This window comes from Thermobia domestica, chromosome 7, assembly GCF_964235325.1.
Source record: "Thermobia domestica chromosome 7, izTheDome1.hap1.1, whole genome shotgun sequence".
NCBI classification, from domain to species: domain Eukaryota; kingdom Metazoa; phylum Arthropoda; class Insecta; order Zygentoma; family Lepismatidae; genus Thermobia; species Thermobia domestica.
The window spans coordinates 82,876,935-82,943,737 of NC_137460.1; the positions used below are offsets into that span (position 1 = coordinate 82,876,935).

A 66,803-nucleotide genomic window follows, 5' to 3' on the forward strand; every position below is an offset into this window, starting at 1 on the left:
AAGAAATCACTATAAAATGTCCTCTAAAGTTATTTTATCCCTCAAAGTTAACAGTTAGTATTTAATAGCAAACACACAACGATTTATAACTTTAAGCATTTCGGCATCGTTGTTACAATCCTCCTGGTATAGTGTGGAGGTATATTGTCCCATGTTGTACGCAATGCTTTTCTCAAACCTTGTTTCACCGTAACTCGTACATATTGATCTTACGTTGCAATTCGTTCCAAAGATTCTCAATGAGGTTTTAGCTGTTTGGCTACGTGCATATAATTTGAAGTACTCACCAACTCCCTCTATAAAAATTGTTACGTGAGTACCGCAGAATTCTGAAACATGTACTTTTGGATAGGGCACATATTAGTTCCTAAGTGAAGTCTTACCCGACTATGGTAGGTCCCATAGTTTTGGAGTTATGGACATTTAAAGTTCATTTTTTCATGTTTTCGGCAGCCTATAATTCCGAAAGGAAGCATTTGTGCACACAGGTTGGTCTATATTTTTGGTCTTATCTTGGTGTCAGGAATCACCTCCCAAACGTTGTCAGTGTTGTTTTGAAACACCCTGTATAACCCAAACCATAATACTTCCTCCTCCGTATTTTACAGTAGGCTGTAAGTTCTTGACATTCATCTCTGTATTTACTTGTCGAATACTATTACCTAGGTATTCTAATCATCACAGACATGCAGGTTTAATTTAAATTCGTCTATAAACGACATTCCCACCAGTTTTTGTATTTATCTTTGAAAGCTCTAGAAAATTTAAGTACCTCATATTTCTTAATTTGGATAATGCATGGTTTCTTTCTAGCATTTCTACCATTATATTCTTCCTGTATTAACTCAACATGGTATAATACACTGACCAGACAAAACATTGTTACCACCCACTACTATTTCAACGAAGTCGTTGAGCTCTACCGAACATTCGGAACTGCACATTAAAAACATTATATTGCTTTATAGGCGTAAAATAAGAATTTATCACAAATATACTTACTATTAAAATATATTATACTTACTATTAACATATGTGGTAACTTCACAATATTTTACAAACGCAAGAAAACGAACAGAAACGTTACGAACACAATGAAGCCCTCTTTATTAGTAACCTGTCCAAATATTTTTTCTACTAGAAACAAATGTCAAACGTAGCACACACTATCTCGTAAATGAATAGCGGTCGGTCAATAGTCGGTTCAGATTATCATTTGTAGGAATATTCTAACCTAAATATATGTGACACAAGTAGCCCTTTCTATTTGAAAATATTGTATAGTATATAATATTGTATAGTATTGCGGAATTTAATTTGGCTGTCATGATCATTAACGCAGTTTTAGCACCAATACCGACCTGTAACATTTACTTTTCCTTTGTCGACTTGTCTGCCCTGTCATGATACTTTATTCTGTTAGATACATATGTCAAAACCCTGTTTCATAAACACTATGTATCAAAAATGAGTTCACATTCTCATTTATGGGAATATAAAGCCTAAATTGAAGTGTAAAATCATAGCCTTTTCCATTAAAAAATGTGCGATCTGCAATATAGCGGAATTCAAGATGGCTTCCACGGTGACCACACTCGAAATAAATGCAGTTTTTGTAATAATACCGATTGCAACATTTGATTTTCCTCCGTCCACGCGTGTCGTTATTATTATTCTGTACCAATACTGATGACTAACCCTGTATGGAGATCCACATGTATGTTCTTACAGCAAAATTAAAGAAACGTTTTCAAGAGAATATTATTCATACAATATGTGTTTTTATACTTTGATTCAGGGGCAGAAATGGAATTTTAGAACTAAGGGAACAGTGATTAATTGATAAAGTCTGACTGGACTATATCTCGAGAATACAAACTCAGAGAGACACGGATGAAAGCAAACTTTCATCGAGAACCGACTTAAGCGGTAGCGATTGTTGCAGAACAAACAGCAACCAAACAAAATTAAGATCACCATTCAAGTTTTTTTGTTTTTGTTTCTGATAATCTCTGATATTCTTACTTCTCTTGGACAACACTTCTACTTATTAAAAGGACTCTATACCCTTGTGCATCTTTGATTTTCACTCCTGTTTTTATTTCAGGCTTTCTGGCTGTGGAACCACTTTTACTCGAGCCCTTTTGTTGCGGGGCCCTTTTGATATGGAACCCTTTTGACTCGGGGCCTTTTGTCGTGGAGCCCTTTTGACCCCGGCCCTTTTGTCGCGTGGCTCTTTTAACGCGGGGCAGTTTTGACTCGGGCCTTTCTGTCTTCGCCTCTTTGTCCGGGCCCTTCTGACATGGAATCAACACATAAGTTGTTATCGAAACGCAACCTCTAGCAGTTTTGCCAAATCGAAACATATAACCAAAAAATTCCAAAAACATTATCCGTCTTATGCAGAGATGTTTTGATGTGTGATTAGCGTCAGACTAAAGGCCTGAATACCAGGGGCGGATCCAAAACGGACTTCTGGGGGCGGTAGGTTGTAATACTACTACTTAGAGCTACTTTTAAGAGCTTCAAACTCCAAGATGGGTTTTATTTATATATAAAATAAGAAAGTTTGTTCTTTTCTGGGGGGCAATGGCCCCGATCGTCCCTCCTGAATACTGTAAGAAACATATGTTAGTGGAACTCTTTAGTATGGCACTAATCACGCTTCAGAATGACTCTGCATAAGGCCCTATATCTATCCCACAGAATACAGTCACTTACATTAATATTCGGTTTTTATTAGGAATTGCCAAAAACAAATAGGATTTGGATAATAAACGGTCAAGTAAACGTAATTTGTAAGACAAAAAATACATGGATACATATTGAACTCTGAAAGAAAAAAATGTAACACAAATTGGAAACGGGAAGTGAAACAGCTAATGGACCAAAAATACCTTTTATTTAGGCATTTAAATTTACTATGAAAATAAATTTGGTAAGAATTTGAAGAAACTTATAAAACTGGAATAAACTGCAGATTACTTTTATTTTCGATACATTCGTAAATCTTGCAGGTATTCTGCGAAATAAAAATATTTTTTCCCTACAGCAACAGGTAAAGATTATTATGTATCTATTTGCAGTTATGTTAGTCGAACTCTTTGAATACATTGATTTAGTAAACACAAGCTTTCTCATTGTTTGTTTAGTTATTTTTGCATCCAAGTATTTTATTCTTGTGTGTGTTCTGTTCTGCATATTTAAGTATATCTGCTGAAGAACCCTCATAACTCCACCTTTTTTCATTAAGTTTCTTTGTTTCGAAACTTTCCTTTCGTTGCGTTTTCTAAAACTAACAATTTTGTTTTGGTTTCTTTTTGTATAATAACATCAAAATAATAGTAGCTAGTAACAACGTTAAAATTGAAAATGGTTTCTTTCTTGTGTCTGTGTGAGATTGCGAATACGCGACAAAACGTAGTAGCGACAAAATGTACCACCGACAAAACGTACCACTTACCCTGAGGGCTGATTGTGAAGGGTTTTCTAAAACACTTTAAATAATCACAAGCAACATAACATATCACTTGCCTGGAGGGCTACTTCCGAAGAGTCTTCCAATCAGCCATCAAATAATGACAGGTGACAAAACGTATCCCTTGATAGGACGGTATATAAGTATATATATACTGGCGAAAATAAGGTTAAAAGTTGAACAGATTCGTGGTGAGAAAAGTACAGATGCAAGATCAAGACCATGCCTGCAAGATTCTCGCCAGACCAAGACCAGCACGAATCTTGCACTAGCTCTATTTGAATATTTTCTGATTTCCATTTCACTTATCCAGGTTTTGGACTGCCAAGTAACTATATAATGTACAAATATAGCTCCTTTGGCGTGTTTATAATCAGCTGTGGCTAAGCTATCGTTAACATTTTTCCTTTTTCAATTTTTTGTGCTATTTTTGCTTTTCATTATATTTACATTAGCAGCGAGAATGTTTTGGTCTATTGTCATTTTAGAAGAGTGTTGTAGTTTATTCCAGTTTCTGGATGTACGCTATTGCCTTTAAGCAAGATCTTAGGCTTCCATTTTCTTCATAATGGTGCTTCACTATCCTTTCAAGGCGTTCATCATACTTTATGTACTTCTTCTTGCTCTTGGAACTTCGAATGTTTAACTCTGACCTCAAAAATGCACAGTGTGATCTCTCGGCTTCTTCTCTCAAACAAATAATGACGTCTTTAACGCGCGGGTTTGGTCTCCCTAAGAGTGGTCTCAGGAGTATATGAATGGTGGTTTGAAAAAATATATAGAAAATAAAGTGACGCTGCCCAGCCCAATAGCAGGAGGAAATAGAACTACCAATATGCAATCACAAAGAACAGAAGTACTCTCATCAAGTCCTTACAAAAAAAATCTTGAAGAATAACGGCAAAGGCAATCAAGAGTATCCAAACGTGTGGAGAGACCTAATATTTCTGAACCGTCAACTAGGTCTGCATGTACTTCAGAAAACCTTAACACCAAAACGTGTATCCGAAAAGTAGATACATACAAATCACGATACTCCGAGCTACATATTTGCAGTGTTTCAAATGTGGCTTTTGAAATCTATGAACAAGATTGGTTTTGCGTCCTTTGTCAACAAAATTTGGTCCAAGATATGGTACAGAGTGTTTTGTGTAAATTCTGGATACATGAGTCTTGTGCGGGTGTTTCAGGAGATAAAAGTGCATTCCAATGTGAATTTTGTGCACATAAGGTGTAGCTGTCTGTTTTCCTTAAATATAGATACTTTACGTTTCATACGATTATGAACAATATTGATCATTGGATCAACAATATGGATATCTTTTTCTTTAATGAGATGTTATTCCTCGTATTAATTACACTGAGATAAAAGAATATGATATATCATAAAAATATTAATTTGGTTTACTTATAGGTTGCATTTCTAGTTAGCTAATTTCTAAGGTGTTATTTCTGTGCTCGGTTATTTACATTGCCGTACTTTTTCTCTTTAAAGATGTATTATACCTCATCTTAATATAACATAAATAAAATAATGCAATATTCCATGGAAATGATAATTTGTTTTATCCATATGCATTACTGTTAAAATTTGCATATATTCAAATGGCGGTGCGATTTTGGCTTCACATAGTGCGATTTGGGAAACCTGTTGCGTAAATCGCACCAATCGCAGGCTTCTAAAATATCATCATTTTTATCAAGATAATAATATATCGTTATGAAATCACTGTAAAGGAATTGGAAAACTATAAAGTTCAATACGATCAAAAAATCATTTTAAATTTCTTCAAAAGTTTCGAATTAAAACCATTTATGTAAAAAGAGCTGCGATTTTGGCTACTCTCCCCTATCTCTATTTCCTTTTTATGCTCCAAACTAAATATTCCACATGAGCTCGTAAGAAGATAGAAGTCGTAAGAATAATGTGAGTGCGCGGGTTTGTGAGCCCAGTAGAACAGCCAAACCACCACATGAGAAGACTAGTCAATCAGCAAGCGAGGAGATCTATTTTACCCCCACGAAAATCTTTGGTGAAAGTAAATTTTAATGACTACCACCGAACCTGTTTACAATGTCAGATTTCCTCGAAGTATATGCCTAACATTTCAAGGTCAACTTTTCCTTGAAGTGGTACGTTTTGTCCCGGATTAAATATCTGAAATATTTCAATTAGTCCATGACAGGTTGTCATTTATATAAGTGGTACGTTTTGTCGTGGAATAAATATCAGAAATGCTTTAATTAATCTATGACAGGTTGTCATTTATGACAGGTCGTCAAAGGTGGTACGTTTTGTCGCGAACATTTAAGTGGTACGTTTTGTCGCTGGTACGTTTTGTCGGGACATCTGTGATTGTAGGGTAGTTAGGAAAAACCTTTTTTCCATGACTCATATTTGAACACATGCTAAGAATATAAGAGAAAAAAGATATAATCACTTTTATCATTGGAGATATAATTGCTTTATCATTGGAGTCATGGCCGAACAAATAAATAAATAAATAAATATAAACGAAACAAAAGTAGAAAGTATTATATGCTGTGAAGCAGAAGATACACTCTAATGACCAAGATTAAGCAGAGAGTATACGGCGTGTACCGCCGTGTACCGTCGACTACAGCGCTGTTTGGGGACCCTGGAGAACATCAAAGCGACTACGACGAGGTTACTAAAGGATATCCCTGTAACGGACTTCCAGGACATATATAAAGCATTGAAATCTCGTTGGAACAAGTGTTGAAGCAGGAGGGATGTATTTCGAAGACTATTGAGTATTTGTACGAATCGGTTGAATAATTTTCTTAAAATAAAAATGAACGCATTATATTCGGGACAGACCTTGTATGTAGAAATATACATGAATTTATAGGAATCACATGAAATTTTTGTAGGTAAACAACGAAGTCACACCGATGAGACTTGAACTGATGGTGGGAGAGACGTCAGAAGAATACGGTGAATGAAAAATGGTTTTATATTGTAACTCTTGATGAGTCTTATTTGCCCTTGATATTTGTACATACATTCTCTTTAATAGCGAACATCAAACGTTTATTTAATTCAGAATGATTGCAGACAAAGCTATGGTGTATTTTACAGAACGGAGAAAATATATGATGACCTACTTTCATCACAGATTATGATGATAACAGTAATAACTGCTTTTGAAGGTTTTGAAAGCCACTTAAGGCAACGATCACGTTCGGACTATTATTCTAGACATTTATGAATGTCCTACAAATACATTTATCAGAAGCAGTGGTCGAAGTGAGGCGGTATGCGGTGGTATGTCATACCGCCTCTGGTTTTTCAATGATGAAGGCATACCGTCTCTGGTTTCTCAGTGATCAAGACATACCTTCACTGCTAAATACCTTTAATAAATCCATTTTTATTCACAGTAATTGACGAATAGCTTTACACGTAAAAAGATTTTATTTCTTATGTAGAAATAATTTCTAAGTTTTATCTTTTTTCCTAGTTTTTGATTTTAAAAATGAGGTGTTTTCAAAGAAGTTCATCTATTTTATATTTGATGTGCGATATTGAGTTGTTTCTTTCTTACGTATGTGTATGCCTTCTTGCTTTAATGCATATACACCATGCCATATCTTGAGCATGTACGGATTTAGGGGTTGTCAGCTGTGGGGGCGGATCTTCTGCGAATTTGAATACCCCTAAGTCGAGTGGGGGGTTCGGGTGTTTTCTCTCAGGAAATTGTTAATATAAAAACTCGGTTTTGAGGATTTTCGTGTACCATTCTCTATAGTACAAAATAAGGGGATTTTTTCATAAAATTGTTAGTGGGGGATCAAAGTCTTTCCATATGCCCCCGTAACTTCAGAGAAACTCTCTAATGGCTTTTAGTCATTATATAAATAGAAATGCAATCTTTACTATTTAGGCAACATATCCTCAGTGTATTTCAACATTTAGATAGCCGGTATGTCGAATCAAAATCGTAATAAAACATACAACCTCTGCTTTTCCCCACTTCGAACACTGATCAGAAGTAACGAACTCTACGTTTATTTTAATACATTCAAAGAGTTACACATATAGTTACACATCTGTGTCGGCCAATGGCAGCTTACATAATACTTGTGAGGTCAACGTTTTTCACATTCGCGTTTGCACAGAGCCGTCGTACGCCAATGATATAGGACATGTCTAATTTCTTTATGATGATACGAATAATTTTCCTTAAGGGTACCGGTAACTTTTATGATATACATGTTGACCTGATTTGGACAGAATAGTGATTAATGTTTTTAAAATACGTATTGTGGTACCAGAGGGAAATTTTAAATCAATAGTTAACGATATGATTATTCGTCATTTATGATTTAAATGCATTCTTAATGTTCTTTTTGGATTCCTACGTAGAAACGCATCTTGGATGTTTGGGCCCTGCAACCTATTTGCTGTACACGGTCTGAAGTTGTAACGTTAAACATATAATCTTAGTCTATACTTTTGGTATAATGGTTAAATAAGTTGCCTTAGTAGACGTTAAGGTGCATATTTTGGTACACATTGCCTTATAGTAAAATCGTAGCGGGTATGAGTTAGAACATAAGAACATTAAACAATTTTGTTGGAAATATACATATTTATTTTACAATTAATAACAAAAATATATTGCATATATTAACACAGAATATTTGTAAAGTGTATAACTAGTTATTATGGGACAATTAATGTCACTTTTTTTTTGCTACATAACGTAAATGTTTTATGAAATATTTGTATTTTTATTAACTAAACGTTTATTTGTATTTTTTCGCATATACAATGACTAATTGTTAGCATGTGATTATCGTTTCAAATTTGTTTTAGATGCCATCAGTTTCATACATACGTATGGTCTTTCACTGAAAAAAAAATATTCGATATCAAAGTAATGGTTCACGCTATTGAATACGCCGATGAAGTTTGATTAGTTTTTTTTTTTAAACTTTTATCATAACGTCTTGGGGAATAAATGTAGTTATATAAGTTGATATTATGTTGCGTGAACACTCTTTGTGATGTTTATAATTTATTATATTGATGTGGTTGATTATTTAACCCTTTCTACACGGTGACAGTCATGGCTTCGTTGAGAACACTACTTTCCTTTCTTCCTGTATGCGCCAAAAATGACCTATCACAAACCGAAACAACTGCAAATCGTTGAACGAAACTTATACAATCACTGTACGCCGTTTTGAAGCATAAAAGTAATAGAGAGTACTTCTAAATCGATTTTAACCACCCCGCACAATTGTGTTTCCCCGTATTGAAAGAGTTAATAAACTCTTTATTACTTGGCTAGTGTAAACAATATCTATCTATTTACCTTAACCCTAAAACGTATATGTGGGGTCTGACAGAGCCCATAGAGAACGCATTTTAACCTTGTGCAAACAATAATTTCCGAGATTTCTGTTATTTTGTATCAGTACTCCAAGTTTTCATACCTGGAGTCTGTGAAACCCCAACAAGAAATAACTCTTTGTTTGTAATGCTATACATGAATATTGTTAGATAAATGCATTTTATTGTCATATAAATCTAGACTTAAGTTTTTACAAGATTTCATAAATTGCATTGTTCATTTAACTTCCTTTTTGATCATAATAGTCATCTATCAAACGAAAACTCATTTATCTGCTTGACTATAAAGAAAACTCATTGTATTTGTTTTGTCATTTTCTGTGTGTAGCCCTTTTGCTTTAAGTTTCCAAGGTTATGAACGTATTTATGAGCCTTCTTGCTAATATTAAACCCTTTTATTCGTAATTTTAATAGGATAGATACAGTACTCTACTTCATGGAAACTTAGTGTTATATTATTACATGTGAATGTAATTTGGTGTTAGTTTCAAGATGCGCCGACTAGCCAGTGAAAATGAGTTCAAGGAAAAGGAAGACTAAAGATTCAGTGAGTCCAAAAGATAGTAACTTTAGAGAAGTTGTGTCTGAGTGGCTTGCAGAAAAAGGAGTTTTATCTTCTGAGAAAAGTCCTGAAGAGAGTCATGATGCAGAATGATATTCCGAAAACGCACAGGTTACAAGATCTGTAACAAATAGTTCAAGTGCGACCGAATTTTCTTGTGGCAACGAAACAATTCACAAGCCGGTGCATCAAGTATTTTAACTGGAAGAGATGGTACAATATGCTCTTCTATTCCCAAACCTATTACTCAGACTTGTCAACACAATATACTTCACACACGCTCAGACCAGCACGCGGCCTCAAAATAACTACTCCACAGGACACATGGGAGTCTTTTACTTCACAAGATATGCTTGGTGAAGGTTTATACTACACAAATTTTGAAGGGAGAAGCATGCTTCAGAAAAAACAAAAACATGGTAAAATGTTACTCCTAGGAAGCTGAATGTAAATACAAGGGTGTATCCAAAAGTTCCAGGACAGTGCTCATAACATGCAAACAGCTTGCAGTTCACTAGTTTCCCGCTAGGATGTGTTGCGCTGGTGTCTTGTGAGTCAGTGTGCCAAGTAGCGTGGTTTGAATTGGAAGCGTTTCAATGTTGCACGTGTTTTCGTGTGTGTGTGTTGCATTAGCCGTCTGTAATTTTTCTTATCTCGGCGGTATGGCGGAAGTTGAAGAACAAAGGGTGTGCAATAAATTCTGTGTAGCATTGGGTAAAACGTCATTACAGGTGATGAGCGCACCGTTTATGCTTACGACTCAGAAATTAAACTGCAGTCTTCTCAATGGAAGAGTCCTGGGTCTCCAAGATCCAAAAAAGCACGCATGGAAAGAAGCAAATTGATGACCATGCTCATTTGTTTTTTTGGTCAAGAGGGGGATCGTACACTGGGAATTTGTCCCACATGGAAGCGCAGTCAATGCAGACTTCTACTGTGATGTCCTAAGAAGGTTACGTGAAAATGTTATATCGGTATTTCGGGTTCGCTGTCAAGTTAAACAAAAAAATGTGATTCGAACCAACGTGTTTCGGTGTGAATACGTCAAGGCATAGAGATGATAAGGGTTTTACTCCGTGTACTCACCGTCACTGACGAGACCACTCGATATAGCTACGGATGGACATTAAATTTTCTTGTTCTATCGTCTCAAATAGCCTTGGCCCGGGTAATGATCATGTCTCTCATAACCTCGAGGAGGAATTCACAGAATTAAAACATATTTACTTGATCACTCGATGGTTGTCCAGGAAGCAAGCGTAATGTTGTACTATGCTACATCAACTTCTCGATACACAAATCAATGTAAAGTTTACATAACTGTATTCAAATCTTACCTGGGATGTTTCTGATTAATAAAACATCACAGACTTATTTTAATAATAAACACACGATACATTTCATATCAAATACACCAACAACACTATTTACACAGCTTGATGGATCAAACTCAATTCATTTTAACCGTAAATCTTAACTATAAAAGGACCAAAGGAAAATTAACTAATGTAAGAATTATTGATTTCTTATAACACTTTTAACTTGCACGCATAAATATAATTTTACACTACAAATTTGCACTAAGTGGGTATTATTATTTAATTCTTGGCCCAACGATTACGGTCGGAATCCGCGCACGATTAATAATGAACCTTATATTCTGTCTTTTCCACTTTGCTTCGGGAATGGAAAATGTTGATAGATTGTTTGGGTGGAGGAAACCAAGCTGAGTCAAATTCTTCTAGCATATTAGGCCATACGAAGAGATAGGTGGGCGAGCAACCAGACACACACATAAAAAAAAACTTGTGAGCGAGAAACTTTGCAGGATTGTGATTCCAAGAATTATGTCCCGGTGCGCACTGATTCTAAGAAATACTCTCCCATATACGAGGGTTGTTTAAAGGGTATATAACGATAGCGTTATATCTGGCGCTAGGCGGGAATGTCCACTGGTGGTATCCAGAAGTGGACAAGAACCCTGAAGTTCTATTCTTCAAGATTGACACTTTCCAATGATGACAAACTCAGAGTAATATTATGTTACGTTTTTCAGTGGTCCACAAAGGGTTAAAGTTGTTTCAAGTTTATTTTCAGTGCAGTATTTCACTGAAGTTAGTGAATTCACTCGAAAACACGAAGTCACGAAATTCGGTACGATAATAGACACGAGGGGCCATGTCGAACGACGCGAAGGGCCATTATTATAATGTCTTTTCGTCCATTCGAATAACCTTTTGATTCTAAATTTCCACAAATTTTATAAAATATTATTAAATCAATTATGAATTACTTCAATGTAAATTTCAATTGTGCCACAACTAATAAAAATGAATACACTTCTTTTAATTCAACTCAAGAAAAGTTTCGGTTATTCTTCATACAGAATAAAATGTTTGAAACAAACATGGCATTCATAAACAAATTCTAAATTATATATGCATTAAAAATCTTAAATATGATTTACTCAGTGAAAATTTTTAAAATCTGACATAAACCTACTCAATAAAAATATTATATATTCAAAGAAAATATTATATACTCAATGCAAATATTCAATGTTGAATAAAGATATTGGATACTAAATTAAAATGTTAGATGCTCAGCGCTTTTTACTTATTACATAATGTAAATATATTTCGCATAACCTAAATGCAGAAAATACAAATTACCACACAACAACTATACTTTATTCATGAATATAAAATATCATAACATATTTATATGTATATCATTATAGAAAAAATAATATTTCATTTACCTGAAATGAAATAGACTAGGCTACGCAAGTTTGTCACAATAGACTAGGTTACGCAAGAATTTATGCCTCCTACGTGAAAAGTGGAAGGCCCTACCCCAACAATCTATCAACATTTTCCATTCCCGAAGCAAAGTGGAAAAGACAGAATATAAGGTTCATTATTAATCGTGCGCGGATTCCGACCGTAATCGTTGGGCCAAGAATTAAATAATAATACCCACTTAGTGCAAATTTGTAGTGTAAAATTATATTTATGCGTGCAAGTTAGAAGTGTTATAAGAAATCAATAATTCTTACATTAGTTAATTTTCCTTTGGTCCGTTTATAATTAAGATTTACGGTTAAAATGAATTGAGTTTGATCCATCAAGCTGTGTAAATAGTGTTGTTGGTGTATTTGATATGAAATGTATCTTGTGTTTATTATTAAAATAAGTCTGTGATGTTTTATTAATCAGAAACATCCCAGGTAAGATTTGAATACAGTTATGTAAACTTTACATTGATTTGTGTATCGAGAAGTTGATGTAGCATAGTACAACATTACGCTTGCTTCCTGGACAACCATCGAGTGATCAAGTAAATGTTTTAATTCTGTGAATTCCTCCTCGAGGTTATGAGAGACATGATCATTACCCGGGCCAAGGCTATTTGAGACGATAGAACAAGAAAATTTAATGTTCATCCGTTACTATATCGAGTGGTCTCGTCAGTGACGGTGAGTACACGGAGTAAAACCCTTATCATCTCTATGCTTTGACGTATTCACACCGAAACACGTTGGTTCGAATCACATTTTTTTGTTTAACTTGACACCGAACCCGAAATACCGTTATAATGTGCGTCGCAAAAGGCCACAGAAATGGAATAACGGTAACCTCATTCTCCACCATGACAATGCACCTGAACACCGGTTCTTTAAAGTGGCGCAGTTTTTGGCTAAAAACAACATGACAATGGTTCCTCATCCCTCATACTCACCTGACCTGGTCCCCTGTGACTTTTTCTCTTCCCCAAGGTGAAGCTTCGGATGAAGGGGCAAAGATTTGACACCATTCCAGAAATTCAAGAAGAATCGCAGCGGGTACTTGACACTATTCCAAAAAAGGACTTCCAGATATGCTTGCAAGCATGGCAGAAACTGGGGCCGCTGTATTATTGCAAAAGGGGAGTACTTTGAAGGTGATGGAGGAATTTAACTTCAAAGGTAAGAAAGTTTCATTTTACACATTCAGTTCTGGAACTTTTGGATACATCCTTGTAGATACGAGAATTCTATACGTTTTACAATAAAAATTCCGAATAGTTTTATCGTCAAAATGAATATGAATTTGTCAAAATAACATTAGTACTAGTTGCACATATGCTATAGTGATCGAAACATACGATTATAATTACTTCCACTTCTACTAGACCTCACCTATGTAAAAGTGTAAGTTTTTTTGAGTATGAGTTCTAGGGTTAAACGTATATACAGCATCTTAGTCCGGATACAATTTTGCCTAGAACACCAACCGTTTGATGTTTATACATACTATCAGAAGAACATTGTCCTGAAAATATTTGAAGTCGTTTTGATAGAATCAACTTTTTAAATTTAGTTTTTAACTTGTTTAATATCGAAGAGTGTGACAAAGGACTATGAGTTTAAACAAAATAATAAAATCTTTCAGTTCAACTATTATGCTCTTTAGAATAAGAGAGGTGGATAATTAATGCAAGAGAATGGTGGTGTAATAAGAATGTGGGAGGAAACAGGAGCGCCAGAGAAAATCTAAGTACAGAATGTTGTTTACCACAAAATTACTTGGCCAGGGATCGAACCACAGGCCTAGAACACCAGTGGTATGCGCTATACCAATGAGCCACCATGCCCGCCCCTAACAGCTTAAACAATTCAATTGATCCGACAGAGAGACAACGCAGTAATTTTCTTTTAACCATAAGTTGTTGGTACAGTTATGGATATGGATATTGATACGATTCTATTTCATAATACGCATTAGTCGCAGCACGATAATGCATTTATAAGGCTTTTTCTAAATGTTGTAATGATTTTCTTTTTCTGTATGTTCGTTTAGTGCGGACACCAACAAGACGATAACATAAAAATTACTTATATCTTAAAACGCTTGAAAATTTCACAATAGAAAATATTAACCTATAAGGATGATGATGATTATAATTATCGAGAAGTTAAGCAAAAAAAAAAAAAAAATCATGTTTAAATCAAAGATGCAAGACAATAGAAATTCAGATTTATTGTATGATGGCGCATCAAATGGAGAATATCAGGTTTAAAAATTCCATATGACAATATTTTTCTCAAATTATTCTTATAGCAACTATAATTCTATATTTTCGTATTTCTTCATGTTCTATGTGTCATATAGACCCCTACTTAAAGTGTTCTTTATCTTCGCTGAATTCAAAGAACTTTTAATATATTTTGGTTAACAACAACTATTTATCAAGCATATGCTGCATTTTCAGAACAATAACGAATGACTAAATTACAATGTATTAGCTCTATCTAATAAAAGAAGGAACCTCCCTAGCGAGCGACAGGTTAAAAAGAAATCTTTACGGCTGCCGCTCAATGTATTTAAAGATAACAAAAACCATCCTTTTGGTATCAGGACATGTCGCATGGCACAGAATTCCACATGTCCTTAGACCTATAAGTGTTGAATCTTGATATGGGAAACTATGGAATTCAGGGAAAGATTGCAACCTAATTTTTTCCGACCGTAAATTACCATTTTAATACAACTTGCGTTATCATAATCAATGCCCTATGCAATCTTTACATTTATACGTGGATTTCTAGTTCTGCAACATGATTTTTTACGTAGGTTATTCTATGCTTTAGGGGAATTAGACATGCATAGTAATGTAAAAGTTTTTCCTTACCAAATTATACTCCATGAAAGAATGAGATAGATGATGTTAATATCAAATTAGTCAAGGATAGAGATGATGAAAATTGATTATTTACAAACATATATACACCACTTTTGTTTATTCTGATTATATTCTTTAACATCCTGACATCCCGCGTAGAGCTGGATCTACAAAAAATTACGTCATTTGCCTGTTCGTTGCTGCGGATATTTCGAGCTTTGCTGAGTTGAAACCTATTGAAACCTATTCTACACTTCAAATTTTACTTCAGCAGATAGACGTTAGGAGAAGTGACTTATGTCGTGCAATTGAAGAGCAGTTAAGTTGGCGTCTTGCAGCTGTGGGGGCCGCGGCACACAGCACTCAGGCAATTTATTTATTTTAGTACTTAGAAAATAGCAAAATGTTTTGAATCTTCGCCTGTATGCCTATTAGATAACCTCAAATCTGTATAGTATATTGGCTTTGAAAAACTTTGTGTTTGGTGTGTGCAGTGCGGTTTCTTGCTGTTGTAAAGTGCTCTCTACATTGGGTTTCCATGAGTAAATTTTTTGTGGAAGGATGAAATTACGCAGTATTTTTTTGTTGCGCCATATGAAGAGTTTTTCCGATTTCTTGTTTTATCTCGTTAGATTTAACAGTTTGCAGTAGGGTACGTAGGATTTAGTTCTGGGGATCCATCCCCCTCAAAATCTTCCAATTTTGCAGAAAATAATATAATTTCGCGCAAATACACACAGTTATGACTAAATGTTTTCAGCTCAGAACGGTTCTACAGGTTTCCGAAAAAAATGCATCCAGAGAAAAATCGGTATGTAAGTGCTAATTTTTATTATGTGGAACTAGTAAATTTGTAAGATATTATAACAATATTGTTCTTTTCAGTTCGCAAACAGATATCTTTCTCAGCTGATGAAGTCCTTCGTTTTTTAGAAGATTCAGACCAGATCTTTCTGAAGATTCTGGAGACGAATTTTGTCCAACTGATCTTGATAGCAAGATATCATTGATTATAGAAGTGATGATACAGATGAGGCGTACGATGACGTAACAATTACACGATACATGCAGAATCTAACACTCGGCGTTTTCTTTTCTGGTTACGAAAGGAGTTTATATCCTTTCGTGAAGTCCTCGACAGACTTTCGGAAATGCATTGGTATGGCACTGGTGCTATTATGGCTGGGAGACTTCCAAACCAAGTAAAAACCAAACTTATGAACGACAAAGATTTGCTGAAAACCGGGAGAGGAAGTACTGACGATGTTGTCAGATCGGATGGACAGGTGGTAGTAGCAGTAGTAGTAAAGTGGATAATAGGTAATAGGTCCATTATTATGTCATCTACTCATGTCGGGAAGGATGGCGTTCAAGTTAGTAAACGATGGAGCAAAAATCAAAATAGGTATTCCTATGCCAGCAGTTGTTGCAGACTACATTAGATGTATTGGGAGGGTAGATCTTTGCAATTGGAAGATGGCGTTCTACAGGATGCAAGGCCGAACCAAGAAATGTACACTGAAAAAATTTTCATTTCTTCAATCTGGCAACTGCAAATGCATAGTTTGGGTACAGACGAGAATGTAAACTAAAGAAACTTCCATCCAAAAATATCCTCTTTCATGAATTGTAATTGTCTCTGGCTGAGAGCTTATTTTTCTACAGCAAGACCAATTTCAGGAAAGTGATCTCGGAAATGATGATCCAGTAGGCCACAGGCAAGAAAGTACATGACCTTTGCCAGAAGCGCTAAAGATGCAAAATTATCCCAAGTGTAGAAATCCTGAACTAAGTAATTCTCGAAAGTATGAGACATCTGGTGCAAGGTATTTCTGTGTGTTCAACCTGAACGTAATTGTTAGCTAAGATTTCACATTAAAATGTGAACAAACAAGTCATAAAAGGTTCAATGTGCAAACATTGTCAATTATAAAAACTAAAGTATAATTTTACAACTGAAACTGTATTCATATATATATATATATATACATATATATATATATATATATATATATATATATATATATATATATATATATATATATATATATATATATATATATATATATATATATATATATATACGAGGGTCATTCAGAAAGTAAAGAACGTTTTTGCATGGTTAAATGAAAATAAAAGATGTCAGCACAAAACTTTGTTTACAAAGCAACATGACCTTACTCTACTTTTTTTACGTAATCGCTATAGTTGTCAAAACATTTGTTGTTATAGCGTGGGGCCAGTTTTTCAATGCTGATGTCATACTCATCTGCCGCCAAAGATTTGAGCCAGACTATCACTACTTGCTGAGTTTATCATCGCTTGGTAACTGTTTTTCTCCCAAGAATTCCTTAAGTTTCGCGAATAAGTGAAAACCACTTGGTGCCAAGTCAGGACGGTAAGCATGATGTCCAAAGATGTCCCACTTTAGACGACGTTCCTGCTGTGTTCGTGCTGATGCATGAAGCTGGGCATTGTCATAGAGCAACAAAACTTTTGTCGACAGCATTCTACGTCTCTTGTTTTGGATGACGCGTCGAAGTCGTTGGAGAATTTCATAATAGGCTTCTGAGTTTATTGTTGCTCCTCTTGCCATGAACTCCGTACTTAATATTTGGCGGAATTTTCGATTGGCTCTGGCATTTTGAATCGCTGCAAAAACAAGTAGCTTGACCGCACAGCATTCAGACTCGGCTCAAACTGAGGTGGAGGAAGGAGCTAACTGCCGCGCAGTCGATCACAATGGTGGGAAGTCGGTTTCGGGCGGGATACGCAATCGTTCTTTACTTTCCGAACGGCCCTCGTGCGTATATATATATATATATATATATATATATATATATATATATATATAATTAAAACAAATGTATGCACCTAGAATACCAAATCTATATGTCTAGCATTAAACAGTTTTCATAATACTGAAGACCCTATATAAATTCCCAATTCTATTATTATCCTCAAAATACCTAGTGTGGATATGTTCTACAATCTATTCTGTGCATGCGCACAACCTGGAAATCTTAAAGTTTACAAATTATTAATCTTGAAACCCCCAACATTCAACTATTAAAAAATGAACCAAAAATTCCTCCTTCATGTAGGCGGTTTTCTTTAGGTGTCAAGAGGTTAAGGTATACTATACATTAAACTGTTGTACGAAGCATCATTCAACTGCAATCAGACATACACTTTACTGTCTTTGAGACATTGAATGGAATCCATAGGAAGAAAGTTTTGAGTCTGCGATGAAGGCATCATTTACACAATGAAGCACATAAACAAGAAAAGGAGATTTTTCCTTACGAAGAGATGATGGAGAAAGGGAGAACATCGGGAGAATATGGCAGATGTAGATCTATTTTATATATTGTAAGATATGGAGAATCTTTATCGTATTTGAAAGACATTTGAATGTACAATCATATGTAGCGTGACGGCAACAAATATTTAAATATTTTAGATGATTGTAAAGTTGACAGATATTTTGTTCAGTTATAACAATGTAAATTTTATAGTGAATATTTCACACTAATGGAGAAGAATATTCTGAACTGACGCTGTTATAAATTACCATGCTAATAACCAGTGGCGTATTTAGGGGGGTGGCTTCCGGGCTTAACCCCCCCCGAAATCTTACTTAGTATAGTAAAGTAAATGAAATATCTTGTAGAATTTTCACATTTCCAGGCAAAGCCCCCCCGAATGTTAGCAAAGCCCCTCCCGAAACAAAATCGTAAATACGCTACTGCTAATAACACTATCTTTTCTAAACTTTTCAAACGAACATGAACTATGATTTGAAAATCTAATAGTATCCTATACTTGCTTGTGTTTACGACTTTTTGTAGCAGATACATTTTTACGCTACAGGAATTATTTAGATCATTATTATTATTATTTTATACTTTGAGAACTGCACACTTTCTTTCAATTGTTATTATTTTAATATGCATAGATCCTGAAAGTCCAACTTTTACATCACGGAATGAATGCACCAAAACATTAAATATGATCAGCAGGGTTAAGTCGAATGTTTAATGCGTTTATGATGGTGCAAAAGTCCCTCAAGATATCGTATTTAGGGTAGTCTGGAAGACTTTATTCATACATATTTATGATTCTCGCTTAAGAACTTTATTGCATTGTTATACTATCAGAACGAAGTTTGACAGAACATTGGAGACAAATGAAATGTTTATTTATTAACAGGTTAAATGTATCGATAGTGCTGTTTTCAGTATGGTGTGGAAAACAATGATGAACAATTTAGTTCCTTCTAAATGTTTGATCCTGTTTATTGTTCATGAACAGAACTTGTAGCGTTACACGCTGAATCTCAGTTTAAGTCTCAATATTGTATTGTCTTTGATATCTAAATTCGACCGGAAATCCGATTTCATAATTATATGTTTCATCATTATCAGAAGGTCTTCATCATGAAAGAAGTGGCAACGCTGTTTCTTCTTGTAGTTATCTTTAACGAAGAAGAAGAAGAAGGCACGAAAGACAAAATGGTTGTTTTTGTCAACTAGGGACATCTAGCGACATTGTTCCGTAAGACTACACTATGTAAGTGTTACAATCTACAAGCTAATATAACCAACTAAAAATCCTTCAGTTTAGGAATAGACAATATGAAATAGACGGCCTATGAAACTTCACAAAAATTGAAGTTCACACAGAAATGCTCATTTTGAAGGCTCACCATCATCTAATCCGACCACTAAAATATCAAAGAGTGCTTTGATTATCAATATATTAATCAAGCTAGAGAATTTAGTAAGCCTACGGTCCTCTCTGTGAATAACCGTACTTTATTAAAAAAAAAACAGCTAAATGTCAAAAGTTTATTACCACTTACATAATTTATGCTGTTTCGAGAGGAATATATTTTAAACTTTAAAGTACGACTGCAACAAAATATAAAGTTGACAATTGCATCTTGATAAGAATGCGATAATTCCTTTTCATCAAGTTAGCAACACACTCCCGCCTTTCTGTGAAGGAAGCGAGGGAAGTTTCTCTGAGGTAAGTGTGTAGTGTTTTGTGTGGTTGGAATTTTATTTGTAAGTTTGTGTGCAAAAGTGATTATGAAGAGTGGTATTATGACCAAAAAGTGTGAATGAAACCATTTTATTTGTTGTTACGTAAGATTTCAGCGGATATAATATTACATATTGGTGTATTCGAGTTCACTTGGTATAGGTAAATTACTTGGTACAAAAAGTACTGTCTGTACATTTGAGAGAATCGATATTTATTAATTGTAATGAATTCCAGTGTACGTCAAGCATAGGGAATTATGACGAAGGTTTCTTAAAATATACATATGTTAGAATTTGTACTATGCTTACACTGCAAGACACGAAATAATAAGCTGCATGTTTACATTAGCGGAGCTGATAGATAATAAATCGGCGAAAAACTAGGTAATTATGAATATGGGTGATTTTTTATTTACTTGTAAAATCTGTTAATTCATGAAGGAACAGTGGTTGTTAAGGAACTTATTTACGTAGGCGGCCAATCAGTAACTTCTGTTTACAACTGTAGGGTTACTAGTCTACAACAATTACAATTTCTGCACGACGGTTAAAGTAATGCATATAAAACTGGGGTTTAGTGCGGGAAAGCAGGTCCAGATCTATGAAACTTAAACTTACCTGACCTTAGACCTTAACATCTTAGACGAACTCTGCTCGACAAAGACATGAAAGAGAACTAGATGAGATGTTTTCCTCTGGCGAAGTATTTCTATACAGTGTAAATAACTGTATTTTATGTATACAAGTGTAGCGTTATTGTTGTCATAACATAGTTGTTATGAGAACTTATATCACTGTGAAACGTACATTAAGGCACTAGTAAATGCAACGGCATTACTCAAGCAGACGGTTCTACCAAATTTTGACACATTTCTTACATTTTCAGGTCAAGTTAAAGCTTCGTATTTCTTTTAGCAGAGCATGCATTAAATAAGGAGCTTCATTACTACATGCAGATTGACTTCAGGAGGGCTCAGTGTAAATACAGTGTGGACGTATGGCATAAAAACTATAATGCGTAAAACACGAAACTAGTTGTGCTAGGTTGTCACTAAAAAGCATGAATGCTATCTGACTAGGAGCGTAGCAGGAGGGCCCGAAACAGTTGCGAGAGTGTGCGTCCGTAGGGAGCAGGCGCGTCAGCGATGGCGGATATACGCATAAACGAGGATAGTGGAAGAGGACACTTACACATATAATACATTTACCACCATTCAAAATTCATTTCAATATGCTTTGTACTGAGAGTAATTATTTGTATCCACACTCTCATTCCTTCACGAAAAATATTTCACTTCGTATTTTACCTGTACATTTTCTATTTGGTAGTACAGTCTGCTTGAGTGAACCCAATGTAACGTACAAGCAGCCTAACATAACCTATCCTATCCTATACTAATTAATTTACCTTAAACTACTAGCTTAATTGTTGCTTGTAGTGACCACCTAGAACATGTTGAGGTGTACGTGCAGATTAGTCTGTCAAATTAAAAATACAGTTTTCTTTCAGTAGTTTCTTGGTTCAAATGATTCCCTTAAGACGCATTGGCTTCTTATTACCTAGCGGATGCACAAATGATTGCATACAAATTGATAATATCCTAAAAAACTGATATGCTTGTCCGTACGGGCATAAATACGAGTCCTCATGTATGCCATTAAAACGACTGTGTAAGAAACACAAACCAATTTGTGCGTGGCCACTAAAAGTGAGAATGCTATCTGACCGAGACAGCACAGAAAAAGAAAAATAGCTCCAGCGAGGGCGCGTCCATAGGGAGCAGGCTCGTCAGCGCGCAGGCAGTGTTCGTAGGTTTTCTTAAGAAAATTTCCCTCGACTGACAATAGTTTCCCTTTTCGTATCAAATTTTTCCTAATTTATTGAGAGTCCAATTCCTATGACAGTTTTTTATATGATAAGATTAAAATAGCTATATTAAAGGAAGTGCCAACCATATTTGTTTCATTTACCGATATTTGCTTTTTGCTTTTTTTTTTTTTTTTTACTTTTTCCTTCACTATTTTTTAACAAAAAATACACACGAACACGAAACATACATAAACTATTGTTATTGTTTTGCTTTATTTCTAAACAATAAAGAAAAATTTAACCATTTATGATGTTCAATCTGTAAGCGCGAGAATTTCCCTGCATTTTTTACGCTTTATTGAAAAATTCCCTTTTTGATAAATTTACCTATGAAATTTTTCTAGATTAGGGAAATTTCCCTCAAACTACGAACACTGCGCGCAGGGCAGCACGTTATCGAGGATAGTGCAAGGAGATAAAAGAATTGAAGTTTGAAACGGGAGGGGGATGACTAAAAAAAAAAAAAAAATAGGAAAAAAAAAAGCTTTTTAAAGTAGGCAAGTTCTTTCCTAAATTACATATTCACTATTTACTCGTCGACTGCTTGCGTACTTACTACTTAACCAAGCTTATTTATTAATTACTTTAAATGGGATAATTTTATTAGATGAAAGAATCATTTCAAAGGAGATTTTGCATTTTATTACTGTTGGTGATTGCTTAGTTAAATCTTAATACAAGGTTATGAAATCGTATCAACATTTTAATGTTCCGGTCGTCTTATCATTACTCTCTTATTAGATGCGCAGAGCATACGTAACTATTAAACGCATATTGTATAGTTTTTCTGAACTACAAATTTTCTTGAAAACAATGTAGATGATCGAACATAATATAATTCAGCTTAATCATAAATAATTTAATGAGACATTCCAGTTCTTATTAGAAATACTAATTGGTAGAATAGTATAGATAATGTAGTTACTGTGGAAGGTTTCAGTTCTAAATATAATGACTTGAAAAATTAAATGAAATGTTTCAGTTTTATGTCCCACGGTGATGCCGGTTACGCTAAAGGAGGCGGTGATGATGAGAGATGAGTGAAATGGTGGAATGAAGAAAGTGGAAGGAAACGGGAGAACCCCCGAGAAAACCCACGAGCACGGTGTTTGTCCACCACAAAGTCCACACGGCGCTTGCTGGGATCGAACCAGGGTCTCCAAGCACCGGAGGTGAACTCTCTACCACTGAGCCGCCGCGCCCCCTTATAATGACTTGAATTTCCGAAGAAACTGAAATGCATTAATTTAGTTAACACTTACGACTTCCTTCATAAAACGTAGCACTGAAATAACTGGCAACAATGCAAACTAAACTTATGTATTAGTGCCAAGCACTTACTGGATAATTTTCCCTTCAAGTCGGGGAAATAAAATTATATGGAGGCCAATAGTGTACGTAACAGTAAGTTACAAAACAGAAGATGGCGTTTTTTTATGCACTCACCAAGTAAGCAATTCAGATATCAATTATTAAAATTACAATCCCCACGAGAAGCTTCCCAAAACAGATAGTCGTACGACAATTTGTTTTAGGGTGCAATTACACATATGTATAAATAAGAAACCCAAGTTAAATTTTGTACATTCAGCATACGAGAATGGGAGAAAACTCTTCAGGTCCCTACTGTTGGATTATATTAATAGCTAGAGTGACATAAAAAATAATAATATTGTTATTTCAATATACCATACAAATTCACTTCTTATAATGAAACTGATGAATTCTCGAAGCCATAGAGAGACTGTATGCAAGTACAGTGACTACAGTCTTCCGTGTGAACGATACAAAAACCGACATGCCCTTGAGTTTACATACAGATAGACGGTGAGAATTAAATAATACACGCATGAATGCCAATGAAATGAAGTTTATTAATAGTTACATGAAATTTCTGGATGTATGTAACTGGCTTAGCAGAACAAACATTGGTTGTATATGACTTGTAATGCATCAAAATATAAAGGAAAAACAAGATTATGCGAATGGTAGTCACACCTTTAATTTACTAGAACATTTATTTTCGAACACTATACGTAGGAAAAGGGTGATACGAAAGTAAGTCGGCACTTTTTAAGAATATTGTTATCTAATGGCGAGTGAAGGTCCAACATGGCTAACATAGAAAATAATGAAGACAATAGTAAGATTACTAGTTTTACATACCGTATGTTTTAACTATATATAACCTGTCAATTTGTGCAAGAACTAACAAATAGGACCGGATTAATATGATTTAATTATAATTGTACTCGAGAGATATAACACGAACAACTATTATGAGTTTACTAAGTTCAGATTATCATTAACGATGCACTATAAACGATTCTTCAACAAAACAAATATATTTCCTTAAGCAACTGAAATCTCGTTAAATATTCCTAAAAATGATGTGATCAAAACTTCTACTATAAGTTTCTGTAAAGAACGTGAAATACAGTTCATGCAAATGACAACATGATACAGCGACCTAATTGCGTTATAGAATTCCGTCCATCACTGAGGCTTTCGAATGAAATAATGGAAAATTGTTACCTTGACTGGCAGAATTAATTTGAAAATAATATCCGCAGAATGATTGTCGGTTTTAATTTTCGTATATGTGAAACTATTGCGATTATTTTTTTCTTTTTTTGTTCGAGATTTCCCGAATGAGTATAGAATTGGTCCATTAATAATTGATTTTTCATTATATAATAGAAGAGATGTGATTGAAACCAAGGGTGGATAACTTAACGAAATGTGCAATATTTACAATTTGTTATCTGTTACGGTTACTATTTTGTAACCCATTTCCGCATCTAGTTAATAACGTTATTGGTCAGTGTAACTTTTAAAATGGTACGCTCTGAAATATGTTAAGCTGAGTAACGTTACTCACTGGAACATTCTGCATTTTGGTACTGTGGTTACAGTCACCAAGGGATTAGCGTTACTCGAAATACGCACGTATGTCGTATTACCAGACCAGGATAGCAGCGCGGTTTTGGAAGGATGGCGCTACTGTTGTGTTTACATCAGTTTGTTGGTAAGCGCGGTGGGACAGGGGAGCGGAGAGTTTCATTCTGCAGTGTATCCAACGGTATTTAAAAGTTGCAGTTTAAATGTTATGCATAGCCTAATCTCTTTCCGCTTAATAAAGAAAGTCGTAAGTTGTGTGGTTGTAATGAACCATTCCTGCAGTACTGCAGATGTATTGTGGATAGTGATATATGAATGGAAATTACCAATTTAAGAACAACATAGAGCAATTGACAATTCAGTGAGCTTCTACCGTGTATTAAGCAGATTGTATAAAAATTGATTACGTTTTATTCGATGTCATTATAAAACAGGAGCAGCCTGTAAAACGCTGCTCGCTAATTCGTTCGCAAGTTAATGTGGAGGATGTATTTTTGTTGTAGTTCTTTTTTTGCTTGTTACTTAAAATTTTCTGCAAATAACTTCAATAACTTTTGAAAGTGTTTGTCTTAGCTTGAGCCAGAGGCGGATCCAGGCTGAATGTTTGGGGGGCGGTCGTTCGAAGTCAAATGAAGGTAAGAGTGAATTGAAAAAAAAAAAAGTAAAACAACTTTAGTGAAGAAGAAGTAGCGATTTTCTGCAATTTCTAGAACAGAAATGGCCACCTGCGATTTCGAAGGTGGACATTTTATTGCGCAAGTAATTAAGTAATTTCTTGCAATTTATTGCTTTATTTGACTTCTGCAATGTAAAAAAAAGTAAGGCCTACCTATTTTAGGTTTTATTTTACATTTATAATACAAAAGTGAAAATTCTTAATTTTATTTTTAAAATTAAAAATATCCTATTCTGCGGGGGGAGGGATCGCCTCGGCCCCTGGATCTGCCCCTGACTTGAGCATATGCGTGAAGTGATTTATTACGAACAGGACAAAAAGAACTCTAATAGATTGATTACAAGTAATCCAGTTAGAAACACTGCTGCTTGCATTTTAGTTCCAAAACCGGCCGCCCGCACTCGTTGGCTGGTCAGGATATACCTGCTTGAGATTGTTAAGATAAAACTGGTTCCACTGAATACCAGTTCTCTCTCGAACCCAAAGGGTTTTGTTCCTTGATTTTAGCGATATGAAACGTATTGAAATTCTGCAGAACATTTTTGTGTAAGTAGACATATTTTTGTTATGATGAGTACCATTTCTATGTTTCTGTTTTCTTTATCGGTTACCTTTTGTATCTGTATTTCATCTTCTTCAATTCTGATGGTCTTGGAGTTACGCTTGAGTAACGTTTAAACATCCTTGGCGACAGGGAGTCTAAGGTTATCTTTAAAAGAATCTCCTTTATACTAGTAAATAAATTCCACGTTTTTCAGTCTTTCTTTTTCCTCATACTTAAGATTCAGTAAACACCTTAGGCCCTCAGGCACATGTCCCTTGAGAATAGCATTACTTTGATTGTTCTGTATTTAAAAAGAGGAAAAAGAGAAAGGATCAAAGAGTGAAGTTTTTAATGTAAGCTTATTGATAAGATTTTTACTTCTTGTGATGACACTGCCGATAGTTGAGTTGATTTGGAGTTTAACGTCCTTTTCGGCAGCGAGACTTTATGAGACGGGGCCTACTGATTAAAATGGAATCGAAACCACATGTGCTCACGCCGGGAATCAATCCCGGGTCTTCCAGGCGAAAGGCGCGTACGCTAAGCGCTTAGGCATGAAGGAGTTCACTGCCGGTAGTCACCATATATGTTTATTTTACAACAGTCTTGCACTGACCAATGTGGTTGAAGCTCGAGCTCACTTCCCAACAAGGATCGAACCCGGAGCTACATACACCAAAGTTACACATATACTGGCCCTCAGGGAAGCAGGAAGGACATTTCATTTGCTTGCAAGCAATTTTGTTTATAAATCAAATACATATCAGACATCAGTGGCGTAGCGAGAAACTCATCAAGGGGGACCAACACACAAGATTTGGTAGAAACGATCTTCTGAGGGGTGCACCAATAACTACCAGTAGGCCTACATTTGAATTGAATTGGATTTTTTTAAATGCCTTTAGGCACCTGTGGTGTGAATGAGGAAATGCCCTGGATATCCTAAGTATCTGTTCTCGGTGAATCCTTTTGTTGAACTTTTAGAAAATTGACTTAAACTATCGATTTTGCAAAACTTCCCTTTGATTTAAGCCCAAATCGAAACATGACAGAGGAAAATTTCGGAAAGTGTTGCTATTTTCACTCCTAGCTTCTCACTTTAGGTAGTGTATATTTACAAGGAAGGGGGTGCACGTGCACCTTTGCACCTTTAAACATATTTCTATTTTATCCTATTTTTGTAAAAATAAAAAATAAAAAAAAAAAATGCCAGAGAAAGAAAATTGTCTAAAAGTGGTACCCATTCAGAAGACTATTTTCTTCTCATGTGAATGTTTTGACTTCTCGTGGCAATGTGGTAATCTACAGTGTATTTTGCCTCTTTTTCTCCCTTTGATTTTTAATGTTCATTGTATTGTTTAAATGCTTATAAGTTAACTTGCGAGAAAGTGTCATAGTCGAAGGTTGTACTACTTGTAGAACTAATATTAAAAAGTAAATAAAAGAATTATCATGGAAACAAATTTTTCATGTTGTATTCAGAAAACAAACATAGGGTTCTTGCGGTTCTAAATTGCGGTTCTGAAATTAATATATCGCAGGCATTCGTTGATATAGTAGCCTACATGTTGGTTTTCACCAGGTACATTCGTGAAGTGTCCCCTCGAGATTCGTGTAAAATTGATTTAAATACAAAGTTCTCTGCTGTCTAATGTGTATTGTACTAATTTAGCTGCCCATGCCGGTAATTGGCATATTTATGAGCCTTCATATATCCGGAATTCTATCATACACTACCATAACGCTCGGACACAAAATTCATTTTAGTTTCTTTAGATGTTACTCACTGGACATGAATATGGGCATATGAAAAACAAATTGGATCAAGTACTGCTTCTGACACATGTTACCTATCCCGACCGCCATCTTAGATCCGCCATATTAGATTTTACTTTTGGTTTTTCAAATGGAAATAGGTGCAAGTGTTACATCAGACATTTACGTTTACATTCACTGGTGTAATGTATTTTACCGTAGCTTGTACCATTTGGAAGGTATTACATGTTCATTCCCTCCAGCCACTTTGCGAATAGACATTGCAGGTTAATATCAGTTACGCTTACGTTTTTGATGTTGCCAAATCAAAACAATTTCTAACTGGTAAACTCCTTACAACATAGGTGTCATAATCTTATTACATTTCCATGAGTGATTGTTATTACTTCCATATTATACTATAATAAGGAAGTATTGTATTACTGTCAAAATGCCTAATGTAGATCCAGATACGGCCAGATTTGGGTGAAGACCTACCATTTCCGTATTGACATCTGTGTGTCTGCATGTATATAAGTTCAGAGAATATTTCATCAACGATAACACATAAAAGATTGCATATACACACGGGGCCCAGCACAACTTTCTATTTGGTTCAATATGAAGTGCTTGACATTTAATGGTATATACAAGCTACGATAAAACTCAGTACACCAATGAAATTCCGAGAAAAGTTTACATTAATTTGATGTATCATTTGAACCTATTGCCATTTGAAAAACCGAAAGTTAAATCCAAGATGATGGCCAAGGTGGGTAACATATGTCAGAGAAGGAGTACTTGATTCAATTTGTTCTGCATATGCCCATATTCATGTCCAGTGAAATCTAAAGAAACTAAAAACAACTTTGTGTCCGAGTGTTATAGTAGTGTATGATTGAATTCCGGGTATATGAAGGCCCATAAATATGGAAATTACCGATATGGGCCGCTTAAATTAGTACAATACACATTGGGCCACGGAGAACTTTGCACTTGAATCAATGTTACACGAATCCCGAGGGAACACTTCGCGAATGTATATACCTTGTCAGTCTCCGTACAACTTGGAATCGCTTAACATTAGTTTTACGGGAAGAAAAAACTACATCATTTGGAACAACTTTCCAGTTTCGATCATCTGTATTTCCTCCTTATTTATTCGGTGTAAGGACCTCAAACTTATTTTGTTGGATCTTGCTTATCGAAAGGTTTTTAAAACTGCCTTACTGCCCCCAAAGTCTGAAATTCAGGGTGGGGCGGGGGCGGATGCCCTCCTGCCCCATTGACGCCCCTATCTAGCGGCTGTCATATGAAACTATTGTTTGGTCTAAACAAACTCTACCTTAGACAGCCTGGACAAACTCTACCTTTCATCAAAACATTGTTTTATTACTTTATCTGGCTTAACCTATACATTTATACCGAATTGCTCCTTTTAAATCACAAACCATAATCTTCACGAAAACTTACTCAATTCTTAAATTAGCAACTGCCAACTTTACATAAACACACACTATGAAAATCTACCTCAATTATCCAATTATACAAACAATCTACCTCGCAACGCTCTTCAGTTTCTTTTTCAGTATATGCACTAACTTTTAACACTTTCTGCCCATATGCTCCCAACATTCCTCCCTGGTATCCACAAAAGAAAAATTAAAACCATAAACTCAAATTGCCGCTTAACCTTAATCAAACATACATTTCTTTCGGTAACTCTTGTTTTCATTGTAGCCTTGTCTATTTGTTCTGATATTGCTCATTTTAATCTCCGTTCAATGTCAGTCACTAGATTCCACCACTTAAGCCCTTTTCTTTGCCAATTACCAAGATCCTTCAGAACGAATTGAATTACTTCCTGCTTCAAATTCAAAATATCTTCCGCTACCTCCACCTTCTTTATACTTGTACGACTTTCACTTCTCTCGTATTTCTTCCCACAAGCATTCCTTCTTATGTTTCTGACTTTGCACTTTTGTTGCTCCGTCTCCATATGCGAGCTATACCTGCTCCGTTCCGCACTAATTAAATCTTCTTCCTCCGAATCTGTGAACAGTTTGTAATTGTTAGAGCTCGTAGTTCTTTTCCCAGATTTACTTTCTGTTTTAGATCTATGTTTAGTAAATTTCTTCTTTTTTAATATGTGTTGCTGCATGTCTTTCTTATCCTCCAACTTGCCATTAATATCACTGTGTGAGTTGTCCGATAGTTCTTTCTGAACTTCACTCGAAGATTCATAATGAATTGTTTCCAGCGTTAACGCCTGATATAAGTCTTGCACTTGATTTATGTCCAACGGTGAAAATCTTTCATCTTCATTTTGCACCTGTTGTTTAAAATCTGGAACATTTACATTAATTTGTTCATCTATGTGTAGTTGGTTTATATCTCCATCTAATTGTTGCAATACACAAGCTTGTGCGAAGTGGTGAAGTCCCGTACATTTAGAGCATCGTTTACCGAAAGCTGGACATTTATCTTTAGCATGAACATGATGACAATTTCTGCATTTAGTAACCTTTGTTTTATTTTTGTTAGATGTATCTGATGTTACTGAATAAGTTGATGCTTGTCTTGTACTTCTCTGTGTACTACTAGTAGAAGGTGATGGTGTGGGACTAGCGTAAGGTGATCTTCTTAGCATTTCATTTCTTCCTCTTATTCCTTTCGATTGCATAAAATTAATCTGATGTTGATTTCTTGAACTACAGTCATTGAACACTGTCAGTTGTTCTTCTGTATTTTCTACAGCTGTTGCAATATCTACTACTTGTTGAAAACTAAGTGAATCAGCTGTCAATATCTGTCGCCTTGCTACATTACTTCTCATTCCAAAAACGAACTGATCTCTGAGTGAATGATCTAAACACTGATCAAAGTTACAATATGCTGCTTGCTTTTATAAAGACATTACAAATTGAGCAACTGTCTGATGTTCGAGCTGCACTAACTTGTGGAACTTGTAACGCTCAGCAATGTCATTGGTTTTTACGCCATAGTGTTGTAGCATAATCCTTTTTAATTCACCATATGATTTTTGTGCAGGTTTTTTCGGTGCACACAAATTCCTTAATTCTTCATATGCTTGACCACCTATAACAGTTAGAAAAGTAGCAACCTTTCTTTCTTCTGGTAAATTCGCCGATAACGCTAGTTGCTCGAACCTCTCAATGTAGATTTGGACTCTACCTGTTTCAATATCAAACTGTTCGAAGTTACCAATTGAAGCCATTTTCCTGATTCACAAGCGTAATGTTCTTTTGATACTGACTGCGCCAATCTGTTTGGCCTAAACAAACTCTACCTTAGACAGCCTGGACAAACTCTACCTTTCATCAAAACATTGTTTTATTACTTTATCCGGCTTAACCTATACATTTATACCGAATTGCTCCTTTTAAATCACAAACCATAATCTTCACGAAAACTTACTCAATTCTTAAATTAGCAACTGCCAACTTTACATAAACACACACTATGAAAATCTACCTCAATTATCCAATTATACAAACAGTCTACCTCGCAACGCTCTTCAGTTTCTTTTTCAGTATATGCACTAACTTTTAACACTTTCTGCCCATATGCTCCCAACAACTATCCCACGGCCTTTAACGTGGTTTTAGTTATACTTATTGCGGGCTCTTGACTGCGAAAATATTACGTTTGGAAATAGAATTCATTTGCTGAGCAAACCTGAACCTTATTGAAAATGGACTTGGATCCATAGTGCTCTGAACGCCTCATATATTACTTTTCTTCAATGAATTATTGACTTAAAAAACAACCAATTACATAGGCTTGCAGAAAATATTCTAAAGTTAGCACAACATGAAGTGTGCGTCAAAATATCATTACTTTTCGAAAATTTATTATTTTAAGATAATTTTATTAGTATGAGTGTTCTGAAATAGTAATCAAATTTTTGCAATTAAAAATCACACCCGCCTCCATGAAATGCGATCTTAGCCCCTAAGGGAATAATTAGGAAATTTTCAGAAGCAGTAACTCCGAAATGACTTGTTTTAAGGCTAAAGTAACCGCACAAGCGTATTTCTGGTAAAGTTCTAGCCTTAAAACACGTAACATGACTCCATTTGTATTTGAAATTTTGAATTCCAATCAAAGATGGCAGCCATGATGCTTGATAGCACTATCTGATGTGTCAGACCACTTAAAAGTTTCATCATTCTCCCTCAACCCGTTCTCAACGCACAAGGGTGGTGAGGACTTTTGTTTCACCATGCATATTGATAGATTGTGTGAAATCTCCACAGTAGGTAGATTTTAAAATCTACCTAAAAAGCTAATTACAACCAAGAAAGTACTTATGAGAATCACTGGCAAGAGGGTGTAATAAAAAGGGGTTGGAATATGAAATAAGTTGAGAATTACTAATCTATACTGAAATATTCTGTACCCAGCACAGTGTTATTAATCAGGATAAAATAAATGAAAAGGTCGGTTGCTAGTAAAGAGCAAAAAGTCCTAAGAAATAAGTTATTACATGATTTCGAAACATGTTAAAAATCGTGTTTTAAAGTGTTCAAAATGTTTAAGACTTTTTTTTTCGTCTGTGTTTTAAAACATGTTTAAAACGTTTTGAACATCTTTTCTTTATGTTTTAAACACATGTTTTGTTCTTTTTTTTTTTAAAATAAAACTATTTTTTCCAACCCTTGTCTGGTGCCTAAGTAATATATAAAACAAAACCATGTACCAAATTGTCGCCAGGTTGGAATTTTCGATCGCCAGATAGCCAATGATGACTGAATATTTCAGTTTGGCGATAAACATTTGCATATATTATATCTTAAAAAAAAAAAAAAAAGAAAGAAAGAAAGAAAAAAGAAAAGAACTATATGATCTTATTGCTGGATTCAGACTTGAGGTTTCGTGGCGTGCCTGTAATATATAGCAAATCAATATATAGAAGTCATTACATATGCCGGCATGAAAAGGTAAGAAATATGGTGTTTGAAGCGAATAACTGACAATGTACAGGGCCAAATGAACACATTCTCACACCCAAGATTATACTTCAGCCCCTTCACCTTCCGTCAAACAAAATATATTCGTAGTTCTTTTGTTGTTGTAAAGGCGAACCTGTCCTTTGCCCTGTCGCTTTGTAAAGTATAGCGATCTTTCTTCTTTGGACAATGGGCTATCTGCGCACCATATTTCGATTATATTCAGCCAGTAGTTACGGAGAAATAAAATAGAACATACAAGGCAAGCCGAGCTGAGCCTATTGCCGGCCGAGCTCGGCCATCACATGTAGTGATCTTTATTCCTTAGATGATTGGATATTTTCGCATCAAGTTTGGTTTAAATTTAGCTGATAGTTACCGAGGAATAAAGTACTACATACACACACACATAATTACAGTACATCTGGAGTAAAAGTACAACATCCGGTCAGCTTACGCCGGGAACTAAAAAGAAAAGTCCTAACATCGGGATCACAAATAGAACATACTATATGTAAGCGGAATCCACTTTCAACATCGCAATATTAATGGGGAGGGGGGGGGGGTTGAGCCGGGTGATCCTCCCTGACTACGCCACTGTCAGACATGAGCTACAGCTAGGGGTGTCTACCCATCATCAGAGGCTTCAGAATCTCCATAAGGTAACATGTAAAATTTAATTCGTAAATATCTTACAAAATACTTCACTTAGAAACTTGCAATTTTCTATACGAATACCAAAGAGCAATACAAAGGAGATGGTTATCTCAATTTTAAACTTAATGACTTAGATTAATTGTAATAATTACTTCCGTAATGAGGTAATCACTACTGCAGGTAAAGGATCAAAAGACCACTTTCATACTTCACAAATTACTACAGGTGACATTCTTTGAAGAACACATGCTGGGAAAGGATGCATTGTGGCAGTTTGAACAGCGAAACTCATGTCTATCACCTCCATTTTCATAATCATTTACGCCTTGAGCAGTTTCCCTTACCACTCCCCGCCCCAGACGGCAGTTTGCCTTTTCGATGGAAACTGGAGTGAGCAAAATACTTGGTAGAACAAAGATCTTTGAAACCTCACTATCGAAAATAATGTTTCCGATTGCTTTTCTACATCTTTTGTTTCTTGAAACGGATGGATTCTTCTTCCAAGCAGTAGCTTTCACCTCTCTGCCACTCAAAACTACACAACGAAGAGAAGTATGATTCTTAGTTAGCTATGTTTTTTTTTTTTTTTTTTTTTCCTGGAAGGATAGGTTTCATTTCATTTTATATTATTTATCATAGAAAACAGACAGTGCGACGTTTCTGTGGTTAGAACGGATTAATTGTATGCAGGGGTGGCAAAAGCCAAGTTTTCCTTGTTTAGTTTTTGAATAACTAGAATTTGGTTTACCTACTCCTTTATATATTTACCACCCGTGTGTGTACGGTGTAAAAAAAAAAAAAGAAAGAAAAAAAAAGAAAGAAAGAAAAAGTAAAAGAAAAAACTAAAGAGCTGCTTGATGTATCATCACCAAATTTGGTCAAAATATAGTCAAGAGTAATGAATTTTATTTGTCATTAAAACCACCTACCCAAACCGGAAGTGATTTAAATAAACCATTTCTGGTTTGACCTTTGATCACCATAGATCGAAAACAGCAATATGTAGTGAGATCCGGTTTTCTGCTTCGTAAGAACATATTTAATCTCTAATATTAACTCTACTAAAACCTACAATGGTTCAAATCAACTATAATTTCTGCTTTCAATAAATATTGATCTATATATAGCAAAAACGGTAAAAAAAAAAAAAAAAAAAAAAAAAAAATAGATGAAAACGGTTTCTTCCAATCGAGCAGCTCTCAAGCGTCTCAGGTGTACCTTTCGTCTCCTCTTGTGATCTTGAATTGAAAAAGTGAATTATACCATGACGAAATACATCGCATCACACGCTATTCTGAACATACACACACAAACACACACTCTCTCTCTCACACACACACACACACATACACACAAAAGAACATGGAACTGCCGGTTCTTAACACTTCCGACTCCCCTCCGAAGCATTGGATGTCCATTGTTGTCAAGGCTTACCTCCTGCCTCCTTTGGACCTCCTTGAAATCAGGTATATCTGAAAATTCTATTGAGAGCATATCTGAGAATTACACCCTATAGGGAATACCCTGTACACTTATTGAAAATAGATTAAATATGCACTTTTGGATTGTGTATACGTGGCTTTCTTTACGCTGATAAGGACCACCATCCACAGTTTCTGAAATTCGAAATAGGGCCTGTTGAAATTTACCTTTTTCGCAATTTTGGACAGCCCTAACTCTGAAACTATGCACTTTTCGCCATAAGTTCATATGATTTTTTTCTCTTATTTTGATGTGAGGAAATCACCTCTTACAGTTATCGGAAATTATCGAGAAAACTATTTTTTAAATCGAGGGGGAAGAGGGTAATTCATACTACATGAGAGGGTTAAATTCACCGCTCGTTCTTGAGAATTTTAATCCCAAGCCATGGGGATGACGGAAAAGAGTCAAATGAAATGTACATCATATAATGTGCATCACATCATAGAATGTGTTTTACTTATAACAAAGTATGTATCGAACACAAAGAAATTGACATATGTACTATGAACTCTATGTTTAAGAAAACTGTTGTAAATGTATTATGTAATACACCAACACTATAATTGGGCTTATGCCTGTGGTGTTGATGGCAAATAAATAAATAAGCTCACCGGACATAAGCTCACCGGCAGCCTTACATTACAGGGGCGGACAAAAGCTCACCAATAGTAAACATAATCTCTCTTGAGTAATAAAATTCACTAAATATTGAAATTTAGGCTTTGGCTACTTCCTAAGCAGAAAATGGAGCTTATATCATTTATCAGGTATAAAAAATAATAAGAACATTGCGGAGTTGCGTTGTATTAAACGTGGGCAGACTTTAAGAAACTTGTAATAAAATGCCCTGGATATAAACATCTAGCCTTTGACTACAATTACAAATAGGCCTAATAACTCAGTAGAAAGTAGAGCTACTAATGTCGTATAGCAGCTATCAGATATCAATAAAATAGGGATGTTGCAAGTTTAATGTGTTAAACATGGGTGACTGTTGGCCTACAGAAAATACATACATTACAGAAATCCATAAATAACAGAAAACTTTTCAAATCAGTCCATCAACTCCAAAGTTATAGGCAAATAAATTTTACAGAAGAGAAAGAAATTTTGTCGCTGACTGTACATTCGTCAATGGTTTGATTTGTCGCGCTGGAACAGTCCTAGTTAATAACATGTAAATTTAAACATCTATTACATTCAAAGTATTTTCTCACATTTTCTGTACTTTAATTATAAATGGTGCCAAAATTTCCGCTTGCTTCGTTTCTTGGTGCCAAAATTACCGTGTCAAAACTACTGGTGCCAAAATTTCCGGTGCCAAAATTACCGCGCCCCATATCTGAGATACTTTCAGCCAGTGTGGAAAAAAATAACAAGGAGATATCCTTTCACCAAAGTTTCGTTTACCGATATTTGTGTGCTGCAAAATTTCCTGCACGAAAGTATCAGCACAGGGGAGGGAGTTGGATTGCTTTCTTCAGTAAGAGGAAGTAGTATTCTTTTGTTTGTCCAGATCTGTTTTCAGTTTATATTTTAATATTAAAAATCTACTTCATACTAATATTCAAAGTCTAGTTTCATTTCTGTCATATTTTCCGTCTGTCATTTTTTCGTTGCTTATTTATTTTATTCAGGTTTATTTTCCTTTGCAATTAAATTAGTTAATCTATAAATGTAATTACTTATTATTGTATTCTTTATTTCGTAAATTATCTTATAATACAAATATATTATTAGTGGTGAGCTTATGTCCGGGGAGCTTTTGTCCGCTTTTGCATTAACATAGGTGAGCTTAATGCCGGTGAGCTTATGTCCGCGACTCGAAAATATAAACCAAGTTTTGACTTATAAATATTTTACATAGTGTATATTGAAATATTGTCTTCCATGTGGCCTACATGTGTAAACTTTCAACATGAGATTGATTTTACTAACTCCCTTCCCCCTTTTATACTTGATGAATTGCAACCTCAAACAACAGCATTATTCCTTAAGTAAAAGGAAGGCACATAGCACGTAACCGGACTCCACTAGTCTACCGTAAGCTTTTCCATTGTCTCAAGATACTGAATCAACGCCGGAAAAGTACTTTAGCTCCCACTGGGAATTGAAACCAAGGCCTATGTGGGGATCCACAGGATTCAGATTCCTCCCCACAAAACTTCGCAAATCGACGAACATTTGTGAACTTTCTTACTATAAGTATACTTCTTTGTCATCGAAATGATTGACATAGCCTAAAAATTTTAATATCTTTAGCTCTATCATGTTTAATAAGAGGCACTAATTAACAATTACTTGTCGTCTTTTCGGGTGTTGAATAACACAGGTTAAATACTACATATACGTATTAGACCTGCAAAAATCTTTGGATCCCTCCAAAAAAAAAAAAAAAAAAAAAAAAAAAAATTCTGGGCGCGTGCCTGGCGTGCTCTAAACATTCATTTATTTATGTAAAATATTTCAAATGCAGCTTCTAAGGCCAATTTACAACAGAATAGTTTAATATCAATAAGGGAAAAAGGAAAGGAGAAAATCAGGCAGGATTTATGCTTAAAGATAACATCCCGACATTCACTTTGTGGAACAACGAAAAAAGCTGGTAAAACAGGTCAGGGTAGCAGGCCACAAGCTTTGAACCCAGGATCTCCCTTTTGCGAAAGAAGAATGCTAGCCACTAGGCTATGCTCGCTAGACAATAATAATAATAATAATAATAATATAGTTTGATTCAATATAGTGAACAAATTGGGGATGTGCCTGGATTAAGAATCAGCAAACAACGGTGAAATATTCCAAAAATAATGCAGATTGATAGCCAATGACGTGGACATGCATCACACAATTTCCTAGCTATTTTGTGGGCTTTGTTTTAATAATAATAATAATAATATGATTTTCACAGGCTTGCGCCCACCATTCATGGAACAGTTCTTACATAAATTAATCCTACTCTTGTTGTGGACAGCGAAGAGCGCTATGAAAACAAAGCAAGATGAAGAATGAAAGAGATTGTCTATTTTCCCTCCCCTTTGCTACTTTTGTCTCACTCTGTGCTTCCCCCTGACCCTGCTATCCCCTTCCACCTGCCTTTTTCCTTGTATGTGACTGACTTCCTCCTATGATATTCACAGAAATCGATCTCTTTTTTTCTCCCTGTCTCTACTTCATATTTGCAATAACAACATATGAAAGTGAAATATTCATTCTGCTTCACCACCTGAAGAACGAAATTCAATGTGACCCTCTGAAGAACAATACAATAGATACCATGTCCAGGAACTCTCCAAAGATCTGATAAGATCTGTAACTGATGAACACAATACCTTTACCAAACCTGTCTGGTCAACTGTGTTACTCATGTGGCAAATAGTATTTGTAACGAAATAGCTTCTGTTCCACACATTTTCGTTCCATTAGATACCCGCAGAGGAAAGAATCTCATTCAGCTGGTACCAGTTGTTGATTTTCTCCCACCAAGCGTGAAAGGAATACCCGAAACAGATTTGTTCCTTCAATTAGTTACGGTACAATAACGTTACATGCTCGAATAACGTTACGGTGTCGTAACAAAAATTGGTGTTATACCTTGTACCTACCTACATTAAATAACCAATAATTTTGTTACAGAGAACTATTTTCATTACGTTACAGTTACGTTAAGTTATCCACCCCTGATTGAAACAGCAGTGTGTTCATGTAAATAAATAAGCCACTGATGAAGGTGGGCGTTTCCTTTGAAGAATTTCGATATTAATAAATATTTAGAAGGGTTCCTGGATGTGTAATTTAATGGTACGAATACAATATTTAAACTAAAACAATGGTTACAGTTACAATGCATAAATTGTATTGTTGTCAGATCTTAACTGTGGTCGCATAAACAGGCTCAACTTTGTATCACTTAAGTTTACTACCGACAGTAGTGACACTGAATTCCCTAAGACGTGGTTAGTTTTTGTTCGTATTACGATTTGAAGCTAAAATTTATGGCAGAAAGACAAGATTAGCTACGAGTAATCATTTGTAACCTTTATTAGCAAATATACTGGGTGGTGTAGAAGTGTGTAAACACCCTAATAAGTGGTAGAAACTGCAAAATATAATAAATGTTAAATTGTTTGAGAACACATTACTTTGATGATCCACCATCTTGAATTTTACACTATTCATTTATCCGTTTTAAATGGAAACCATAGTATGTGATATGTCATTTTAATAGCAAATTTTCATACAAATGGAATGGTACTGTTGTTTTCGTTCTAATGCTGACTATTACGAGGTTATGACTGTTTTTATTGCAAATGACGTACTAACAGAAGATAGCCTTGACGCACGCAGATTTTATTGATCTCTGGAGAACAAAGAACCAGGTTGATTGCAGATGATTTTAACCGCCACCATCTGGAAAGGGCTTTCATTAGCAGTGGTATTGTGTTCATAGTACTGAAGAAATTCTAAGGAACCGAATCTGTGGCAAAACGATTCAAGACTGGTAGATCACTCACAGCGAGAGACGAGACAACAACTCTGGTAGTGTTGGCTTCATTTAGTAAAAGTCTCAAGAGAAACACGCGTACTGCGAAGGGTCATGCGCGTTATGTCAGTGAATAAGTGGCATCTTTATAAGCTGCAAGTTCACTAGCAAATTACATAATATAATCCAGATTGTCGTCTGGAATTTTCTCAATGGGTCGTAAAGCAGCTACGATACAACCTCACATTTGCCTCTTACCTATTGTTTACTGATGAGGCAAATTTTTATGTGTCGTACGAGGTTAACAAATAGAATTTGCGGTACTGGCCGGATAGTAATCAACACTAGTTTGACGCATCCGCACGTATTCTTGGAAGGGTGATATTGTAGCATTGCGTGTGGGGATCACGCATTGTGGGTTCATTCTTCATTGATGGAACCCTAAAGGCGATGGATTTATCGGCACATGTCAGAAGACTATATCTTGCTATCACTGTTGTCAGAGGATGGGTCATTCCCAAAGTTTTTCCAGCCTCGTGGCGTCCTGTACCTGTGTCCGTGAGTACCTCGATCAGCAGTTCCCTAATGCGTGGAATGCCCCCTCGTTCCCCTGACCTGACACCACTAGACTACTACCTGTGAGATCATTTGAAGTTTGTTGTATATGCGGTGAAGATTAGGGATGTTCAGGGTCTCAACGAATGAGTTCGGTATGCATGTTCCAACAATAAAGGGCCGACAATTTGCACATGGTTTTGCATGACTGGAAAGTCATTGCATTTGACAATCGACCAAAGTGCGGAACACATGAACACGCCCTATAACATCACGTGGTCCGTGCCGTATGGCTGACATCTTTCGTTGGAGACATAACAAAGAAACGGACATAACTTCGTAATGGTAGTGCTAGAGCAAAAATAACAGTGATACATCACAATGTTTATCAGTAATATATCATATGGTTTCCATATAGGATAATTGCTTAAAATTAAAGATAAACGGGCGTCATTGTAATGGCCTCAAACATTTTCCCCCATTCCTATTCCCCACCTACATTGTTTCTTTGGTTATATTATGCAGCATTTACCACTTATTAGGGCGTTTCCACACTTTCGGATCAGCCTATAGATATAAGCAATTTCGAAACCAGAGATAAAAGTTCAAATGCATCAAATATTTTCGACTTGCAAATACAGTCAAACCTGGATAAATGGGATCGTACGAGACCACCAACGTAATCCCACTTATAGAGCTAGCTAGTGGAAACTTCTCCATCAGACATCCAAATTTACTCTGTCTAGAGCCTCGCACCTCGTATTTTAGCTTTTGTACCCTTTCTCCGCATGAAAGTTTACGTTTATGGCATTAATCCTTGCAAAATATTTAAAATTTTTTCTCCCTTAGAACACCCTTTCAATCAAAGTGAAATAATGAAAATCCATGTCGGCCCAAGTGCTGTGTTCAAAAATTTATTTTAGATGGTACAACCCCTCTTTTCTCCTGGTGATGATAATGACAACCTCGAAGTCATTTTTGTATATTGAATGAATAAAATAGAAATTGCCCCTCTTCACTCATTGGCATATAATCACTTGTTTTAAGTAAGGAGTGTATATACCAAGTTTCGTATCCCTAGCATGCTCTGATCTTAAGGGATTTCGAGATATAGCTGTTTTGTTATAGCTGTTTTGATTCTATAATTGATAAACAATTTTACATATTCCAGGCCCGATAATTCTTAACAATGGCAGAAAGACCAGAGGATTTGAATTTGCCCAATGCTGTAGTATCGAGGCTAGTGAAAGAAGCTCTGCCTGATGGAGTGAATGTAGCGAAAGAAGCAAAGACTGCTATGGCGAAGGCTGCCTCAGTGTTCGTACTATATGTAACGTCTTGTGCCAATAACGTAGCAATGAAAGGCAACAGGAAAACAATTACTGGTCAGGATGTTATCCAAGCAATGCAAGATATAGAGTTCGACAAATTTGTGGATCCATTGCAGGATGCGTTAGAAGGTAATTATCGTTTATTTTGTTAGTCTTAGTGTTATACAATTACAACAACAACAACACGCACACAAACGAAAGAAAGGAAAGAAAACATGTTTTAAAATCTGGATTTATGTATATACACTTTGAAAAAAAATGCTACCGGTACCTGTATTGTGCTGATTCCCAAGTGAGATATTTTTGATATATGTCGGTGTGATGCAGTCTTATTCAGCCTGGAGTGCGCGATAACTTCTTAAGAGTCTTCATCCCGGCGAAATTAAAATACCGCTAATTTTACAGTAATTATGTGATATCTTCAAATAGATAAAAAATAATTGAAATATGGAACAAGAGCGCCCTAGACAATATTATTTTGCGTAAGGCACCGTTATCACAAGTCACCTAGTGGCTTTATGTTTTCAGCTGTTTAGAAACGCGAAAATAAATGCCGATTTTCAAAATAGCTCGAAATCGAAAGCAGATAAGTGAGTCGTGATAACGGTTTCTCATGTAAAATGATATTGTCTGGGGCGCTCTTGTTCCACATTTCGATTATTTTTTATCTATTTGAAGATATCACATAATTAATGTAAAATTAGCGGTATTTTAATTTCGCCGGGATGAAGACTTTTAAGGGGCACGTAAAATTTAAAATAAACATGCACGTATGTGAATATATATTTTGTAAATGATAATGAAAACCATTTCTGCCAGAAGGAATTTATATTACCATGTATTTTGAAGAATTGTTATTGCTTACAAGTGCCACGAATCGAGGAATTGATATGTAGAAAACAAGCTCAAGTAACTCATTAACAAGGCAGAAACATTTGAATTCATTATAGCTATGCTGCTGTCATTTACTTCTATTAAATTTACAACATGATTCTCATGTTTATGGTTAGACTGATCATTTAATAAATAGATAGTAAATTTTATAATTTATTGTTAATAGTTATCTATAATTTGAATTAAGGATAACTTAAATCTAGGGGCACACACATGAATGGAAAAGTATTGATAGTGACAAAAAAAAAAAAAAAAAGTTCCACTGATCTAAGACATTAAATTAGCAATAGCAAGACCTGTTTGTCCCGGGTTCAAATTGTTCTCAGGATACGGGCGTTATGTATTTTCCTTATCGTTCGTTTCTCATCTTACCCTGACGAAAGGCTATGGTACGTCAAAGACGAAATACAATTACTTGGAAGCGCAGTTTCCAATGTGGATGTAAGCAGGGTGGAATTATTTAAATCAAGATGTAAATCACTTGATTTTTTAATAAAAATCTTTGATTTAAAGCAAATTCTGCAATGAATTAATTTAGAGCAAAATAAGTGAAATCCCGTTTCCGTTCTGTTATTTCGATGATGGAAGGTACTAAATTATCATAAGAAGCATAGGTAAAATATGTCAACAGCTAGATTGTATATTTTACAGTAGTTGAATCGTAACCAGTTGGGGTTCAGAAGGTCAACTTATGTCTTAGGCTTCAAATATATTATTGTCTGGCCTAAATCCTTAATTGCAATTGCAATATATTTTGTAACTAATTCAAAACGCCTGTACAAAAAATGCATTATAAAATTTCATATATTTCTATTTTTTTTTTTTAAATCAATACATGTTAGGTACAGAGTATACAGATTTCTTTTAGAGCTCCTTCATGGTTAAGCGGTTAGCGTACGCGCCCTTGGCGTGGGAGACACGGGTTTGATTCCGGCGGAGCTCATGGTTCGGATTCCACGTTAATCAGTAGGTCCTGTTTTATACAGGCTCGCTGCTGAAAGGAACGTTAAACTCAAAATCAAACTCAGTTCTTTTAGGCTTCGATATTTAGCCACTTTTGAATTCACTGCCACTATTATGTTGTTATGCATGCTTTACATATTTAACTGCCTAATGTTAAGAATATTCGTACTAGTACTATATGATGCAAAATATTGGAAAAGATTATGCCCATAAATGAAACTGGTACCTTTTACGTCCAAAAAGCCTCCTAACATTTGTGCTGTTTTGCTTATTAGGTGCTATTATCGATTTATCATAACCCGCAAAACTGTCACATTCATACGTACGTAATGTAATAATCAGGTCCAACTTACTTACTTTTACTTGTTAAGTAAAGTTACATTCCGTTACTTTCAAGCATACAGCGATCCTACTTTACTATATCTAAACTTACTGTTTTAATTTGTAGTAACTAAGTATGAATTTTGCAAACTTAATACAAATTAAAACTTCGGTGTCACTTTTTTTTTTTTTTTTTTCTCCAAAGTTGTTAATTTTGAGAATTTCTTATTTTGCACAAATATAGGTTTTCAGCACTAGACACAGTTTTGCGTCTTATAATATTGTAGCACACCACAGACAGACAAAACAAGTTAGTTCATATTCTACTTTTGTTCTACTTTTGATTCAGTGCTAGAACTTAATGCATTGCTCATTTGTTTAAACAAAAAGAGCAACTTTGGCGCCTTTTCTGTGTAAACGATTTCGCACTTTTGAATGGATCATTCCAAAGTGGAAAATACTTTATTCGAAAACATTACACTAGAAAATGGTTTGGCTTTAGCTTGAAATTTAATTAATGTAGGCAAGAACGAAGTGCTACTGTATGACTTCAGCAAACTGCATAGCGGAATCACTCCCTTCTGCAGTGAGATCGTGTTTCTGAAGCTGTGAATCTACTGTGTCCATACAGTCTGGGTACATGGTAAAAAGAACATTTTAGTCAATTTAATGTTGATTAATAATATTTTCACATGATTTCCGTGCTGTTCAATGCATAATTTGATGCTCTTTTCAAGATTAAGGTGAACTCGATGGAATAGGTCTGATTGCCGTCGATTTCAGTATACTGACTGGTAATGCGTTGTCAAGTGGTTTAAATTTCTAATCTTCATCGAGTAAACTTTCTCCTTCAGCATACCCCAGAAAAAGAAATCAAGGGGAGAAAGGTCTGGAGAACGAGGGGACCACTCCACATGACACCTTCTCTCAATCCAATGAGGAAAATTGTCATTCAACCAATCTCTAGAAGGTGCAGCAAAATGGGTAGGGTCCCCATCCTGCTGAAACCAGTCTGAAAGTCCCTCACCCAAGCTCTCAACTTGAGGCATCAATTTGTCTCTCAGCATGTTCAATAAATCTCACCCGTTACATGTTCATCAAAGGAGAAAGACTCTAGCACATGAGCTTTCACAAACTACACCATACCATCACTTTTGGCAGCCCTGCTGTTTGAACGGACATTCAGTGTGGATTGCCTTGAGACCAGTATCGAAGATTTTGTCTGTTCACTTCACTATTGACATAAAACACAGCTTCATCACTAAACAGCATACAGTCTTTAGTAAAATTTATATTTTCATCCAATTTATCTAAAAACCATTCTCACATCTGCATGCGTCTATCGGGGTCATCTTCATTTAAGTGATGCAATATCTGCGACTTGTACGGATGAAACTTTTTCTCTGCTAGTATTTTGTGGATGGTTGAATTTGGAACACCCAAGTCTGTGGATGTACGACGAAGCGATGTCTTTGGACTAGAATAAACCTTTGCCAAGACAGCTTCTTTCGTTTCATCTGAAGTTTTTAGTCGTCCGGGATGGGGTTTGTCCAACACGTTGCCTGTTTCTTTAAACTTCGTGATTAATTTCCCGACGGCAGCAACACAAATAGATTGACGATAAGGGTGTCGAGGGTTAAATTCTTCCGCAATTTTTTCGATACGATCATACTTCTCGTCCAACCAACACGACCAGTTCTTCTTTAGACAGAGCCATCATTCAATCTGCAGAAACAAAAACAAATTATTAGAATTTCCTATGTACCCAGACTTTATGGACACACTCTAGTATGTAAGCAAAGAAGTGGGCTGGAGTTAGAGCTTGTTTGTATCTGCTTTCATAATTCTTTATCTCCTTATTTTGAAGCAGGTCGTGCAAGTCTTCTTTAATATTCTTCCATGTGTGTACTGCATCTGCTATTGTTGCGGCGTTTCTCTATATTTGGAATACAAATGAATGCAATCTTATAAGGGCCTGCCATTAGCAATTCTACACAAAAATTCTCGTAAGATAATGAAAAACGATGTATGCGTGAGGCGAGGTGGAAACACAATTAAGACAACATCTGTATAGCACAGGGCATGAAAGCGCGAGTTTTATGCAGAGGGGAAATTCCGTTTTGAACGAGCATAGGGAAAGTCCCGATTTCGTCTCTTCCTGACACAGATTCGTGACTCCCGAAAACTCATCATCCACCGGAAGATAATAATCAGTTTTGTCTTCACTTGCTTTGTGATCAGCTCCTGCAGTTTTAGTGTTATTCTAGCAAGTTTCTCTACTTCCGACAATTTGGAAGTTTGCACTTAAAATGGCATAATTAACCATGGGCGTAACAAGGTTCTGCGGACCCCCTCCTCAGAACCTTTAAAATATAGGTCATATAATTACCTTTTTTTTAAAAAAAAAAAATATTTATAACTACCTCCACCCCTAGACCTTCAGAAAGGAGTTACGCAGCTCCCAAGCCAGGTAATGCTTTGATGGTCAATTATTGGGCAACATAACTGTTCCATTGTTGTCGCAGGACAGTCTTCATCGAAAAACTTAAGACATCACGTTTCAAGCAGGAATGTGTGGGGGAGAATAATAACATATGGGAATAAAATATCAATTCCCATTCCTACAAATACCACTACCACGGTTTAATATATTTGTTCATTTCTTCAAAAATATTTTTTCAGACGGACTCAATTTTGTATTTATATTTTCCGTTTATTTAGGTCAGAGTCGGCGGGCCCCCTGAGTTCCGAGCTCCGGTTGTCTCAAGCCTAGTTACGCACCACCCCCCTCCCTCCCGTGAAATTAAAGTTAATTCCAATTCCTAGTGATTTATCTTCAGTTTGCGACACGGATTACACAGGAAAATATATGTGATTTAAATTTAAAAATCAACAAAAATGATTTTTAAAAGAATCATGATTTTTTTTCCACCCTGGACGTAACCTCAATTTATGTTCCTTTCGAAGAAGTAATATTCTTTGTGTTGATCATTTTCATAAACTTTTTTTTTTTTTTTTTTTTTTTGACTAATTGTAAAAATCTATACCACACTGCGTGCTTTTAAAACTTCGCGCCTCTTAATTTTGATAGCAATCCCTTTCAGATTCTCATTTAAGCGATCTTCAACATGAAAGATTGTTTACCGGTGGTCAATATTATCTACAATGTCTTTAGTGAATCAGAAGATAAAACAATCATGTACAAATTAGCATAACTCTTACGTTAGTGTCAAATGACGTAAATACTAAAGAATAACTCATTACGTAATAAAAGTATAAATTCAAAATGTGCTGTAATTTGCTTCGTGAATATTAAAAACATTCGGTAATTTCGGGAAGTGTAAATGAAACACGACAGGTACACTCATGTCTAAAATTATTGTTGCATATCTATAACTGTCTTCTTGTAAGATTGTAATTTGATAATGATTTTGCAGGGTACTTTTAATATGATACTATGTGTATAATCGGGAAATGAATATATGTGGTAAATTTCATAGGAAAAGAATTATAAATATGAACATTAGAATGAGTAAAACAAAGTGTTGCTAAATGGACAAGAAAGTTTTATTTTCGTTTTATTGTTTTTATTTATTGCTCTTTTGACATAAAATTTGCCACATACATGTCTTTGCCGATTATACACATACTAACATTATAAGAAATACCAGGCTAATTCGTTATCAAATTATGTTCCTACAACAACATATTTATAGACATGCGACAATAATTTTGGACGTGAGTGTACATCACCTAGATTACAATGGTGGACAAACACTGTGTGCGTGAGTTTTCTCGGGGTTTCCCGTTTCCTCCCACTTTATTCATTCCACCATTTCATATATTACTCATCATCACCGTCTCCTTTAGCCTAACCGGCATAACCGTGGGACGTAAAACTCAAAGATTTCATTTCATCATCGAGATTACAATCGTATTCTAGATGAAATTAATACCGTATCTGTCCTGAAAAGTAAATTTTCGTTTGTTCACGTCTGTATGTCTTGGCTGCCTAAACGCTAATCGATGTCGCCATCTGCGGGATTGTTGTATATAACGAAGTTTTTAAATATTTGCATAAAAAAATATGGTATTGAGCAGGGTTGGCTGGTTAAACCAGCTGTTTTTTTTTTTTTAAAAAAAAAAAAACAACTGGTTTAAACAAAAAAAAAAAAAATGCTCTAAATCGTATGAACTTCATGGTGACGTTTCTACATCATATACATCTGCATTAATTTTATCTCCTTTTCACCTTTTAATCAAGGCGTCCCATGTTTAATTCTCGGTCGAACCACAACCCTTCTTTCAAGTGTAAAACAAGTAGCGGTTCGGATGTCACTTTAAGCGAAAGTCTTCTTCTTACCTCGGTATTACATGAAGATATTAAGCTTAAACGAAATCAAATTGTATGCCTGAATGCCTGTTCTTATATAAAGAACCCAAGGTTGCTTAAATATATTGATAAAAATTGGCAAAATTTATCGACTGCCTATGTAGCTTCCAACATTAGCTTGGATTGGGCTTTCAGTTTTAATTTAATTGAATGATATCTACATACTCTAATTTGATACCTCAGTTTTAGCGTACTAATTATGATACGTTGACCATAACCTTTTACATGCTAAGCAATAACGAGACTTTATCGTTATTGCTTTGCATTCACACAGGATTTTCTCAATTGCTAAGGCGGAAGTTTCCCGATTTATTTATAATTCTGTATAATGGTTTCATTTATGCAATTGTTTATCTTTTTGTCCTTCTGAAATGACTCTTTGACAATTATATAAACAAGTATGTCAAGATCAGTACAACGTATTTTTATCAGGAGTCCTTCGTGAGTGAGTCGGCAGACTCATCGCATTTGTGGCCAATAGTCCCGGTTTTGAGTCCAAATGGAGAATAATTTCTCTCGAATGTAAGCCGAGAAGTGGTTTGGATTCCGCTTTACGCTTATGTGAACCCTTCCAGCACCACCTCGTTGCTGCATAATAACACCAAGGCGAAACAAGCTTATTTCTGTCCATACGTGATATAAATACATAGAGCAAATTATTTAAACAAACAAAAAAAAAAAAAGTTTTTTTGTTTTTTCAATAAAAACCATGGTTTTTGCCAACCCTGATATTGAGTTTCGTGTAGTTGTTGGGCAAACTATATAAATTTGTTAAGTGTAAACAACAGGGTGGATTGATTTAAATCAGTCTGATTTAAATCACGATATAAATCAAGATTTAAATCACTTGATTTTTTTAATAAAAATCGTTGATTTAAATCGAATTCCGAAATAAATTAATTTAAAGCGAAAATAAGTAAAATCCCGTTTATGTTCTGTTATTTCGATTATGGAAGTTAATAATCATAATACAATGAGACTCAAATGTACAGTATAGTATGAAAACAAGTGTCATGCAGGGGATGATTAGGGAAAATCCCGTTTTGAACAGGTAACGGAGCAATCCTACTTTCTTCTTTTCGTAACATTGGGTTTGGGTTTTAAAATCGTTAACTATTCCAACGGGAAAATCACCATCGACATTTAAGATAAAAATTCCTTTTTGTGCGTGTCTGTCTGTTCCCAGATAATAGGGCGTATTTAGAGGGGTCCTATTCCCTCCATTTTGTTTTATTTTATAGCTTTAGGCGAAATTTGTGTATTTCATGCGGCAAGCTAGTTCTGAGTTTTTAAAAATAGGCCCTTGCCAAATATCAGTAACTTTTGTGATAAAAGGTGTCATTTTGATAAACGTTGTTGTACTTTTTCCTTAATGCTTAACCTTTTAAATTATATCACCTATTTTTAGGTGATAGCGTAGAATCTTCATTATTCGATTAAAAAAGTACCAGTAAGGCTTTTTGCTTCGTTTTCTTCAAGACTGGAGGCATTTTAGAACACGTTACATATGTTTTCATGCCTTTCTTCGTTGAGGCATAGTATGTGATGACGTCATAAATTTAAAAATATATTTTTTGTTATGCGTATTATTGTTTTTTGGCGGCTTACATTTTGCATTCAGAAGACTGAAATTTTTCACACGCGTTCAGCGCACCCCTTAATAATTTTCAGATGTTTTCACATCTCTCTGTGGAAATAGCGGGTTTCAGAGGGGCAAAAATGTTTTTTTTTTAAAGGATATTTTTAACAAAAAATAGCTTTTTTCGTGATTTTCCCGTCTCAGATGGAGACATATGAATGGTACCGTTTGAAAGGCTGTTCTATTCTGAAGAAAATGATGTACGTACTATGCTCCTAGGATAAATAGGGATGTCTCAGGAAACTGTTACCTGAGATCCTGTTTTATACGGAAATCTGGGGTATTTGGGGAATAGTATTTTTCGCGGGCTTACTTTTGCACCTACAAAATTGAAATTTTGCACATTTACTCAGTGCACTCCTCAGTATTTTTCAGATTTGTTTCAGATCTCAGCCTTAAAACAGGGGGAGGGGTCCACAGAGGTAAGGATTTTTTAAAAAAATATTTTTAACAGAAAATTCCTTTTTTCGTGATTTACCCGCCCCAGATACACGATGGAGACATTTGAAGGGTACCGTTTGAAAATTTGTTTTATTCTGAAGAGAATAATGTACAAATCATGATCCTAGGATAAATAGGGATGTCTGAGGAAATTTTTATATTACATCCGGGTCATCTGGGGCATTGTGGGGATGTTCTTAGCTCATTGTTAAATAGTTTCCTTACCCTTACTACTCAAGATAGAAGTTTGAAATTTTGTACACACATTTAGTACACCCCTTAGTATTTCCCAGTTGATTTTGAGATCTGTGCGTTAACACAGGGGAATCCAGAGGGGATCAAAAATTTAAAAAAAAAAGTTTAAAAAAATACCGATTACTCTCAAAATTTTCCGCTTCAGGGACGTGATAGGGAAATGTGAATGTTACCGTTTCAAAAGCTGTTCTATTCTAAGGAGAGTGATGTAAGTACCATGATCCTAGGATGAATAGGGATGATGCTGTAGCTGCTTGACTAAAAGTCTATAATTTACCTTTGAAAAGAACTATAATTTAAGATGGTTAAGAAACATTCTTTGGGATTGATATAGCTTAACGATTGGGGATAATTCAAAATTCAACCCCAATACTTTCACTTAAATGGCATAATTAGCATTTAATACTAACTCCTAATGCTTTTTCTTCAGTTCGCGACTTGTATTATACGAGAAGAAAGATTTGATTTAAATCAAAAAAATCGGTTTAAATCAAAAAAATCAACGAAAATGATTTTTTAAAAAAAAAACATGATATTTTTCCACCCTGGTAAACAATCGGGTTTTAACTAAGGGAAATTGTAGTCTATAGTGTATAGCTTATCCAGACTTAAGAGTGGACTGTTGGTCTTATGGGAACAGCGATGCCAAGTTGAGCATTAAAAACAAATGCAGAACAGATAGCGCTTCTATTATATTGCCGACTGAAGTTGCCAACTCATGTAGTAAAAAAAGAAATCCACACCGCAACGATTAATAAATAATAATAATAATAATAATAAACCACTTACCACATTGAATCAGTCGCACTCCAAAGAATCAATTCCTTCCATATCATCATCATCATCCCAACCCAACCCAACTTATACTTTTACCCGGGTTTTTCTGCTTTAAATAATTAAACACGTTCATAACAAGCCCTTTCTTTGCTCTTCAACACTTGACCACTCTTACGCTTAAAAGAAGTGCTGGCTGTAATTTCTTCCATTTTGATATATTAACACACACTCACGCACCTATGCACACACAGACGGCGCGATTTTGTTCCCAGAACAGCACGGTAAGTAAATGAACACAATCAAGAAAATGCCGAATGTTCAGAGACCACACACTGCACAATAGCAAAGACACAATAGAGAATTTCGTCTGGAATCAGACATGAGTCATCTAGCGCGACAATAGATGATACACTAGGTAAGCTATTGACCCCACCCACCGCACCAAACTGTGTCCCTATTTCCTGGTGTAGTTTCTGAAACCAATGTTATTATGAAACCCAACAGAAATCACAGTCAGTTATGAACTCCCAAAGAAATTTCAATGCACGAAAGATAAAAGAAATATGAAATGTGTCCTGCAGCAATTCTCGCTGTAATTTCCTTCCCGACGAAGAATACATAGGCCTATATATAATTGATAATCGAACTCAGATGTTCCGAGAAACACTTCATGAATCAGTGTTTGGCCTAAGAAGTTTTACACTTAGCGTTTATATTTAATACAAATAAGTTAATAGTTACGTAAAGATATGGATTATGGCTGTATCTTCGTTAAATAATAATAATAAATCTGAAGTACTTGGAAAAACATCCCGCAGACCATCCCCTGAAATTATTACTGCCTTTTTATTCAGCGTACCTCCGTGGATGAGTGGTTACGCTCGCCGCCTTGTAATCAAAGGGTCGTGGGTTCGATTCCCGATGGGGACACAAGTTGTTCGAATCTCGCGTTAAGCTGCAACAACATTTCCGCTCTATTTCCTTTTTTGATTAAAATATTTTTCTTTGGTTGATAGAAAAAAAAGAAAGAAAAGGAGATGGAAGTAAAATTTTACTTTTTTTTTTTAATCAGAAAGATTTCATTCATTTCTTTCTGGCCGTACTTTTATTCCTTTTTAGCTACCTTTTTTCGTACTTGAAATCAGTGGAAGTAACAGTACTAATGAGCGCACGAATGTAGGTTGACACTACGGTGAAATTTCTCGTCAGTTGGCAACGGTATCTTTGAGCAGACGAGCTATAGAGGGGGCCGAAGACTTGAGTGCAAGAACTAATATATATATATATATATATATATATATATATATATATATATATATATATATATATATATATATATGAAATTAGGGATTTAACTATAGAGAATGAAAAGCATAAACGTCAAAAGATTGAATATGTTGAATTAGATATAATACGAAGAATGTTTTGTCCTCTAGTTTCCTGAAGTAGTAATTACTGTTGTGATGCAAGGCAGTTCTAGTTCAGTGATAGAACGCTAAGGTTTGATGCAAATGTACCAAATTCTTATATAAAAATTGTGTTATAAACAATTCACACTTTTCTCGAGGATATATGTAAATTATAATAATAATTAATAATAATAATGTCGAATTCTAATAAGTTTGAAGTGGGTGTAGATGAACAGTTAGTGTGCAAACCAGAACTGTAGAATGATACCTTAAATGTGGGTCCTGGTCCACTTCCTTCCAATTCATATGAATATTTTGTTTTTAGTTGTGTTTAGTATAAAATTGTTTCACTTGTGTACCTGAAACTGTGTTTAAATCTATCTCTCAGAGAGAATAGTTGGTTTTGAGTTAAACGTCATGTAATCACTAACAGTAATTAGTCTTGGAGATGAACAATAGAATAACTGTACATAATGAAGATGCTGCCGTCATGTTGTGTGGTAAGAATTAGGCAGGCCGGAGTATTCGCCCCTTTGGTTATTCTCTGTAAATTGGTCTTTGATGTGAAACAAAAAATAAGGATGGCTCATCGGCGATTCATGTTTTATGTTCTCAGCATCGTTTTCACATTGCCGCTTTGGCAATGGTGATTAGGGGTTTCAAAAAATCATATCCTAACCGCGAATGTTGTTTATATCAGATCTTGTCAGAGGTGGTTGTGGAAGCATGTTGTTCCAGATGGTGATTGATTTTTGAAGTCAATTGTCCGCATTAGTTGTAATCTTCAATGTTCGGCTATCCCTCTTACTTAAGCTTAGTTTTCGTTCGCTGTTCCTCTTCTTCTACGAAAGCTACAGGAGATGGTGTTTCCTTTCCTGCTAAACGAGGTTGGGATTTCTCCTTGTTTTAATTCTTTAAAAGGCCTTAGCACGCTATGATAGGGATTCGTGAGTGAGTCAATATGCAATTCCCAGGTTATTGGATTGGGCTCGTTTCCAGTGCAAGATCACATAGAGTTAGGGATCACCGTAAAGCACAGATTCATAGTGTAAAGCAGCGTTTCCCAACCGGTGTGCCGCGGCACACTGGTGTGCCGTGAATGGGCCGCTGGTGTGCCGCGAGGAATCGAAACAAGATTATTAATTTTATAGTAATCAAATTGCAAAACGTAATGAAAAATGTATATTTGTATTTCACATTACTATGAACCTCTACTATGAATCTACAACTTTAAGTTTCATACCAGGCTACTGTTCTGTATATTTCTAATATTGAAAAAAATGGTTATCATTGTTATGACCATTATTGCTTTTTTATTATTGCAGACTATTTCGTAACTTGAAAATTTAAAATATCATTCAATCCTTTCGACAAATTACCTACATTTGTGTTTTAAAAGTAAAAGAGATTTGTTTGTTTGTTCGTTCGTTATTTAGTGATCTCCCTTCTTAATAAAAGGTTGGATATAGTTTTTAAAAAGAAAGCGTATTTTTAAAAACCTGAGTCCAATATTTCATTACAATTGTTTTCTATTAAACTAGAATGAAAAATAAGCATAATGATTTACCACGGGGAAAAACCAGTGATAGGGCTTTCTTCTCTGTAAGAAGATTAATAATCACAGAAAAATACCACTGTGTTTTATATTTACAAATAATAATATCTATAAGTGTGCCGCGAGAATCCAAGTGACACCCGTAGTGTGCCGCAAGTTGAAAAAGGTTGGGAAACGCTGGTGTAAAGAATCTGAGACTGATACAATCTTCAACAATACATTTTACAGGTCTGGATAGTATTTCTCCAGAGACTTTACATGTGTGCTTCTTGATTGGGTCAAATGTCTGCAACTATGTGTTTCGCATGAGGCACAGCACATCCTGTAATTGTGCACCTATGTATAACAGTGATTGACTTGTAAGTTATCATTGCAGTGACTTTTGGACGACAGCAATACAGTTTCTGTTGAGTGTCCTCGTTCATAATTCTTTAACAGGTTGACTGCCAAGGTGATTTGAGGGTATTGGTCCCAGGAGGCCATAAATTTCATCTTACCTTTGGCTCGATTATGGATAGTTATATCACATTTTTGTCGCGATATTTTGTTTCTCCCCAAAAATGTACCAATGGGAGCCGAGCACATGTGATTCTCATTGTCTCACAGTAATTTGTGACAATGAGTATCATATATGATGCTCAAGAACCTGGATAAGTTAGTAATTTGTGATATCAAGCATGAGCATCATATATGGTGCTCATGGCCCCAGAGAAAAATAAGGTGAGCACCACATGATGCTTATGGCAGTCAACCTGTTAAATAACAAACGATACATTTGAAAGAGAAAAGAAAACGACGATCCAGCATGGGGGCTATGAAATAGAAGTATTTTCAAACATAAGGCCTCTATCTCTATTGTGTACTCGGATTCACTGACACCATCTGCGTTTCGGAGAATTTAATGTCTGGGTCAATATAACATTTTAAGATTTTAAGAAAAGAGTACCATGAGAATTTACTCATTTATCGGAAAAAATGTTATTCTAAAATTAGTTTATTTGTGTTTAATGCAAATATACTAAAATGGTAATCTTAACCTATTTTTTACATCCTCCAAACCTGCCTTTGACACTCACGGAAGCTAACCAACTTCGATAAATGACCAAGCTATAAATCGGTATATTTTTTCATTGTTCCACAGGTAGACTACTAAACAAAGGAGGTAGCGAACTTAATGTTTAGCGTTCATTTTCATATTTGATTGTATCTTTTTAATAATGTTTATTGTGTACTTAAACTTTGTTTTTTTAAAACACTTATTGAAACTTGCACGTGATACTATACTTAAAAAGTAAGTTTTTAATTTGATCACTATTATTATGGAAAAATATATATTTGATACCATCAGTACATCGGATTGTAATAGGTAGGTCATACATTACAATCCCTCGGGCTGATGGAAATTAAACGGAGGTGCTGAGGGACTGTAAGCCTGTTGTGACTTTTAGTCTGCGATAAACCTCCTACAGTTTTTATCATTTATGCATTTGATGTTTTAATTTATTCTGTGTACTAAGACTTCGCTATTCTCATTTCCACATTCTTGAAAAAAAAAAAAAAAAAAAAAAAAAAAAAAAAAAAAAAAAAACTGAGCCAGACAGTATCTACGAAAGGCTGTCTAATAAATTAATAACCGTTTCTAAACCTTTTCTTATAGAACGAAAATTTCGATGCACAGTTTATGACTTCATAATTGCTGGGCTTCCATATTTATACATAATACGAAATGTCTTGAAAGCAATTATTAGTTCATTTCATAGCGTTTTATAGATACTGCCGGGCTTATTTTCTGCATTTTTGAAATTCTTCACTGTCTTTGTTATTCACAAAAATTCTTTTTTAAAAACGAAACTGAGGTCAGCTTAGTGAAGAGCATTTAAAAATGAGTTTCTTATAAATGGTTACTGAGATATGTAATTAAATTAAATTTGAAATACTTTCAATGCATTGGTGATATAATTAATATATGACATTGAACACGGTTTAATTCTGCAATATAGCAGGACAAATATTACAAATATTAGCTGTAGATTCTACATTAGCGTATAACGGGAGAAAAAATCGCAAAGATACGACATACACCAATTGATACATCTCATAGAGCTGAACAAAATGGTATGGGTGAGTGAGTATAAATCACACGTACGGTAGTTTTAGGGGGGGAGGGGCTTGATAATTGATAATGTACGATAATCACGAAGATGAAACGGATAGTGGAGTACACTTACCGGCCAAATCATTATGATGCTTCGCTACTTTTTTGAAAGAAGTCGCTGGGCTGACCGGAGAACAGCAGAACTGCTTGCCAGTGTAAGGTGCACGTTGATTTTTGATGTCAAAGGTGAAAGTTTAATTCCTTTAGATGTAATAAGAGTATATTGAAATACTTGATTTATCTTTCACTCGGTCAATCTGTGTGGTGACACAATGCCGGTGAAATATGAGAGTTTGATAGGGGCCGGATTGTGATGACTAGGCAGCTAGGAACAAGGATTTCAGTGACAGTGCGATTTATGGAGTGTTCGCGAATTGCCGTGCTGAGTGTCTCCCAAAAGTGGGAAGCCAGCACCAAACGACAAGGCGTCGGACGGCCACACTTCGTTAAAGATGCCGGACGTCATAGGCTGTCGAGATATTTAAAATAGATTAGGGCAAATGGCAAAATTAACAGCAGACTTTAAATAAGCACATACTTCACAGTACAGTGTTGGATGTGGACCTTCGTAGTCAACGTTCCACATGTCTACCAGTTACAATTTCAATGGGCGTGTTTCCATCGTCATCGTCCGCCGAGCAATAAGACAACGTTGCATAAGTCAATGAATCACGATCGATGGCAAGATCAGAATCCGTCGTCTTGTAGAAAACAGTTGCTCGAGACGCGCACAATATGACGACGACAAATTGGTCGTGGCTCCATTGTGATTTAGAGAACCTTCACATAGGCATCAATGGGCTCAGTAGTGCATGTGGGGGATACCATGACGGCTTCTAGCTATTGACAAGTCATTGCTGATAATGTATAGTCATCATGTTTCATACAGGAATGGGATCTGTCAGCAGGACAGCGCTTCTTATGACAAAGCAAACATTGTGCTGCGATGGTCGAAAAGCAGTCTTGAATTTCAGTTGCTGGAATGGCCCCCAAACTTAACCGACCTTAACCTAATTGAACATATTCGGGATGTCATAGAAGGTCATTGGAATTAACAGAAATTAAGTGACGTGTGCACAAATGTGCTGCAACATGTCTACAGCCATCTATCAAGGCGTCATTGCTTTGATACCAAACAGCATTGCTGTTGTGCGAGCCAACGGTGGGGATGCAAGATACTACATGAGTGGTTATAGTATTTTAACTGGGCAGTGTATATTCTGATCAAGCTTTTCATCATAACACAAACAAGACGACAGCTTTGTTCGCTTCGTTTTCGAGAAAATCGTTAATGATACACTGAATATATCTCAACATTGTAGTTATCTTTTAAACTTTAATTTTTATTTAACTCTGCAATGATGGAATATATGTCAACCAGTGGATCATATTGAGCTGAAGATTACGGATAAAATCTCATGCGTCGTTTTGGAGATTTTTAAGTATTAATTTTTATGGCACTAAAAATGTATGTCGTTTGTTGCATATAATAATTGATAGTTTTTATTTTCCTGTAACAGAGTGTTTATATATATATATATATATATATATATATATATATATACTGTTAAGTAGCAGATAGTATCAACTGTTGTTTGCCTTCTGTGACACATACTAAATAAGTTAATTGTGTTTCTGTTCATAGGATTTAGGAAACACCAAAAAGAAAAGAAGGATGCAGCAGCTAAGAATAAACAACAGAAGGAAGAGAAGAGGAAGAGTGACGCGCCTGTAGATGATGTGGAGGTGATAACAGTGGATGATATGGAAAATGATTAAGTTGTTAATTTTACGGGGACTGTGAATCTCTTTTTGTCACACTTCCTGTGTTGACTAATTGGATATTTTTATACGATACAGGATGATGTAAGAACAAAGTGATTGTTAAGGCAGATACTGACTTCCAATTGCTGATCTCCAGTGTTTATTGATTTTTTTTTTTTTTTTTTTTTTTTTCACGATTGGCAGAACGTATTTAAACAAAATTGATATCGGGGACAAATAAAATAATTGTGTAAAGACTTTCAAAGCTTATTTTTCTAATTGTGTATGTGAAAGTAATTTTGCGTATGTTGATAGTTCTAAGGCACGTCAAGTACAAAAATTAGGAAAAAAGAAAAACATAGTAAATGGCATGTTTGTGTAATTTTAAAACTTGTTTATGATAGTATAAACTGAGATACATACTTTCATATCAGTGTATATATAGAAAAAGCTAAAATTAAATCTTCTGTACGTATGTGGGGAAAGACCAGCTTAGATTCAACGAATGCGAAGTTTTTTTTTTTTCCTGGATATTTTTGAGAGGTTCCTTTATTTCAATATGAAATGTCCTTACATTTGTATAGTAGTGTATGAATAAAAGGAATGAAACAAAATAATTGAATTTCTTTTTAAATCTGTTTATTTATCTAAATTTGTCGTGATTTATATTGAAGTTGAGGAAGATACATTTTGTGATATCTAAATTTTGTTGAAGATTTTTGTCTGTGGTTTAAAACCTGAACGTTGCTCTTCAATACCGAAGCTATATGAGAGATGGGCAAAAACTTAAATTAGTATGCAAACTTTGTCTCCGCCAGAAATGAAATGCAGGATCATTCATACAGAAACCACGCTTTATAACCTCTATCGTGAGTCAGCTTACTACTAATAATAAATAGAAAGAAATAGATACCTGCGCTGACAGCGATTATTTAATCGTGTACTTATTAAAATTTTTAAATAGTTGGATAAACACGAGGATTAAAAAGTTTTGAGTCTTTAGAAAACGGCAAGAGGATTTGATAATTTCTCATGTTTTAACATTCCCTTGTATATCTACATATTTTCTCTAGCGGTGCTGAAGTGCCTTTATCCCAGAAGAAAATAATCTTAAAGTTGTAACCTCCATAATTCTGCGGTTGTCATGATGTAAGTATCACTTGAAACTAGTTCAAATCCGCATTCATGAATAGTTGCCATGGCACTGCTGAAGTATAGCTTGGAACAGTATTGTGGTGGTAGAGAACTACTCTGGCCACATTTGTGACCTTTTTTTTTTCCCTTGGGTTTTTGAGGTCTTTGAGTTTTTCTCAAGGTCAGCATAGTACTATCTAGTGATGGTCTGACCCCTTTGAAGGTAATCAATGAACACCACATATTTTGAATCTTTATATATATATTAAAAAAAGAAAATGCCACCACCTTACCAGTGAAAGGGGCACTTTGAGATGGGTTATGAAGAGTGCTTCCACTGTTTGAATTGTTTGGTTTGGACATTCAGATTTGTGAAAAATCCAGCCCAGTGGGTTTTATTGGGTTTCCATAGCTTCCAAAGCTTTCAACTTATACAGCCCGCAGCAAAAAACCTGCAACATGAGCATGTAACTTTATTGTGAAACTACGCCTAACTGCCAAGGGAATCAACATAACGTCTAAGTGGCACGAATCACGCCAGGAGAAACCTCGGCGTCCTCCCCTGCACATTTATTTTGGAGCAAAAGATTTCGTCGTTTCACAATAAAGTTACGTGCTCATGTTGTAGGTTTCTTGTTGCGGACTGTACCATACACTATTTTGTCTTCTGTAACATTGTGGAAGATTAATTGATTGTAATTTCACTTAATCCAATCTAACAATCCGTGTCTGTTAAACGTGTTGCATTTTCACGTTATTAATGAAATAATTTGGCTGTTTTTCGGATAGGCACCTGTACTTGCATTTGAAACTAATGTAATGTAAAAACTGTCAACAATACTTTCAAAAATATTTTTTGTTTAAAATGAAATGTTAACTTTAAAGTTTCAAATCGGGATGATAAATTTGAACCATTTGCATCTATTTTAAGTTTTTCTATTGTATCAAAATATTTATTTTCACACACTCATGACCTTCATAAAATATACTAATTTTAAGAACTAAAGGTCACTTTGTTGTTTCACTATATCCATACAGCACGGGTCGAAATTACAGTAGTTGAAGTAGGGGAGGAAGGGAGAAGTGTGAAAACACCCTTCTCGCACTGGAACGCTTCTACGTGGAGAGTTTACATATTTGAACATCCATAATTACTAAATTGATGTAAGATAAGGATATGCTAACCACTAACTCACCCATAAATTAGTCGTACATTTTCCCGCTATAAATAAAAAAGCTCCGGTTTCAAAGTGTGGTCACTAATAATAAATAAACAATAACAAGTTACGTCTAAGTACGTACTAACAAGATTAACGCAGAATATCTCACAAACAAATACAAATTTGAAACTACTGTAAGTCCTGGTGAAATATTAGACATATGTCTTTTAAAGTTACTGAACAAAGATTGTATTTTCATGTGTTCTTCAAGGCATTGTCCGAGTGCGGGCTCATTTACTGACAAACCTAGCATTATCCATTCACATCTTTAAAGAACAAAACCAGTTCACGCTATTGGACCTGGACACGGACTTAGCGATCACCAAAATTCAAGACGAACTACTCAGAGTTGGCATAAAAGGTGAGGCTATTGAGAATGAACCTCACCTGATGACGCTGTACGATAGATTCATGCAGTTTCTACGTTCAGTACGGAAGGTCAAGCGAACGGCCTACCGATGGATTTAGTATTTTCTTTAAGTTCAACTCTAGCGAGCATTCATACATGCTGAAAGAAGTGGAAACTAAGCTTTTCTGATAAGTATGGGAAATTCTGTGATAGTGGGTATTTTATCATCAGAAGAACTGATTAAGTTCTGGAGTGGTTTATGGACTGAGTTGACTACAGAGCAATGTCTCATGCAGTCAGTTAAGAGTATTGGAGCTCTGTCTCACGGTCGCGGAGTGTCAAACAGTGTTGTGACTAAATGGATTTTGAGTATCCTAGCCACAACTGGAATTAGCGACAGCTTCGAAAACTTCTGTGATATCAAATGCAAATCAGATAAGCAACGTATAAAATTTAAGCATTCAAGGAAAGCTTGTGATTATGCCGATGTTAATAAATTCGTCTACTGGCTTTGACGCTATAATCCTTTTCCTGAATGAGGGTCGCGGTGGTTCAGTGGTAGAGCGTTCACTCTGGTGCTTGGGGTCCCGGGTTCGATCCTAGCCCCCGCCAAGTGAACTTTGTGGTGGACAAACACCGTGTGCGTGGGTTTTCTCGGGGTTCTCCCGTTTCCTCCCACTCTTCACTCCACCATTTCATTCATTACTCATCATCACCGTCTCCTTTAGCCTAAGTGGCATAATCGTGGGACGTAAAACTCAAAGATTTTCCTTTTCCTGAACACAATGAACTGTGTCGATCGCTACCGGCATTACAGATAATGATACAATCAACTGTGATGCGGCTTTCGAGATTGGGATGATAGCGAAGTAATATTGGAAGCAATTTCAAAGATGTAAAACTAAAGCGACACGGTAAGGTAAGTCTCTTGTCAGAAGTGACAAGTGTGTGCGCATACATGATGTGACTGTACCTGTAAACACTGCATACTGTTTCATCGATAGTTGGAATCGTTAAATGTGACGAAGATTTGGAAGGTTGTTTCTAGAAATTGGCACCAAGACCATTGTGTCGGTTTGATTATATTTCTTTAAGAAAAACGAAGAAGTCTATTGTTCGAAGTTCTTGATTCAATCGATGAGGCAAATCCATGAAGTGACAATCATCCCGAACAAGGTGTCACTGTCGTAGATGGTGGATATATTTTGCATCGAGTTATATGGCCTCAGGAAGGAATGTTTAGTGATATTTTTTACAGCGCCTACCTCAATCAACATTATGGGCGGCAAACAACTGTTATGTTTGATGATTATGGCCAGCAAACCACCAAAAAATTGTATAAAAACGACGATCAGCAGATGTTATATTCAGAGCTTCAACACTAGTGGTCACGCCTCAAGAAAAATTCCTTGCTTACAATTGCAGAAAGTCATTTTATTGTCCAGTTTTCTTATCTTTCCTCAGCTGGATTCTCTGTGCTGACAGCACCAGCTGACGCAGATACACTTATAGTGAAGACTGCTGTTGAATTGTCCGTTTTCAGATCTGAGCGTGTATTTGTTGTCGGGCAGGATTTTGACTTGCTTGTCTTCTGACATTTGCAGGTCAACATGTGGATATTTGATTTGTGAAACAAGCCTTTGTAAACATTGAGCACTAAAACTACAGCAGGTACTACAGTCCAGTCTAGGTGAAATGACAGAACACCTTTTCATGCCCACTGTAAGTGGTTGAGATATCACTTCATTACCCTATCAACAAGGAAAGAATAAATCTTTCAAAACTTTACAGAGCCGAAAAGATTTGCGGGAGTGTGTATGCGTATTTGCAGCCCATAATGAATCTAAATCTTCGATTGCTGCGGCTGGAGAAAAGTATCTGCTTGCTTTGCATGGGGGACGCCGAATTATGTTTCCACTCTGGATGCTCTGCGATATCATAACTTCATGAAAACTATCGCAAATACTTCTATCCATGGAAGAATAAAACGAATCTACACCAGCAACAAGCGCGGCTGCCCTCCAATTTTTTTTTTTTTTTTTTTTTTTTTTTTTTGTGTGTGTGTGTGTGTGTATCACCAAGTGCAACAACGGCTGGGCAATGACCTACCGGCAACAGAATGGAGATGGCAGCTACTTGGAGACAGTCTAATGCCAGTAATGACCGAAAAGCCACCGGATCCTGATCGCCTGCTGAAGTTCCTTTTCTGCAACTGCAAATCTGGCTGCGAGAAAGGTTGCAACTGCAGAAAAGTGAGCATCTTGTGTTCTGCTCTATGTGGATATTGCTACGTCACTGACAGCATTAAGAGTTCATATAAAAGTAATTATTATGTAAATGATGACCTACTGCTGAATACTGAAGAATTCGGGGCCGTAGACGACCCTCATGATTTCGAAGATGAATGTATCGATACATGGATAGCAAAAAGACGAAAATTCTAATTTGAATATATTAGTGAGACAGCTGCATTTATCTATTTAGACAGACGAAATAACTATCCATTTTCAAATTTCTACTAACATTTTCAAAATCAATAAATAATTATGTTATAAAATTGTAGTTCCTTTCCATACATTGCTGCTGGTTCATAACTTTGTACTGTAAAAGCGTACATGGTGTAATAACTGACGGTACAACGCATACGTCTGTTAAGGTTAATTGACTTGGTCTTTATTACGTAATCTGAAATAAAATATACCATAATTGTTTCGTAAACAGACGTTTCACGGTACCGGTGGCTTCAATTTTTCAAAATGGTGCCCAAAGCTCTACTTGGATTTCCCATGACTTTTAGTATGTTGATTGAACCACTATTCCACACGCCTGCACCGACTATTATCTCTGACGATTTTCTAAAGTTTCGTGTGCGGAATAACGAAAACGTCGTTTTACGGTATCAGCGGCGGGCATTTTCTAAGATGATGGCTGAAGCTCCACTCGGATTTCCCGGGACTTCTAGTATGTTGATTCGACCACTATTCCACACACCTGTACCGATTTCTCTTTCTGGGACGATTTTCTGGAGTTTTGTGTGCGGAATAACAAAATACGTCGTTTTAGAGCATCAGCGGCCGCCATTTTCCAATATGGAGGCTGAAGCCACATTCGGATTTCCCAGGACTTTTAGTATGTTGACTGAACCAGTATTCCAAACATTTGTATCGACTTCTCTCTCTCTTTCTCTAACGATTTTCTGGCATATTGTGTGCGAAATAATAATAATAATAAAATAGTTTTGCTGCATCGGCGGCCATTTTCCAATATGGCGCTCAAGCTCCACTCGGATTTCCCGGGACTTTTAGTATGTTGATTGGACCACTATTCCACACACCTCTGCCAACTTTTATCTCTATGAATTTTTTCCGCCATCTTCATCTTGTCTAATTTGCCTACACTATAAAGGTAGAATATCATTGCTTATAATTCTTAATATAAATAGGGAATAAAGGATGGTTTTATAAGTGTCAACTAGGTTTCAAACAGGCCTAACTTTCATTTTATTCCCGGGTGGGGGTGGAACCCGGGAGGGAGTGCAGCACACTGATTGCAATGACTCATTATGCAAAACTTTCACTAAACAGCTAGCTAGGCAAATATTGCAGTGACGATTGTCCGGGTATCGCCCGGATCCAGAAAGGGTACAAGGAGCTCGTGCGACCCTCCATGAGGAGTAAATTATATAAATTAGTCCCTAATAAAGCGCTTATTCAAAGGCTGTGAAAAAAAAGTTTTGAAATTTCTCTCAAAAGGAAGATTCTTGAGTGTGTTCTCCACTCATTGCAGAGAATGTATGCGTTTCCAGTTCATGGTAATCCTGGATTCTCTCGTATTGACCAACATGGCTTTCCTCAATGCCATATCCAGAAGGGCGAAGATAAATACGTATTGTGAAGCACTACAGTCCACATTTTTAGTTAACGAACTAAATAACGAAAAATGTCTTAAGTTTATTTTTCAGACGTGTGCCCCCCCTCAAAAATTCCTGGATCCGCCCCCGCTATCGGCTGTTGTTAATTAACTGCTAATATAGTCATAGCGTACCTTTTGAAATGTTTCCAAATGTTCTTTGCATAAGGAACAGTTTTCCGTATTTTTTCGCCCTTATGCCGTTTTACTGTGAGCCCTGAAGCAACTGCTCTATTCGCTCCATTGTAATTACGCCACTGTAACCCTTTATACCCTTTTGGCTAAGAGAGACGAATGATTCAAATAAGTAAATGATGATGGAAGAATTTGTTTGACGAGAATATGTGAGGAAAAACCTCGAGAAATCCCATGGACACGATGTTGTGCACCACAAACTCACTTAGCCGGTGTTCTTACCAGGGAGTCTACGCACCGGAGGTAAGCACTCTACCACTGAGCCACCAGGTCCTCCAAAAGAAAGAAAGGAAAAGAGGATTTATCAATATAACTCGATGTTCCGAATTATGTTCCTCTTAAATAACTTGATTACAATTATATGTAGCGAGCGCACATAGACGATTGTCTACACATGAGATCGTAGATCAGCTTTACTGTTCTGAAAATCCTTCTCTGTTTACATTGTAGACATTGCGCTTGTGTTTTATTTCTAATGGTCCTCCCTTGTTACCATGAACGTGTCTGTTATACATAAAGTTAATCTTTTAAATTGTTAAATTGTAAGTTTCAAAGCTTTCGGACCATCAGATTCCGATGAATAGCGTTTATCTATTAAGTCCACAAAATAGGTATAGTTCAATAACTAGACTACAAGAGGCAAAGACCTATAATTTGTAGTGAGGTCCGAACATGGCCTGTCGCGTTGAAATAAAATTAAAATAATAAAATAAAATAAATCTTTCAGCTTAACGTTTCATGATTATGCCCTTAAGGCTAAGGGAGACGGATAATTAAGGCAAGTGAATAATGATAGAAGAACGAAAACGATGTTGTCCACCACAAACGTACTAGACCGGGGATCGAACGAGGGACTGCACGCCTCAGAGGTAATTGCTCTAGCAATGAGTCACGGTGCCCCCGGCATAGTGAAAAGGAAACAACATACATTCCAGTTGATTAACTAACGGATAATTAACTTTTGTTTAATATCATTGTTCGCCTTATGTGAATAAGAAAGAGAAGCAATTTAAGGGAAAGTAAATCAAAGTTTTCAGCCAGGATTGCATCCAGAATTATCAAAATACGAAGCTCGAACGCATCCACCTCTTGAATCGTACAACAAAAGAGCAGTTTCATTATTTCATACTATTCGTTAACTGTAGTTCTCGTGTTAATATACTTTATAACCATTTGAAGAAGCTGGTTCTTTGATAATTCAATATGACGAATCCAATGCAAAAATGGAAAGAAAACAATATTTTCGCAGACAGTCAGCAGTAGAGAGGAAGGGATACAAAAACCACATACAGATGGTTGTATATAGCCTAGCTGGAAGGGAAATACACAAAGCTACAAGCAATACTCACCTCTCTTGCAGTATCTTCTTTCAAGCTCTTACTTTTAGCGTGCAATGTTGCTAAATGTACTTTGAGAGGTGAAATATTTATTTTTTCGAGTGTACCGTATTGTATATTTTCTTAGAGAAATGCAGGGGTGTACGCAGGAGGTGGGTCCTGGGGGTCCGGAATTCCCCCGAAATCCCGACTTTTTGTAAATTTAGTCTACTTTTAGGAGCAATTTTAGAAATTTTGATATAATTTAGCCTCAAATTGTATTTGGACCCACCAAAACGCTTTAGACCCCTCCTGAACGTACGTCCCTGAGAAATGTGCAATAAAATATGATTTGCTAATAATCCATCTCTTATTCCAGGAAACTCGATATTTTCGGCAACTCGTCAGTCTCTCAGTCCACGTTAGGTTGTTTTTGCGGGACTTTACTATACTCAAAAATACTGGTAATCTACGTTAAGTATGATTAGGCTTATTTAATAGCTCCGGGAGAAATTCTCTCCGGGCCACCCTGGCTAGAAACGTGAAATTTGAACTGAATACTCCTTTTGTCAGGAAGACATGGAATAAGAAAGGGTTCTTTAAAATACATATACCAAAGGAGTAAAAAGTTGTTTTTTCGAAATAACTTATAGAGTATCTAACGAATTTCCTGTAGTTAGGAACTTGATGCAGTGTTTGTGATTATGTATGAGACCCTTCTTTTTATCGTACTTTGCTATGGTCTGATTTAA

The 66,803-nt window shown here is 35.7% G+C and overlaps 2 protein-coding genes across 4 annotated transcripts; one reads left to right on the plus strand and one right to left on the minus strand.

The window, feature by feature from the left end:
* Nucleotides 1–19,960: 19,960 nt before the first annotated feature.
* Nucleotides 19,961–58,545, plus strand: Chrac-14 (DNA polymerase epsilon subunit 3 Chrac-14). Of its 3 annotated transcripts, none has more exons than XM_081764952.1 (3): nucleotides 19,961–20,118; nucleotides 41,203–41,491; nucleotides 57,810–58,545. In XM_081764952.1, the coding sequence occupies exons 2-3, from the start codon at nucleotides 41,221–41,223 to the stop codon at nucleotides 57,941–57,943; spliced, it is 405 nt and encodes a 134-aa protein (XP_081621078.1). In that variant the 5' UTR covers nucleotides 19,961–20,118; nucleotides 41,203–41,220; the 3' UTR covers nucleotides 57,944–58,545. The 3 variants fall into 3 exon arrangements, with proteins under 3 accessions (XP_081621078.1, XP_081621079.1, XP_081621080.1); XM_081764953.1 differs by lacking the exon at nucleotides 19,961–20,118 and adding an exon at nucleotides 20,271–20,295; XM_081764954.1 differs by lacking the exon at nucleotides 19,961–20,118 and adding an exon at nucleotides 20,379–20,519.
* LOC145689236 (uncharacterized) lies at nucleotides 30,787–31,119 on the minus strand. Its single transcript, XM_081763374.1, has one exon. It carries the CDS (start codon nucleotides 31,117–31,119, stop codon nucleotides 30,787–30,789), a length of 333 nt encoding a protein of 110 aa, XP_081619500.1.
* Nucleotides 58,546–66,803: the final 8,258 nt, after the last annotated feature.

Excerpts from the sequence above, each read along its gene's own strand:
- LOC145689236 (XM_081763374.1), bottom strand. The coding sequence starts at position 31,119 with ATGGCTTCAATTGGTAACTTCGAACAGTTTGATATTGAAACAGGTAGA.
- Chrac-14 (XM_081764952.1), top strand. The coding sequence starts at position 41,221 with ATGGCAGAAAGACCAGAGGATTTGAATTTGCCCAATGCTGTAGTATCG. Across the intron at positions 41,492-57,809 it reads ATTGCAGGATGCGTTAGAAG|GATTTAGGAAACACCAAAAA; the intron begins GTAATTATCGTT and ends TTCTGTTCATAG.